Genomic DNA, 72089 nt, shown 5'->3' on the forward strand with positions numbered 1-72089 from the left:
TCTTCAGATAGTTGATGAATTAAAGCAATTCTTAAGTCATAAGTTTGATATGAAAGACTTGGGACAAGCTGACTTAATTTTAAATACCAAAATAATTAGAAGTGCAAATAATATTAAGTTATCCTAAAGTCATTATGTTGACAAGATTCTCAATAAATTTAATTATACCGATTGTCAGCCCGTCTCTACTCCTTTTGATCATTCTACACAACTTAAGAAGAACTTAGGAACTCCTATCCTTCAAGGCCTATATGCTTAAATTATAGGTTCACTAGGATTTCTAGCAAACTACACTAGGCCAGACATAGTATATGCTATGAATAGACTTAGCAGATATACTGTTAATCCAAATAAATATCACTGAACAACATTAGAGAGAATCCTTAGGTATCTTAAAGGTACCAAGTCCTATAGTTTGCACTTTAGTGGATTTTCTTCTGTTCCAGAAGGCTATAGGGATGCCAACTGGATCAGCGATACCTTATATGTTAAATCCACCATAGGATATGTCTTTCTCCTAGGAGGTGCTGTAGTGTCTTGTAAATCCACCAAACAAAGCTTGATATCTAGGAGTACCATGGAGTTTGAACTGATAGTTTTACACACCACTAGCACTGAGGTTGAGTGGCTCAGAGATCTACTAATAGACCTTCCTATAGATGAGTTACCTTTACCACCTGTCTTCTTATATTGTGACTGTAAATCTGCAATAGATAAGTGCAATCAAGAAAATGCTAATATAAAAATGATCAGGCACTTAAAAGTGCGTCATAAATTATTAAGATATAAATTAAAAAATAACGTTATTGTTTTGAATTTTGTAAAATCAAAAAATAATTTGAATGATTAGCTTACAAAATGTTTGTATAGAACAGTAGTTCTAGAGTCGTCAAGGGGGATGGGGCTTAGCCTATAAAGATAGATCACCACGGTAGGAACCCAACCTTAAAAGGTTCGATGGGTAGAAACAAATCGGAGTGTGACTAAAAGGAGCACTATTTTATGTTTTCCTCATCCCTATGGCACTAGTACTCATAAAAGCAAGCGGTAGGATAAGTTTGTTTGTATAACTCTTAATGAGTCCGAGACCCAGGAGGCATGAGCTTTCTTGCTAGCTTCTTTATTAGGACTCACCTATATATGCAGTCATGAGGCCGCGATTATGAAAAATTGGTGATTTCCTAAAACGCACATGAAAGATACCTGTGCATGGCCATATTAGCGCAACTTGCTTAGAACCCTGATCGGGTTATATTATATATGCTATTGATTTAATCTGACCCATGAACCGAGTCAAGATTAAGACCACCTTGGCTCCACAGATGTAATCAATTGTCACTAAGTGAAGGTTCAAACCGAAAGGTACCTACACCTATTACAAAATATAAGATATTCAGCATTTTATTTTGATTTTAAAATTATTTAAATTTTTGTGGGAGATTATTGAAAAAATTAAAATACGCATGCAGCCGATTCGACCGTGTGCGCATTTGAATTTCGCAAAACGCATGTTGGGGCGTTCGTGAAACACCACGGTGCAAAAGACCAAAATACCCTTGCTCAATTACCCCCTATTTCATCCTATTCTGGACACAAAAAATTAGAAAAAAATATCAAAAAAATTATAGAGAAAAGTTCTTCCTCTTAGCCACTTTAATTTTTAGTTTTACAATTTTATTCAGTTTATTTTATTTTTTTTATTTTGTTCTTCGCTGGATCTGCAAATCCGATTGGATTCGATTTGGCTTCTTTTGAGACGTACTGAAAAAGAAGTTTAGGGTCATTGTATCTTTGAGGAGGATTGCCGGGAGACCCGTACGCGGGGGCAAACACTTCTTTGGAACTGCATCTACGCGCTTCGACCTGCCTTCAATCAGGCTATTTTTTCTAACTTTTATTTTTAATTTAATATTAGTAGATCTATAGGATTTGTAATTTTGTGATTTAAATTTATTCAATGAATAGATTTATTTTGATGCCAAATAATATATATATATATATATATATATATATATATATATATATATTATTTCATTTAAGAATTTCTATTAATTGCAATTATTAGATCTATTTGCTTATTTAGGTGATATATTGCTAATGGAGCTTTCATTGTATATGCACAAATAATTCTCTCACCATTGGATAAAGAGAGGATTGGTGGAACTCCTCAGATTTGTTGTCAAATTTTGGGGTTGGCCGATTGTGGAGTTGCTAAATCATCGTTTCTAGATCCAGTATACTCTTCATGTCAGCATATCAGGAGCCCCAATACATTTATTTTCTATTAGAATAAGTTCTAATAAAAAAATAGAGAAATAGAGAGTTAAAATATTATAAATATGGTCTTAATGCCATGTTTAAGTGGACAACAATTTCTTTGTTTACTATGTTACTCGAAGTCTTTGCATTGAAGTGGGCCAATGAAGACTATTTATTAAAGGGGTTTGTCTTGCAATAATAGCGTGGCACTTGCTCATATCATATGGTTGAGAGAAGTTATTTGGAAAGCAAAGGTTTTTTTAATTAATTAGAGATGTGATCATCATAATGGGTGACTGAGAATGAGATAATTAAGATCTTCAATTGTCTTGCTCAATGTAAGAGGTGGAGAATTTGGAAAGACATGAGATTTTTTTGGATTGAGATATTGAGGTTTTGCAAGAGCTGCTAATATTTAGGATCAAGATATTGAAATCTCAGCTAATATCGTAAATACGTGATTAGCAAGCCTATCGAGGTATTGGTTTGAAATTTATTAATTAAAAATACATTTAAAAACCAAAAAAGATGATAAAATAATATCAACTAATATATTTATCATACAGGCTGATCCCTTGAGATTTATTGCTTATAATAGGGGCCGAAGTTTCATGCATATTGTATCTAGGGTGCTCACTATTGATGCAAATCAAGATCTTAATTTAGAATCTTGTTTGGAAATGATAAGCCATTTGATGGATGGACCCTAGGCTCTCTAAGACACTTCACATCAAACTTACTTCTTATTACAAAATATAAAATTGTATCACTCTATATATACATGCACGATAAAGCAATCAAACATTTTTTGAGAGAGGGGAAAGAAACTTCTTCTAAGTATCTAGGGTTCCCACTATTGATGCAAATCAAGATCTTAATTTTAGAACCTTGTTTGGAAATGATAAGCCATTTGATGGATGGACCCTAGGCTCTCTAAGACACTTCGCATCAAACTCACTTCTTATTACAAAATATAAAATTGCATCACTCTATACACACACACACATGCACACGCACATAAAGCAATCAGACATTTTTTGAGAGAGTGGAAAGAAACTTCTCCGAAAGTATTCATCTTTTTAAAGTTTAAAGTCGTATATATATTTTTATCTCACAAGAAATAAAAGAAGAAAATTTTCCTGCTTGAAGGTGCAAAAGTCTTCATCCTTAACAATTCTTCCTAAATGAGAACGTTGCTTTCAGATAAGATGCTTTTCAAAGTTATTTATGAGTGGTTATATGTTTTTGGCATCATTATCTCTTAGGAGGCAAAATGCCAGTTAAAGATGAGACTCACTTAATTCTTGCTCTTTTGCACATGTACATGGGAAAGGTAACACATACATTTATTTAAGAGAACTTATGTTAATGCATGTAGCTCATGAGAAAGAACAAGATTAATTGACCAAAAATTTAGCCAAAGCTATTGTTTCATCTCATCGATTTAGAAGGTAACAGGTTTAAATCCTATTTAGATATTTGAGGATTTTTAGATTCTTGTAGGTAAATTCTATTTCAAAACATTTTGCATTTTGAAGACTTCTAATTTAGTTTTCTAGGTCAAGTTCAAACAAATTATGCAATTGTGGTCTACGGACGAAACTATAACTTGGATTGAAAATGCTACCAAGAAAGCCACTTCATAAATCCTTCTATTAAACTTTCATGCTACCTACAAAGGTTTCTGTAACAACCTTAATTGTAAAGATTAGCAGAAGGTATTATTTAGTTTTCTTATTCTTATAAGCCTTGTATAAGTACCTAATATCAACTAACACATAATCAATGTAGGACTAAATGCGCCAGCACAGATTCTCACATACTCTTCTTGTTTGAGTCCTGATATTTTATGGACCAGATTTGCTTCGACTACCATTTTCCATAACTTATGACTTTATTCAAAAAGGCTAATCAAAAGATATTATTTAGGTTCCTTGATCCTCGATAAATATCCAAACTCTCTCCAGCATATAATGAATGTAGGACTAAACATATGCCACCATGGGTTCTTGTAGTTTTGCCCATAGAGGGTTTTGTCATGAGAATACCTCACTCTATTTTTCCATATATATATATATATATATATATATATATATATATATATATATATATATATATATATATATATATATATATTTATATATTATTGAGAGGTTAATATGGTTTTGCTAAGTAGAACAACCACACATTCACCTCCCCAACCCCTATCCCCCAAAAAATAAAAAAAAAGAGAGAAAAAAGAAACCAACCCTAAAAAAGCAGACCACTCACTCAAAATAGAAGTCGATGGACGTAAACTACATATTGCCACGCTGGGAATAACTACCACTCAGGTATCCATAATCGTTAAAATCTTGGCAAATGTGGGATTAAAGTGTTTTCTGTACAGCCACCAAAAGACTTGATCAATTAGGAAATTGACACTCGCACTATCTCAAGCATAATTTCTATAATTACCCCTTTATAGATGCTTTTCGCGGCTGATTTTTTTTTTTTTTTTTTTGGCTTGTTCTCCATCATAATTATTTGGCAAACGGAATATAAGTTGGTACCTTGGTGTGAGGTCCCTCTCTCTCTCTGAATGATATGAGGATGACAAGGTGATCATGAGCCTCACATCATAATCTCACATGAAAGAGAAAGGGAAAGAGCAATCAACCATTCATGCAGTTGGGATGTCGTTTTAGCCGACAAACAGAAGAGATAGAAATGAATCCAAAAGAAGGAAAAGAAAGTATAATTTCTGTTCCACGTTACATACCATACCATGGAGGCCTATCTGATGGCAGCTGGGACAAAGGTCTCCACTTAATAAAAACAAAGTAACACTGAAGTGACCTACCATTTTATGACCTCCTATTACAATTATTAAAACTGATCAGTGACTTGTTTAACTTAAATAAGCTGACCAAAATTATACCCACCTTCTTAAAAATATTATCACTCTTCGATAAAGTGGTTTCTATATTGTTAAATTATACAAGGTATAGTCCTCTTGAAGGGCCTATCGATAATAGCGATGGAGTGTAATAACCCAAGGCCTCACATGTGGGTCATTTATCCAATCCACTTTAATACCATATGCTATAATTAATCTAGAATCCCATCTAAAAGATTAGTCGAAAGATATTATTCAGTATCCCTATCATACAACAAATATGGAACTAAGTGCATACCTGAATGCACTTTGACATGCTGATCCTCCAATCTTAAATTTTCTAGGAGATATTATAAGGGTTTAAGTTAATTAACTGTCCAAATAATATGCACAAAATGAAATGGAGGTAATAAGAATGTCTTAAGCTTGGATCTTGACTAACATTGTTGCAGACACATTTTCTCTCTTCTTGTGATTGGTTCTGCTACCAAATTACAAAATCCAAGATGGTACACCAAGCTTGGATCTTAATAGACTGACTAAAGTAGCTAGGAGGATGAGACACAAGCAAACAACAAGTGCTTCCTGTTTGTTTCTTGGGACTTCAGAACAAGTACCCTGTTGCCATAATTTGGAACATTACAATCTAAGAACACCAAAGTATTTGAGACTCAATCAACCAAGAGTGTAGTTATTTTAAGAATGAATTGTCCTAATTCGTGTTACATTATATCGATTGAAATTAGAGTACCCCCGAATAGATGATTGCAATAGATCTTTTCCCAGAAACAGTGGTTACAAACAGGGTCCAACCTTTCTAATAATCCGAAGGCAAGTCAGTTGATTGGACCACCGATTGAGAATAATGTACATATAATTACAACAATGAATGGTCCTAAGTTCTATTTGGAGTGTCACAGACAAAACTTAGCTATAGAACTAAGGGCCTCTTTTAAGCCCCTAGAGCCAGCTCACATTGGAAAAAAGTCCCTATCATGAGGCTTAAGATGTTTGTCTTATGGCTAATAAGTTCGAGCATGCTATGCAATAAGGGATTCATGAATTAATTTTGTCTTCTCCATCATTGACATTAGGTTTTGGAGTTGGCCATGTAGAGCTAAAGCTAAGCAACTGACACCAGGATCTCTATGAGCAGAACAAGTGTTCGACAGATTCTATTGTGCTAATTTAGCTTATTTTATTTCTTAATTAGTGATTCATAGTGTTAGGACCACTTAAACATATCCTGTGTGGCTTCGGATAGCAACATTCCTTGTGGTTTGGGTGATAACAAGGCTTGCAGGCCACCGGAGTTAATTCCTATGCAATTATGAATGCAATCATTAGAAAGGTAGATCTATAAATAATAGTAGATTTTTACATCCTGAAAACTATACATCCCAGTTAGCCACACACACACACACACACACACACACACAAACAGGCCTTGGACATATCAGCTTCAGACTAGGGCCCTCTATATCCTCCAATAAATTTTTTGCTTCATAAAAAAATGGGGATAAAATTTGAAATTGATAGTAAGGCCTCTAAAAACAGCAATTGAAATTGAAAGGGCCTCTTTGAAAAGTTAAGCCATGCTCAGCCGTAATAATTATGTTGAGAAACTCCAGCATATTTAACTCAGAGAAATATTAATGGTGCTGTGCTCATGGAGACAGCTGAGATCGATATATGAGATCATGATTTTTGGAAATTGTTTGAGAGTTAGGAGGAATGCTTTGTTGCTTAAAAGCTACTTGATCCCTTGTTAAAATTTACTGCAATGCTACGACAGGGAGAAGGTGAACGAGATAAACATGAATGCAGAATATAAATATATGTGCCACTCGGCAAATGAACATGGAGATTTAGCAGAAGAGAAGGAAAATAGTCTCTATTGCTGAGAACTACAGAAAGCTATATTTGTTGCTAACTGCGAATAGTGCTGAAAAAGGCAGGAATTGGACACTCGACCAACAAGCAGTCATATTTTTGCCTTTGTATATGGAGATAATAAACAATGGTATCAACAATAGCAATAGTGATGCCTAATTATCCTCCTAAGATACAATAGTAACAATAACTACTGTAGAACTTATTATTTGTCTTTGTTGTTGTAGCTGTTGTTGCTGTTGTTTCTATTGTTGCTGTTATTAAATTTCCAAGTTTGCCTTGAAAAAGTACTTTCTCATTTATGATGGTAAATACATCAACCCAACTCTGTGTGCACATACCAACGTATCCTCATTAACAACATCAGCAACACGTCAAATTTAAATATGCAGGACCAATGAAAACATGAGGGTAGGCAACATCAAAAGCATTATTATTATTACTATTATTACCATTATTCCTTCTCAATGAGAAGCATGATATTAAGGAATACAGTTAGTCAAAATTCAGATTAATGGAGGACCTTATGCGCATGCCAATCACATCCCACAAGGTTTTTGCAGTTGTGCACTCCAACAAGATATGTTCCAAAGTCTCCTCAATGGCACAAAGATCACAGATAATTGGAATGCCATTGAGCAATCCTCTCTGAGCAAGTAAAGTCTTACAGGGAATTCTTTTCCAAAGAAAAAGGAGAACCCTTGGTGCAGCTGCTATTCTCCAGAAGAGAAAATAATTAATTGGGTCATAGAATAGTCAAAGTCCTCCTGATTTAATAGCTGCTGATATCCTTGGTTTGCACTCTTGCAGATCAAGTTCTAAACCAAGCAAAGCAGTCAGTAATGTTATAGGCCGGGTCCGTTCTGATACCATTTATAACAACCCAGAACCTCACCTAAAATGGCTATCCGGAAAGTATTATTTGAGTTCCTTGATCCTGTATAAGTACCCAAGATCTACCCAGCGAATAACCGATGTGGGACTAAACACACGCCTGCATGGGTCCTCACACATACTCTACTCTGTAGCCCTGGCAACTAAAAGTAGATATGGACTAGTAGTACCTGATTGAAAGACTTTAAGTTTGCCTTCAGTGATAGCTGCATTCAGGGAGCTGGACAACATATTAGAACAAAGAACAAAGAGAAATGGTGATAGAGGGCATGCTAAGTTCTTTAATCTAGAATCAGGACTCTCCAAATTTTCTAGCAGAAAGGGCTTCATTCTCTCATTAAAACTATTTGTGAATGTGATATACCATTCAATTCCCTTGATCAAAGATTAAAATAAAATGTCTGAAAACAAATTGCAAAACCTGATGTGATGTCATTAAGTTGATCCAATTCTAAGAACATTATTTTAAAACCCTATAGCATGATTGTCCTTGTGGAAAAGATAGACAAACATCCACCTCTAGGGCACATTTGGTTGGAGGAGTTGAATTCTGGAATGAAAATAGAAATGAGTGACTCCCATTCCAGTTGTTTGGTTGAAAAGATTCTCATTCTGATTTCACGAGGAATGAGAATACTTTAAACCCCTAAAATCGAATCCCGACTCTTTTCTAGTTTTCAAATCCCATTCCAATTCCAATTTCGATTCCAGTTGTGAAACAAGTTTGTCGGAGAATTATAGCCATTCCAATCCCTATTCTAATCCATTTCAATTTTGATTCTAATTCCGATTGCAACGAACTAATGAACTTCTAACATAAAATAGGACAAATGAGAAAAGCAAAGTGTAGATACCCTTGCAATCTGTCCAATAGCTAATAGGGTATAATTATGATAAGAAAGAACTAACTATAATACTAAGATCCAAGATTAAAAAGAAAGAACTAATGTACCTCCAACATTCATCTGATCATACACAGGCTTTAATCAAGAAAATGCCAATCAAAAGAAATAAATCACATTTTTTGATTTCAACTTGAAGTCACTAAGATTAGAGAAAATCAAAGGCAAGAAAAACAATGTACCAGAGATTCCATGGCCCATTGTACAAGGAGTTGGATTCTTCTTCAAATTTGAAGAGGACATGGTGGATCTCTGAATCTGTCCATGCTCGGTTATATTCAAACCAACATAATAATTAGAAATAAATTTAACAAAAAAATAATCTAAAGAGTCTAGTTAGTTTGAAATTCTAAAATCAAATTTTATTATCGAATCATAGTCTTCATAACATTACTGTGCTCAATTTTTCTTATTTTTTTTAAAAAAAATTTCTAAATTTTGGAATATATAGTATGAGGATCCATGTGGGCGTGTGTTTAGTCTCACATCAATTATATGCCAGAAAGATGTTGGATACATATACAGGACTAAGGAACCAAAAAAATTCTTTCCGACTGCTATTTTAGATAAAATTCCGAGTTATGACAAATGGTATCAGAGCGGACCCGACCCATAGCCCATGTAGACTAGGGACATTGTAGTGCGGGCTCATTAAGGCTGACCACGGGTTAATCATAATACTTATTATTAGATTTGAATGAATTTGGACCCTTAGCCCTTATAAGGACATTAGGGCTTAAATGAGGGGAGCATGTGAGGACCCGTTCGTATGTTTAAGACTATGAAATCTAGAAAAATCTTCCAGCTAGCCATTTTGGATAAGAATTGGGTTGTGACAAGTTGGGCTTTCTTTCTCATATTTATTTAATAGATATAGGGACGGAAGAGAAGAGATAGTATGAAAATGTTATTGTGATCAAACAAGATTTCTGTTTTACTATTGTAATCTGTGAATTTCCATATATAGGAACTATATTGTCATGCCCCCACCTGCGTGGGATACGTGCGGCACCCAGTGCCCACGTGGGGGCTATATGAGGGAAGAACATAGAACTTCCCCTCCCCAATATTGTTTTCCACTCAAAACGCGTCTGCAGGATTTGGAAATACCCGCCTCATATATCCAGGCTCTAGAATGAGTCTTTCCGATGTAGGACTATTGGGCCTCATACCCTTCATACCATCGGACAATAGTCGTCCTCAGCTCTGATATCAAATATCACGCCCCCATCTGCGTGGAGCACGTGCGGCACCCAATGCCCACATGGGGACCACATGAGGAAACACGGAGCTTTCCTTCCAGATATTGTCCGATTCTGGGGCCCGCACGCGCGCCGCACGCACCGCTCAAACCCTCCCTCGTTTTGTTTCTACCCAAAACACGTCTGCAGGATTTTGGAGACACCGTCCCATATGCCCAGGCTCTAGAACGAGTCTTTTCGATGTAGGACTATTGGATCTTATATATATTAGTTAAGATTTAGGCCAATAAATGCAACCGGAAACTCTGATAATTGCAATAATTTATGCTACAGTAGAAATTAAGAATTTTGGAAGGAGCCAGTACAACGGAAAACTATGATATCGTAATTATTAAAATACATAAACAAAAGCTTCGGAGATCAAGATACCTACAGATAAAAACACATCAAAAAATTGTGCTTGCAAAGCAGGTTGAGCATAGAATATCAGAATTAGAAGACCAAAAATTTTCATTTCTATTTAATGAAAACCAAAATACATCCTTGAATAGCACAGTTATTTTCACACAGATCCAAATGAACTGATCATAGAGAACACTTCAAATACGACACTTTGCTCAAAAGCATCTCTTTCCCTTTCTGAATCAGAAATTAGGGACAAACAATATGGTACTAGTATTTGTGTGTAATAAATTAATGATCCTTGAATGATTTTCATCAATGGAACTGTTGGAAAATGTTAACCTTAGACGCCTGCATGCTACCAGCTACATGCTGCTTCAACAGCGAGCATCTTAACCATGCTGGGACACAAATCATTACCGAAGTTGTCTTCAGACAATGACACAGCACACTGACTTTTATGTCGACAGGCCTGCCATAAGAAGATCATGTCATAAGCTCAAAGAAATCATTTAAATAACTGATAACTTTAGATAGTGATATCTACATATAATTAAGAGAAGGCACATGCTTCCTTTTTTTTTTTTTTTTTTTTTTTTTTTTTTTTTTTTGCTAAAAACGGGGTATCATACCCGACGGGAACGGATACACCCAATAAGGTAAGAAGGCACATGCTTTCAGCACTGCCTTGCAGTGCAAGAATCTTCCTTCCTATGAATTTAGTTGATTTATATAAAGCCTTTTCATGGCAAAAGCATGTAGCTACAAGAATATTACATCTGTATCTTGCAAGCTTCAATATGCCCCTCCAAGTTTGGCATCTCAACAATTATAAGGTCAAAATATATCTTTAGTGTTACTGCTGAATTTTAGAAAAAATACCATCCAGTACCATGATTAATTTGATTATTAATCCAAACAAAATTAAAAAGAAAAAAAATCATTATTGTTCCGAGATAATTTTTAAAATGATTTATAATACCTTTTCAACCACAGAGAAGGAGTTGGGATAATGACAGCTTCCTTGGCGGTAGGATCTGCATGTTCCACTTGGATTTCCAAAGCTGGCAAATGTAATGGAGGAAATAAGCATGCCCTCAGGACACTTCAAATGCACTGCTGCCTTATCTCCATTATTGCTTCTGATGCTCTGATCCCAAGATTCCAAGTCCATGGAAGGATAGTCTGTCGATACAAATCCACAGAGACCTATCACTCGTCTTCTTGAAAAAGTAATCTTAGTGGGATCTCCACCTTTCTCCTCAAATATCACCAGAATATTCCCTGATGGTTGAAACCAGGACCTGGGGACATGATACCTGGCCAAAGAAGAAACCAGGATTACGGATGCTTGCAAGATGATGTACATGAGTGTTCAAAAAAAAAAAGAGCATCTATAAGTCTTCTCATTAAATTAAGCCACAATAAACACAAATTACTTGGTGACATGATGCGGTAGATTGAGGAAAAGATATAAAACTAACGCCTTTTTCCAATGTCTTTTAAAGCTATGCAAGCAGTAGCAAGTTTACCAAAATAAAGATCTGAAAATCGCAACCTAAGAAACATTCTAAAATTCGAGCAACTCCTTTTCAAAATGAAATCTATGGTCGAGTAAGAAGCAACCAGCATTTTGTTTCTCCATTTTATAGAACCAGGTAAACAGTTAAAATATGCACTACATCAGCAGATACATGTCCTACATAAATTGCTGATTATTTTAACTACAGACAATTTATAATTATTCATCAGAAATTTGGGCGCTTGCCAGCATGGTCAGAAATGAAAATGGAATTATTATGAGAAACAGAAACATTTTTTTTTCCTTTATGATGATAAAATTTTTTAGGTTGATTATTAAAAAAATGAGTAACATGTTTTCATTTAAATTATATAGCTACTTCAGACATAGAAATGATTCCAGTTCTATTTCTTTCTTTTTCTTCTTTTGCTGTAACAGGTTTTTGTTTTCTAATGAAGTGGGTTTTCTTCCATTAAAAACATTTGATGGACCTTGTTAATTATTATAAGCTAACTTCATTCTTCTATCAAAAAGAAAAGCTAATGTCAGTCAGTTTTTCTTTTGTAATTTTACTTAGACTACCATCTCTGAGTTGGCTCTCCACATCCTGTTCTGCATTTGTCTGGGAAAAATTTGCCTCTGTAATTACAACTAGGAGCACATTCATCATGTATGGAGCTTGTCACGGGCCAGTATCTTCCAATGGCTTTTCCATTTAGCCAAGCTTGGCCTTTTCCCATAAATTGCATGTCCAGCCCAACAGGCTCATTTCCTTCTGGAGGATCCACAACTACCTGCAAAACATTAAGATAGAGAATCAACTACTCTAAAACATAGCCAATTACAAAGGGGATGAAATAATTACTCTAAAACATGGCCAACTACAAAGCTTCAACATGTCAAAAGCATTTTTATTTTCTGAATATATGATTATGACAAAATGAAATATCAAACAAACTACTATACTGCAACCTGATGTAACAATAAAACCTGTCATTCTCATCCCAACCAATTTACTTCTGATAAAATCCTTTTGTTCATGACTACTGGTCTCAAACTGTTACCAATTTAACCTTTAAGACATCAAAGTAATCAATAAAGATAAGAAATGGCAAACAATGTACCTTGTACCATGTCAAAGGTTGATTCCTTGGAGGGTCTGATTTTGGCATCCACTTCACATCATTTTTACCATCTGCCTTGAATATATTTTGCTGCTCCCCTTCTAACCCAATCTACAAAGAGGCAAAGAAAAAACACAGATAAGAACTAGACTTCCTGCAATGGTTACTAAATAACACTGTTGACAGCAATGAACAAGAGATAATTAAATACGAAGGGTATTTCAAGTTCAAAAGAACTTGAGACATGAAAACTGATGTAGCTATTTGCCTGTTGTTGTTCACACTAATAACCTTATTGTGATCATGCAATATATGTGCATCAAAAAAAAAAAAAGGAAACTGAAGTATACATGGTGCTTATAAAAATCCTCATAGAGCTAGAGACCAAGAGTGAACTTGTGAAATCTCCCTGATAGAAGAACTTCTCGATGACAGTATTCTTTATGTTCTATGAGCTGAAGAACACATTGCTAATAGCCTACCTAAGATGAGGAACAACACAAAATAGAAACCTCTGCAATGCACAGTATAAGATACAAAGAAAAGTAGAGCTCAACTTTTCATAAAATTATATGAAATTAGAATTAGCTTGAGGAACTGACATGGGACATCAAATAATGCAATTACTTTTAATGGAGGTGATGCACTAATGATTACAACTGTAATAGAAAATGGATCCTTTGATATGAAATACACACAATAAAATGAACTCTGATGTATTTGCATAGACAAACTAATATTTCACAGATAATACAATAATGTAAATATTCTCCATGATTCTATCACCATCAAGGAACTCATGTTGAACTGAAATGCAAGCTCATCAAGAATTCAGTCTTTGGATAGAAATCATCTTGCACCTTGGTAGTCAGATATTGTTAAGAAGAAGAATCTTGATAGCTTTGTTTGACAATGTGGCAATCAGACTCAATATATTTCTTCTGCTCATTCAAATATCAAATTCTATGCTATCTGGATAGCATCACAGTATTTGCAGTATGAGTGGAGTAAAAGTTATGAATGCAACAATAAAGTTGGAATGTACAGGTTTCCTTTCTGAGCTTATGTTATTTATAGGTTTTGCTGAAAAGCACGTCACAAAAATTATAACATTCACTACATACATTTTGCTATATTAAAGCATGATATGTTGTATTTCAAATCGTCCTTACAAAGCATACTTTATGCATCATTTTTCCCACAATACTGACAAGACATGTCGCTTACAAGGTATGTACAAAAAACTTAGGGGATTGTAGATGTATCATGCAACAGTCACCATGTGCCCTATCACATTTCTGTCATCATGTTTATATCATGTCCTTAATTACAGGAGGCTTGACTTAATTCATCCAGGGAAAATATTTAAGATGGAATAAGGTCTATGACACTCGGTCATAAAGTAGATCTAATTAAATCCTACCATCTCTTTTCTAGATCGGAAAGGAAATTTGAGATATTAATGCCAGGCTGCAGACTTTTTACTTGCATATAACAACCACATTTTTTGTTAGTTTTCTACAACACCTCATATAAGGAAAAGAAAACTCTGCTATCTTGGCGCACATATTTTCTGTAGTAGGTTAGTTCTTGTTCATAAAACATGCAAGAGTAGAGAAAACCATAGCATTTACAATCAGTGCAGTGCCCATTCAGGTACAGATGAGAGAAGTCAGCTGAAACACACGGGTGGGACAATATACAGGTGACAAATGGAGATCTGTTTAGTTTGCAAAATGTGCATAATCAGACTTCCTGTAAAAAATTGAATCAGAGGCGGTTAATATGTGGTTAGTGGCGGGAGCATTAGTTAAAGCTGTTAAGCTTGAAATACATTGTTGACTCATTCCCTATCAGCTTAAGCTTTTGGAATAAATTGGTTTTGCAACAAAACAGAAGAATGATTTAAGAATTTTTCCGGGGCAGACTTTGAGACTAACCAGATTATGTTAATTTATTGTAATGACGTCCATATCATTTAAGAGGTCTAGTGGTGTTGTAAATGCTCTGACTATGGGTGGGTCAATCAGTTACTTTAATGAAAGTATTTTTGGTTGTATTTTGAATCATTATCCTTCTTTTTTGTATTTTCCAAAAAAATCATATTCTAGTCTACTTAATTTTCATACCATCAGAGAATAATTACTTGAAAAATCATAAGTCCTTGTTATTGAGTCTAGAAAGATCTCACAGTTTAAAGTTTGATCCATAGTGAATCGATTGACCAATTGGAAAATATAATAAGTAATTGATCATTACTTCACTCTTGAAGGAAACAAATAGTAAAGTATGGAATCCATACTGTGTCTAGTTCTCTAAAGACCATAACACTTCCCAGCCTTCCAAATATTCAGACTATATTTCACCATGCTTCTAGGAAGTTTCAACTAGTATGATAGCCTTATGTTATCCAGAAGCAGAGCAGTATATAAGCATGCCTGAAAACAGGGAAAAAAAATACAAGATATTGCCACAATGAAATAGTCATTTCATAAGAGACTATTTTCTTTTCCATCAATAGTAGCAAAATTTTATATGATATTGATTCATCTCTCTTAGAGAATAAAAAGTAAAAGAAAAAAGTCTTCTATCATAGAGACAGACAAGCCATTCCATATATTACAAATTATTTAGCATTGCACTTAACAGAAGACTAACAATATCTTCTTAGAAAGACAGGTCAAAGAACCATAAATCCACTGGACTTTGAAACTCAGAAAAAGGTCATATTTAAAGGTTACCTTATATATCCACGTATTTGAGGACAAGTCAATGGTCCCATTATTCAACCTGATTTTAACACTGGTCAACCCTGCTCCCACCCATTCATAAAATGGTCCTGCATTCTTAAGAACAAGAGAACAAGAAAATCCTCAGGAAACTTATAAAACATTCAATCAGGAGGAGATAGATCAATTTCATTTGAAAGAATCAAAGTGTATCAATAAGATGGTAAGCTATTTTATATTGTCCTTATAAAAAACCGAAATTCTGAGACTTAAATTCAGAAATATTTATCCTTTGTTTTGAGAAATGGTGGAGACAGGCTCCACCAAACTTCATTAATGAAGGTTGCCATAAAAACCTATCTTAATATTGTGGAGTTCAACAAAAAAAATCCTATCGCTATGCAAAAAATGATAATATAGGTTTTAATTTCTACTGTTGCTCTCTATGGTATTAAGGCACGAAATATTATATGATATGCAACATGAAAAGATGGTGTCTACTTCTTCAATACAAATGATGATGCTTCTCTAATCTTAGAGGGAATCAGAAGTCTTTATGTCCTGAAATTTTCGGCATAGAGGGAAGGCATAGTTTTTATGCTGTCTGGAAATTCATCTGATGCGATATAGTGGAGTCAAAACATTGGAAGATGATACTGCACCGATATTAGCTGGACTCAGAAACCATATGCACATATGAAAATATAACAGCCATAAACCTTGATGTTAAACTCTTGATCAGTCATAAATCATGATAAGGCATCTTCATTATCTTTACATCTTCCACAAGAAATAGTTGCAGTCACTTAGTTATAGGTGTCTGCCCAGTGGATAGACATGATTAGTTTTTTAACCACGTGGCTCCTTTTTTCAAAAACTTAAAAGAAAAAGGAGCATGATGTTCTGCTCAAGTTCTTCACTATCAACTTGCACATATTTTATAGAAAGATTAGTAGCATATGGGCTTGAAATTAACAAGTTTACCGCATTGCCCTCTGCATCTTTTTTTTTTCTTCTTTCTTTTAGGGTCTGTTTGGATATTTTTGTAGGAATCGAGCTTATTAGCCTGCCTAGCTTGCAGCCTTCTAAGGGCTTGTCCAAGTCCTAGCATAAATCCCAGTTTGTGGGCCTGTTGGGTTGTTAGGTTAATATGGACTGTAAAAACCCAAAAAAAAAAGGGATAACGGGCCGGCCCGAAAAGACCGGGCCCGTCTCCCTTTTACGATCGTGCCCTAGGCACGACCGTGGATGGAAGAGGAGGGGGTGCAAAGGGGAGGCGGCGGCGGCGTTGGAGAGGCGATTCGCCGGAGGAGACCGAACGCCGGGATCCGGTCGGCCGCGGAGGAAGACCACTTCCCTTCGCCGAGGATTCCGACGGGTGAAGAAGCGTGGATCCGAGGGGAGTTGCTCACGGGTTCTTCCACCCATCTCTCGCCGGAAAGGTCGCTAGAGCACGCCATCGGCCGAGGTAAGTGGGGCTCCCTTCCTCATGCTTCATGTCCGGGATTTTGGGTGGAGATGGAGGGTTATTAGCCAGTGAATCGTCGGAGAAGAGCCGAAACAGGGTACCCCTGTTTCGGCCTCTTCTTTCCAGTTTTTGGCCACCGCCGGCCGCCGGGATTGGCCGAGAACCATGGCATTGTGGTCGGTCGGGACTGTGAGAGAATTATTTTGGGATTTCTAGGGTTTATTGGAGAAGGGGAGAGATGGATCCGGGGTCTTCTTCCTCGAGACTCCATCTTCTCTTTCCTTCCCCTTTCCCTCACGTCGGCGGCAGCGACGGCAGCAGGCGACGGCGACGACGATCGTGGCCACGGGGGTTGCTGTCGGGTGGGGGCCGAGCCACTGCTACAGTGGATTTCGGCTGATGATAGAGAAAGGGGGGGGACCCCTTTGCGGGTTCATGGGAGGAAGAAGAAGAGGAGACATCTTCTTCCCCCTTTCTCTTGGCCGGCCACCATCACCGGCGACTGCAAAAGTGGCGGCCGGCGATGGTTCGGCCAGTGGGGGCCGAGGTGTGTCATGATGGGAAAAGTAAAGGCGCAGCAACCATGGCTGCTGCCTTGGTCTAAGAGGTGGGGGATGGGAGACATATTTCCATCCGTGAAGAGAGAAGGGTCCTCTTTCCTTCTCTCTCATCCATCCCTTCTTTTGGTCTCTTCACCAGGACCGATCATCGTCGCGGCGTGACGGCGGCTACGGCGGGCGACGACATAGGATGGTAGTATAAGGGTGGGGGTCAGGCCATCCCGACTGCCCTAGATCTGGAAGGATTGAGATATTTGGGGACCTGGCGATGGACCCCATAATAGATGTGAATTATGGTTTAGAATATTTAAATATTAAATAATTTAATTTGTGATTTGTGACTAATGTTGTAGGGGAGGAGTCAGCGGAGCCAGCAGATTTTGATCAGGGGACTCAGCACCCCAGCGCGTAGGTTGTGATCCGGATCCATATATTGAGTCGGTCCACAAATTCTGTAAGAATTCCTATAACTGAGTACCTCTATTTATGCATGTATGGAATTTATCTTTGGATATATTTTATCAGTATGTTACTATTTGTTTTTTGAGTTTGTATGACACTATGAGGTGTGCATTTTGTTTATTATGAAAGTATTGGAATAATTAAATTGGGAAGGAATAACATATTTTTGAGAAATTATGAAAATATGTGACGTGATTGAAATGTGATTAAACATGTAAACTAGACATGTAAAATGGGTTGGCTAACCTTGTCATGAGATAGCCTCTACGAGCTTATGCGTAGGATAGCTGCCACGAGCTTATGCGTGGGATAGCCTCTACGAGCTTATGCCTAGGATAGCCTCCACGGGCTTACGCGTGGGATAGCCTCTACGAGCTTATGCGTAGGATAGCCTCCACGGGTTTACGCGTGGGATAGCTGCCACGAGCTTATGCGTGGGATTTGTGCAGTCTTGGACTGGGTCATGAACTTCGTTAGTCCAAAGCCAGAAGTAAAAAGTCTGAAAACTTGGGAATCAGAGTAATACGGGAATTGATCACATAATGTGAAAAAGGATTTGTGTATATGTACTGATTATATACACTTGTTGTTTGTTGAGCTTTTGAAAAGATGAAATGGCATTTATTTGATGTTTTGATTATTTTATTATTATTACTGTGTGTGGCTGTTGGGATTCTTACTGGGCTGGAAAAGCTCATACTACTCTTACTTTCTTTTTCAGAGGCACTGGATTTGTAGAGTCCATCGGATGGGACGAGAAATGAGATCAGCATGGAGTCTGACTGCTAGATAGATAGAAGCAGCTTATCTTTTATTGTTGGACATTTGAAAATCTTGTAATTAAACCGATCGTTTATTTAAACATGTCGAATTGTCAATTTGATTTAATTAATTAGTTATGGATTTATTGGAATTGTTGTTTATCTTAGGCCTTGCATGATCTTTAGGGCATTGCTCTAGGGCTCATGCGGCCGGTCGCGTACCGGACCCGGGTGATGGGTTCGGGGCGTGACAGAGTGGTATCAGAGCTTAAGGTTAAGGTATCCTAAGGTTTATGTTCAGGTAAGTGTGAGTGGAGAATTATGATAGGAAAACTATCAGAGCCTTGATTTATAATCATTTGAGATTGTAACAGGAATGATATTGTAATCTAAGGTTTAAGATCACTGGGGATAGTGACAAAATCGGAATATGAGCATATGTTTAAGATCACTAGGTATTGTGACAGAAATATATCATAGCTTAAGGTTATGATTACTTGAAACATGATAATTAAATTCAGTGCTTACGGTGTAAGATCACTGGGCATTGTGATAAAATGTATGTATCGGGTTTGGTTTTCGATGAGTGTAGAAGGAAAGTATAAATTGTCTTTGATTATGATAAGAGAGGTTTGACCTAAGATAAGTGTAGGTCAGAAATGGCATATTGGTTATACCATGTGCAGATATTATTTAAACAATCAGGAAGTTCAAACTTGATATGGGTTTTGATGTGATTGTACTTTTGGTTTTGCTGCTAATTATTAGAGTGGGATTCGACGTTGATTTAGTATTGGAGTGAGCTAAGAAGATTTCATAATATTGAAAAGAATGTTTTCGAGGTTAAATCTGTATGTGGATTATATTTGGAATTGACATGTTTGAATATTGTAAATTGGCGTATTTCTATTAGTGGATTAAATTCTTAAGGCCATATAGTATGCAAATTGGTGGAGTATTCTAATTATTTGAATTTGTATATTTGGATTGGGCTCCTAAATTTTTCTTATAATTGTTGAAGATTATTGGATGTGTTAACTTGAATGCAAGTCTAGATTTATGATCTAACTAGAAATCTTTGTCATTGTAAAATACAATACTGACTAGCGATTTCGATTTTGAGTTGCTTATGTGAGTTATTATGTGTAGCATTGATCATAGACATTAAGAATTTTGGTGAAAAAGAATTTGGAGGTTGATAGGGTTAATTCCTACTCATAGTGATATTGGCTCAACAGCTCTAACCCATTGAATTTGAAGTAAATTCTGTTGGAAGGAAATCAATTTAGATTTTCTAATTAAATTGCTAAGGGAATACAAGAATTACCCCCTTTAAATTAAACTTAGATATTTTGGATTCTAAGAAGGTTATGGAGATCACGTAGTGACTTTAAACTTGACTAAAGGATTAGGGGTTAGTTATGGTAAGTACACTCTATATAAATCGAGGATAAAAAGATCTAGAGGTTTTGCTCTAGTTCTACTTTAAAATTTAAAATTTGGATTTTCTTAGTCTCGGTGCAAAGTGATGCTTTGGTTAGAAATTATTTTGTGACTTTAAAGAATTTGATGAGTTAGATCAGAGTGCGCAGCAGAAGTGTAGTGGCTTGAGTTATTTTGAAACCGATTAAGGAAAAAATAATAATAATAATAATACCTTGATCTGAAAGGTATTATGATAGAAGACTTGAGTTAGTTTTTTAGTAGAGGGGAATGTCGTTGATTCTTTGCCTACTGGAAGTAGTTATGGGCTCTCCTATTTTTGATAATTCTAAGAAGAATTTTGGGGCATCTCAAATTTAGCGTTAACAGATTGATAGCTCAGTGATTAAGCTTGGGCCTGGAATGATTTAACATAGTTCTTCGACTCCTAGCTCTGACATTGTTAATATGCCTATTTGAACAGGTTTGCGGTTTTCCTAGGATAAAGGTTGATCATTTAATCACAAGCAAAGTTAAGAAAAGAAAACTGATTATAGAATATTAAGAGCATTTGATACTAAAGATTTCTTCTATTTCTGTCAAGCCAATTATGATCTCTGTGTAGAATCAAGAGAAATTAATTTCTTGAGGTATAATTATGGCATTTTAATCTAAGGTTGGGAGTTTGGAATTCTTTTGAAGGAGATCAAAAGAACTTACTATGTGTGGTAAATAAAAAGGATCAAGTTTTGAGATGCTGTGATTTTTGTATGTCAAAATCTTGTGAGTAGATACTCCGAGAGGGAGACTATTTGAGATCTCAGGGATGATGTGGGAGAAAGAAAAGTATTGGGTCCAAAGATAGTACAGCAAACTGTGGATAAGATACAGGTGATCAGAGAACGGCTCCTTATAGCTCAGAGTAGATAAAAGAGTTATGCTGACAATAGGAGAAGAGAACTGGAGTTTCAGGTTGGTGATCATATTTTTTTGAAAGTATCTCCTACTAAAGGTATGATGAGGTTCGGGGTTCGTGGCAAATTGAGCCCTAGGTATGTTGGTCCGTTCGAGATCCTGGATAGAATTGGAGAAGTGGCATATCGTTTGGCTCTACCGCCAGCTTTATCAAGTGTACATAATGTATTCCATGTTTCAATGCTGAGAAAATATATTCCAAACCCGAACCATGTGGTAGATTTTGAGCCTATAAGTCTGCATGAGGATCTGACTTATTACGAGTACCTGGTACGGATTGTGGACAGAAAGGATCAAGTGTTGCGACGACGGACCATTTCTTATGTAAAGGTGCAATGGAGCAATCACTCAGAAAGAGAGGCCACTTGGGAGCTCGAGGAAGAAATAAAAGCCAAACATCCTCAACTCTTTGGTATTACAGGTACGTTAATTTCGCGGTCGAAATTTTTTTTTAGGAGGGAAGAATGTAAAAACCAAAAAAAAAGGGATAACGGGCCGGCCCGAAAAGACCGGGCCCTTTACGATCGTGCCCTAGGCACGATCGTGGATGGAAGAGGAGGGGGGTGCAAAGGGGAGGCGGCGGCGGCGTTGGAGAGGCGATTCGCCGGAGGAGACCGAACGTCGGGATCCGGCCGGCCGCGGAGGAAGACCACTTTCCTTCGCCGAGGATTCCGACGGGTGAAGAAGCGTGGATCCGAGGGGAGTTGCTCACGGGTTCTTCCACCCATCTCTCGCCGGAAAGGTCGCCGGAGCGCGCCAACGGCCGAGGTAAGTGGGGCTCCCTTCCTCATGCTTCATGTTCGGGATTTTGGGTGGAGATGGAGGGGTTATTAGCCGATGAATCGTCGGAGAAGAGCCGAAACAAAGTACCCCTATTTCGGCCTCTTCTTTCCAGTTTTTGGCCGCCGCCGGCCGCCGGGATTGGCCGAGAACCATGGCATTGTGGTCGGTCGGGACTGTGAGAGAATTATTTTGGGATTTCTAGGGTTTATTGGAGAAGGGGAGAGATGGATCCGGGGTCTTCTTCCTCCAGACTCCATCTTCTCTTTCCTTCCCCTTTCCCTCACGTCGGCGGCAGCGACGGCAGCAGGCGACGACGGCGACGATCGTGGCCACGGGGGTTGCTGTCGGGTGGGGGCCGAGCCACTGCTACAGTGGATTTCGGCTGATGATAGAGAAAGGGGGGACCCCTTTGCGGGTTCATAGGAGGAAGAAGAAGAGGAGACCTCTTCTTCCCCCTTTCTCTTGGCCGGCCTCCATCACCGGCGACTGCAAAAGTGGCGGCCGGCGATGGTTCGGCCAGTGGGGGCCGAGGTGTGTCGTGATGGGGAAAGTAAAGGCGCAGCCACCATGGCTGCTGCCTTGGACTAAGAGGTGGGGGATGGGAGACATATTTCCATCCGTGAAGAGAGAAGGGTCCTCTTTCCTTCTCTCTCATCCATCCCTTCTTTTGGTCTCTTCACCAGGACCGATCATCGTCACGGCGTGGCGGCGGCTACGGCGGGCGACGACATAGGATGGTAGTAGAAGGGTGGGGGTCGGGCCATCCCGACTGCCCTAGATCTGGAAGGATTGAGATGTTTGGGAACCTGGCGATGGACCCCATAATAGATGTGAATTATGGTTTAGAATATTTAAATATTAAATAATTTAGTTTATGATTTGTGACTGATGTTGTAGGGGAGGAGTCAGCGGAGCCAGCAGATTTTGATCAGGAGACTCAGCACCCCAGCGCGTAGGTTGTGATCCGGATCCGTATATTGAGTCGGTCCACAAATTCTGTAAGAATCCCTATAACTGAGTACCTCTATTTATGCATGTATGGAATTTATCTTTGGATATATTTTATCAGTATGTTACTATTTGTTTTTGAGCTTGTATGACACCATGAGGTGTGCATTTTGTTTATTATGAGTATTGGAATAATTAAATTGGGAAGGAATAACATATTTTTGAGAAATTATGAAAATATGTGACGTGATTGAAATGTGATTAAACATGTAAAACTAGATATGTAAAATGGGTTGGACTAACCTTGTCATGAGATAGCCTCTACGAGCTTATGCGTAGGATAGCTGCCACGAGCTTATGCGTGGGATAGCCTCTACGAGCTTATGCGTGGGATAGCCTCTACGGGCTTACGCGTGGGATAGCCTCTACGAGCTTATGCGTAGGATAGCCTCCACGGGCTTACGCGTGGGATAGCTGCCACGAGCTTATGCGTGGGATTTGTGCAGTCTTGGACTGGGTCATGAACTTGGTTAGTCCAAAGCCAGAAGTGAAAAATCTGAAAACTTGGAAATCAGAGTAATACGGGAATTGATCACATAATGTGAAAAAGGATTTGTGTATATGTACTGATTATATACACTTGTTGTTTGTTGAGCTTTTGAAAAGATGAAATGGCATTTATTTGATGTTTTGATTATTTTATTATTATTACTGTGTGTGGCTGTTAGGATTCTTACTGGGCTGGAAAAGCTCATACTACTCTTATTTTCTTTTTCAGAGGCACTGGATTTGTAGAGTCCATCGGATGGGACGAGAAATGAGATCAGCATGGAGTCTGACTGCTAGATAGATAGAAGCAGCTTATCTTTTATTGTTGGACATTTGAAAATCTTGTAATTAAACCGATCGTTAATTTAAACATGTCGAATTGTCAATTTGAGTTAATTAATTAGTTATGGATTTATTGGAATTGTTGTTTATCTTAGGCCTTGCATGATCTTTAGGGCATTGCTCTAGGGCTCATGCGGCCAGTCGCGTACCGGACCCGGGTGATGGGTTCGGGGTGTGACATGGACCATACCCAAATAGGCTACCCAGTCCATGAATCCAGAAGGAAATGCACCCTAACCCTACTGGGTTTCCCAAATAGGCCCTCATATGCATATGGATCCTATCCAATAATTCCTTACTATGACATTTTATTCTTAAAATACAAGTCTTTTGCAACCATGCAACTATCTATCTATATTTAATATATTCGATACATAAACACACACACACACACATATATATATATAGGAACCTATGTACGTGCAATGCACATTTAAGAAAGAATAATAAATAAAATAAGAATATGATTATAAGCAATTAAATTGCATTAAATAAAACATAAATATAAGATAAAAATAATAAATTGGATGTATAAATTAACAATAGGAGAAAGTTGGGAACATGGATTCGGTGGATCAGACACAAGTGTTCTCAAAACATTTTAAGTTTGAAATTAGTAGGGGAGCAGCTAGGATTGGAGAGAGAGTATTCTCAAATTGTTCAAATTTAAAACCGGTGGGAGAATCAGTTGGATTGGAGAGAGCAATTAATGTAGTTAAAAATATTAAAGATATAAAATAAAAATACATTGTTTTTATATTTACTGAAAGTGTCATTGATAACATGATTTTTGGATAATAATTTTTCAAAAAAGTAAGGACATTTTTATCAGTAAAATATGAAAGAATCTTTCAGTATATTACTCTCTCATTCTATAATATAGTATAGATATAATTCCAACATTTTCTCCTTGAGTTGCAATGATTAGAAGATGAATATTACCATCACCAAATACCACTTCCAATTTTAGCAGGATCGAGAAACATTTCCCAACTCCAGAATGTCATTAAGGAGAGGCACCCATCAAGATAATATATCAATCTATATAGCCTATGAGAAGATGGAGCTTACTGCATGAATGCAGATGATAATACTGCAAAAAATTTATCTAAGTCCAGAAGCCTGTCTTTAAGAATGATGACGCCAAAATAGCTACCTTCAGAACACCACTCTCATACCTCATTGCTGGCACATGAGCCCATATGGGATAGAGTTAATGAAACATATCTTGATAGCTGACGTTGCAGTAGAATGTGCATGTTTGGGTGTTGTCAGGGGACATTTGTTACTTAATTACAATTGTATGGGCACAGTAGATCGAAGTTTCTCCTCGGAAAACAAAACAGCATGGGAGTAACATTATATAAAAGGATACTCCATGCAATAGTAAGAAATCAATGAAGAAAGAAATAAATCTTCATAACAGCAAAATTATGCTTTAAAACTAAAAACTTTAAATTAAAAGGTAGATTAGCCCAATGTCGAGAAATAACTGAAACAACCTGTAATATGTATGAGTCAACAGCTGAGAAAAGAATAATATTGTGTCTACATTTTCACTAGATTTATACTTGTTAATTCTAAATGATCATGATAGAAATTATAAAGATCAACACCAGAAAGACCTAACAAAAGCTGCTTACTTGTAAGCCAACAGTCATGCTCAACAGAGCAATTTCATTCTTTCCTGCCCTCAAGGAAATGGGAGTCTGAAGCTTGAAAGTTGAATCTGAGCCATTTCCAGATGCACTGGCTGTAAAATAAAGTGACAGAACATGTAAGCCCACTAAATTGAGTTGGCATGTATGCAAAAGATAGCATTATGTAGAACATATGCTACAGCTTTTCTCATTTGAGTTTGTATATATGCAAAAGATAGTATTATCTAGAATATATCCTACAGCTTTTCGTAATGGTACACTGGGTGTACTTACACAAGTACTAAATTACTCTCATTGCTTAGGGGCATGTAATCCAAGAGGACACACATGGTAACTATGTACGACAGTCATACAAAAAATCAGAGTTTGCGACCATCTGCCACTTTCTTCTTGATATAATGGTACTTCAGGATTTATAAGTATGGAAAACAGCAAGATGGACCATATATCACCATAAAGACATTGTACAAAAAAGAAAAGAAAATTAACACTTCAACATCAAATGACCATCTTTTATTGAATCGTTATATGGCAATTAACATTTCGTAGATCATGCATCTAATGAATAGAACAACTTGCCGGACCACCTAAAGGAAATTGCCATTTCTTAGAACAACTTGCCGGACCACCTAAAGGAAATTGCCATTTCTCTGAATAGTCATATTGCATGGAGTTCGATTACTTTATTTTTGAGATTCTGGATACTTCAACAATGTGTATTGTTGTTCATTGATTATCTCAGCCTGCAAATATCAGATCCTAGTCTATAGTAATAGAGAAAAGATTATATATGGACCAAGGACTGGTATGTCTATATTTCTGTTCCTATTCAGTAGAATTAGATTGATTATGAATATTAAAAGGATAATAAAATACACACATATGTATGCATGCATATGTATGTAATACATGCATATAAACATTTAAACACGAACAAAAATATAAATATTTAAAATTTTGAATTTTATAGAGCTAAATGGGCCAGTCAGGGCTAGGCCTTATATTTTGTGGGAGGCCATGGCTGCTTCAACTTGTAGCTGGGGTATGTTACTTGTCATGTGGGTTGTATTTGGGCTAGGCCTCCCTGTTGGGAAGGGTTGGATTCCCTTATCTCTTTCTTTCCATTTTTTCTTGTTCTCTTCCCTTTCTTTGTCCAATTTTCCTTCTTTTTATTGGATCCATTTCATTTCCAATGAGACGTGTAGTGGTCTTTCCCACTACTTTGCCATTATAAAAAAAAAATACATATATGCTTACGCACATGCATGCACACATATAAAACATCTACAAGTTGAAAACTGGGCCTGTCTCCCCTTCACCTATGAGGAAATCTAAATTAATGATTCTAAGGCCCAGGTCAACTGCTGCACTTAACAACTTGGATGATGAAAGATGCCACATGATCCAAACGTCATACATAAAGCATGAGGTGCAAAAGAAATGTCCAATCTTTTACCCATAACATCGAAAGCACTTGGCCAAGCTATATCTTAAATCTACGTAATGATAACCAGAAGAACATGAGACATTTCATGGCATAAGCGAGTATGGGCTTTTAAATAGCTGTTAAGGTGAAGGATTATCATGTACTTCTATGACATGAAGCAACAAACTTTAATTTATTTTAGAAAATCTTTGTTCTCTACAATGATACTTTATACATTTACTTCACATAACTTCCAAGGACATTTAGATGTGGTGGAAGTAAGGGCGACAAGAGGCTCACAAGCTGGTTATATTACATGGAAGGTCGCCTATGATGAGTAACATGCATGAAGATTTTGATGACATTACTTTAAAAGACCAAATGTAATTCAAATTGTTACATCAAAAACAAGAAAAAAGGTTTTAAAATAATTTTATGATTTTTCCCCTAATCATAGTTAATTTTCAATAAGTAAATACCTTCAATTACAGAATGCAACAAACACAAGTTTGTCAACACTTGTAAAACAAGTTGATACAATAATGCACTCCTTTGAATCAGAAAAGAAACACATCTCACTTGAACAAAAAAGTAATAATATCAAACCTCATGAAATACCAACCAATGAGCAATATACTAACAAAAGTTCAGCACATGATATAATAGAAGCCAAACACAAGTACTAGAATCCATTGCCTCCATGCAAAACTATTGTCGCTGAATTTTGATTTTAGGTATCATATATGAATAAATTTCACGCATTAGATTCTGTCATGATTGATCACCTTGAAGCTCCTGATTGACAAAAGCATGGACAGCATGGCCTTTTGATTCAACCATGAGAATTGGATGGCTCCTGCCACTCAAGTATTCTTCACTTTCATCTACATACAAACTGTGATTTCATAAAATGATTTGAAGCTTGTCAATCAACTTATATGGATGTACTAATTTTTCATGTGCTGATATATAAGTGTTGTAAAGTTAAGTGGTAAATTTGTGTTAAGAATAAAGAACAAGGAAGAATTTAAAACAAGATGCAGGTTTATGCAAGCGCCTGACAGGTGTAAAGGAAGATTTGTTTATATGTAGAGCTATACAAAGAAAGGAATTTCTTTTTTCTTTCTGCTTTTCTGCATTGATAACATATATGGATCAGGCAAACAGCATAAAACTGAAAGTGGCAGCAACCAAGAAAATCTAGAGTTTTGCAATCATATGAAGAATTAATCATCATGGCATGTAATCAAACCCTCAAACATAAATATCAATTTTCTGTGCATTGCATATCTTTGATGCTATTCAAGTGTATTCTGCAAACTATAATTTAACAGGATGATCCACTGACAGGTAAAATATTTAACAAGATATGGGATAAGTTAGTGCGACTGACCTTGTAGTGTACCAAAGATAATCAGTGGAATCTTTTGTGGTGTTAATATGATCTACAAATCCCTTTCTGACAAAGTCAGATTCTCCCCAAATCCCAGCCTTCTCCATGAAGATGTTCCACTGGAGATCTCCTGAACTTTTCTTTGGAGAAATTATTAATGCTTGCAAATTCTCTGGTACCATGTCTACTATAAAAGTTTGAGATCGAACCTGGAGAAAGTGATCTCCAGTTAGGACTGTAAGCAAAAGGCATGCAAAAAGACAATTACTGAATTATTCACAACAGAAAACATGACTTGTCTCACATTAATTTTTTTCTTAGAAAAAATCATACATGTGATAGTTGCCGAGCAAACATAGGTGGATTTTAGCAATTTCTAGAAAAAAACAAACAACATTTGGTACAAAGTACAAACAACATGCATAAAACAAAAATACTCTTTTCATCTTGCTGTTATGTATTTTTTGAAGATAATAAAAAATGTACATGCAAATGCACATGTATAAGGAAAAGATATAATCAACTTTGTTGGCTTCCCTATTCAAATTCTCCTAAAAAGAGAAAAAAATACTTACCTATTCAAATTTATCAAATAACTTCACTCCATTTCTTCACAGAAAGAAATTAGTATATTACTTTGGACAACCACATTGCAACTATAGTGATCCATATTCCATAAAACTAATAACAACTTGAAATTGTATGTGAATGGATGTCAGATTCTGTGGGCTGTGGGTAAATGTGGTAAGGAAAGAACTTACATGACAATATCAGGAAAGGGACTATAATCGTAGAATCTTGTAGGTTGACATAGGCACCTATCTAGAGAAGATGGGATAAAGAGAGAGAAAGAGAGAGAGAGAGAGTGTAAAATTATTTTAAACTTGATTTTTGTGGTTGGACTTCAATCCAGACATTTATCTATTCCTTATTTATTTCAAGCAAATTAGCAAAGAGATGCCATCCAGTAAGTTTAACTTAATAAAACTCAGTAATCTTTTTTGTTAAAGAAAAATGATATTACTGACTTATCAAGATCATAATAATTCTATCATAACCAAGGTTCGTTGTCTCGATACCGGATCCCATACTGGTGCCATACTAGCACAGTGTCGGTATGGTATGATACGAAATTTTTTGGTGTATCGAATATCGGTACGCCATCCGTACCGAATACCGATACCTAACCGGTACAGTACGGTACGCTCCATATCATCTGGTTCGGGCCGATACGGCATACCATAATCAGAACACATCAGTTGGACTTCAATACCATTACATCTCTATTAATCTAGTTATATTAGTTGACTATTCATCTTTAAAGGAATGATGACACAAGACTTGGAGTTCAAAAGGCTCCATAAAGTGCAGCACCAAGCACCCAATAAACCAAAACATTTTTATTCACACTCTGAAACAATTAAAAGATTTAAAATCTAACAATGAATTATTAGAACCAGGGTTGGCCGTACTGCCCTGAACTATCTAGTTCGGGGTGTTCCAAACCAAACCGACAGAGAACCGGGATGGTTTGCCCTATCAACTCAGTAAACAAGCTGAGATATTCTTCTCTACAAGCCGATTCTTTTCTTCAAAGCCCAGTTCATCGTATGCATAATACTGATGATTCTTTTCTTTAAAAGCTGGTTCGAGCCCTTTCATAAAACAACACCCCCCCAACCCCCCGGGTCACAATCGTCCCCCACCCACACCATCCCCCTCCCCCACCCTCCTAAGCTCGCGATGAAGTCCCCCCCCCCCAACGTCACTCAATCATCCCCTCACCCCCCACTCGATCATCGCCAACAAGCATTCCCTCTTAGCATTAAGGTTTCCCTCGGCCCTCCCTTTTCCACCCTCTCCCGCTCCCTCTTTCTCTCGCCTCCCCAATAACGATGATGGGTGCTTTCGAGTCCTCTCTCCCCTAGCCTCTCTCTGCCTCCTCCCTCACCCTCTCTCTCCCCTCCCTCCCTCCCTCCCTCCCTCCCTCCCTCGTCCTCTCCCTCCCTCTCTGTCTTTCTCTCTCTTTTCCTCTCTCTTTCCTCTCCCCCTCTCTCTCCATACCGTGTCGAACTAGTTACCGACCGGTACGACCTCTAGTACAATTCGGCAAACCTTGATTAGAACCATCCCTTTCCTTTAAACTCCCCTTCTATATTCAAAACCCATGACCTAGTTATAAATATTTTTAAATTAGAGCAAGGTAGGAAGTGGGCTCACCAAGGGACTTAATAAAAAGGATGGAAGTGGCTGGATATATGGATCATAGTGGACATAGACTAAGGAAGTAGCTGTTTACTTGCTTATGTTAGGGGTGGGAGATGGGTTTGAGTAGGCTATGGTAGAGAGATTAAAAGTGAACTCTAATTTCCAAGTTCTACAAGAATCCTCTTATACATTAGTTTTTTTTTTAAGGCATGGGTTGGAAAGTTCTGCGATTGTAATTTGAGTGGAAAAGCTCTAATCTAATAAAAAGACATGGGTTGGAAAGTTTTGGAATTACAATTCAATTGAGAAAGCTTGGATTCAAGTGGATACATAGAAAAACCAAGGACCTAATCTCACAGGTGGTGATGACCAAACTAAATCCAAGGGCTACAATGGCTCATTAATAAAGTTATTGGTATATTTGTTGATACCATAAATGTGCAAAAACAATATACATCCCAAGAATATATAAGATTGATAGTTCTGAAAACACAAGGTTTTAATATCTTAAACAGGTAAATAACAGTGCGCCAGTGAATTGATATACATATATCGAATGTATTCCATGGAAATTATTTCACTTTTGGGACCACAATTGTCATTGCTTCCATATTTATTCAAAATATTCAACATGATACATGAACCAGCACAGTAAAGATGCCATATCTTAGGTCAAGATTCACATGTGTTAGTGGTGTTTCTGTACCTCTGTATCTCCAAGAACTGGTTGGTCTGTAATCATGCATTATGATCCAAGCCCAAGTTAATTGGAAGCTTATTTATTGTGATGTTTTCTTTTATTAATAGTGAAATGTATTTTTTTTTAATGAATTTTTGATATGGAATGTTGCATATTGTTTACGCTTGCTAGCATGAAGCATCTGCAGATGCATGCAATGTTTTGCATAACTGTGTAGATAGTTCAGATTAGAAAAATCACAAAACTTCTCATTCAACACCAATATATGCACTCTTTGTTATTAGACAGCAATAATTAGCATTTCTACTTAGAGGGGAAAAAGGAGTGTCACATAAATGAAGTGCACTGCCTTTATCAGTTTGCTGAAAGAAAAAAATATATCATCTTCCTTTGCACAACCACAGGTGGTACCAGCCGTGGCCCAGATTTGGCTTTATATATAGTGCAGATGAGCATCAATGGCCTAAGATGATGTCTCATATATGATTAATGCATTAAAACAATAGTCTTCTTTAAATGATTCAGAGATGGTTTCCTGTAACTCATTAAATGTTAACTAATCAATTGATGTCAAAGGCTTACACTTAAGACCACCCTTCATATGTAGCCCAGGTCAAGCACATGGAGGAACAAACGAGCCAAAACAATGACTGCAATGAGTCAAAACAATAACCAGTCTAATTAAATAGAAAATTAGCATCAAGGGTATTCGAACTCATGACCTCCAGCAAACTTTTAGCTTTGATGCCATGTTAACTAACCTATTGAAACCAAAGGCTTGAGCTTATAAGGAATGAGTCAACAATTTATATCAGGCATAATATTAAACACTTAAAATAGTCACGTCATTTAGCTATCTCTGTGTCTCCATCCCATTGTTCCATCTCAGAACTACTTAGAACAAGACACCTGAATGTGTTCTACAATTTCCTTACATATGCCTCCATTAATACCTCAATGCAATATCTAGTACCTTTTTACATGACAGTATTTGTTTACAATACAAAAAATGACAAGGAGAAGAATATGGAAAAGTAGAAACACCTTGGCTGTATTAAATGCCACGTTCTTGCAATCTGGCAGAATACTAACTGACCAAGCTGGAACATTATATGATTTGTTCTGAAAAATGATCCATGTATCATTTTCTTCATCCATATTAGCAATGAATGCAACACATCCTCCTGAGGGATCTGAATAAACATTGACCTGCACAAATAAAATGGCCACAATTTTAACTAAATGAGGGACAAAAAGCTAAAAAATTCTGACCAAGAGGATATTAAAATATTTGAAGCATATCATCAAGGGCCCAGTTAACCTAAGGAGATGAAAGAAAAAACAAATTGTTAATCATTGCATCCCTGAAATAAATGTTCAAAACAACAACAGCATGCTACAAATACAGGAATACTTGGCAATCTTGTGTCTAACGTAGACCAACTTCCACATCATAACATATACAATTTCTGATATATTATTTAAGGAAAGATACTAAAAACAAAATACTAGAAATTTTTTGAAGAAGCTAGATAGAGTTCTACAAAATCATGGGGAATGGACAAATGCCAGTCACCACTAAGTTGCCTTATTTTTGATATGGCACATTTGTTTTCTTCCTGATTAGATGTCATTGATTAGAAAATGTGGACACTATAAACTGAAGTTCAAGATATACTTGTATCCAGTAATTATTATAGTCTAATTCAGTATCTTTCCATAAATTGAAAATATCAGGTATAAATAACCTACACAGTATAAATTTTTGCTCAAGTATATAATGTACTTAGAATCTATCTTAAGGACATGATACAAGGATTGAGATAGTACTTCACCTCTTGGAGAGGACCAAGGACTTGAAGCATTTGCTCACCATGAAGCAGAGCATGCTCACATAACTTTATAGCTTTATGAAGTTCCTTCAGGTGTTCCCATTTTGGAAGCCTCACCAACCCTGAAAGCTCATTCTAACTTATTTCAGATGGGAAAAAATGGGAACAAAATATCATCAAAATATGATATTTTTATAAAAAGATAGAATCAATATTCAAATTTTCTTCAAAGGAAATTATTTTTTAATTCATGGTATCCAGAAATTGCAGAAAAGGCTCGTCCAAAGGGGTCTAGAAAGCAACACACCATATTCATCAATAGGTGCATCATAATCGTAGCTTGTTGTGATAAATGGTCCCCCAGAAGTGCGGTCAAAGTTTGTTCCACCATGATACTTGAAGAGGAGAATTAGCAAAGGGAGCAGAAGGAACAAAAAAAGAAATTGCAATTCAGAAATAATATAATAAATTAGTATTTATCAATCACTGATAGCATTAAAAAAAATCTGTTATCTCATACATTGGGGTTGCAATTATTGTTAACACATACCATGTAATAATTTAGAAGGCTACCACCTTTCTGGAAAAAACGAGCAACGGAAAATGCAATATCCTCAGCTGGCCTATGAGGATTTCTGGCCCCAAAAGTTTGAAACCTGATATTGGAGATGAGGAAGGAAAACTTCAGATAATAACAAAAACAAGAGCACCAGATCTGAGATAGGATTGGCCTTCGAAAACCTAGTAACAGATATTGTACCCTAATCTTTCATATTGAGATGTAATCACATATAAACTCTCAATATTATATAATAATAAAGAAACTTTTATTAGGAGCAACAAGATAACACTGGCCATACACCAAGAAGTTGATATAAAAGCTATAATTTAGATGTGCCTGCGTTTTGAATCTCTAATGATATTATGAACCATCATTCTAACTGATACAGACAAATCCACTTTAAAAAATATGGTTCTCATTAAAAATATAAAATTTCAATTAGGTGTGATTGAGGGAAATTGGTTGTCAGATAGCTAGAATAAGAGGACCAATAAGAAACTAATGCTACTAAGAAAATATGCTTTGTGATTTATCCTCTTTGATCGACATTGTTTGTAAAGCAAAAAAAAAAAAAAAACTGTTTTCAATTGTCATTGAGTATTAGTTGAATAAAGCTAGCCTTCACAGAATTATACTATAAAAAGGTCATGTGTGAGAAAATGAGGCATAAAAAACCAAAAGCAGAGTTTGGATTCAAAATGGATTCCATAATGAATAGTTCAGTTTCCGTTGCAAAAATTTGGGAGAAGCATATGTTCCATTCATCAGGGCAAAAGACTCTAACGTGTACAACAAAGAAACTAGAACTGAATCACAACAGTAGCAAACGTACCACAGTACATAATACAAAGAGACACTATGCAAATCTCTTTGGACTTTCCTCCACCGTGCCCCCTCCTGTACTTACAGTGGATCACATATAGGGCTCGTTTGGTTCGCGGGAAGCATTTTCCTTCCTAGGAATATGATTCCTGGGAAACAAATTCCTAGGAAGAGGATGCCTAGGAAAGTACCTTTGGCATGTTTGGTTGACCATGGGAAAGTGACAAATTTCCAAGATGCTTATGTTTGGTTGGCCATCCACTTTCCTAGGAAAGTTATATATAATTTCTATTATGCCCTTAATAAAAATTAGGTTTTTAATGCCTCTTTAATGCTTCTTTAATGCTGAAGGGACTTTTTGGGAAAAAGTAAAAATGGAGTGATTCCCGCCTCATGGGAAAGTAACTTTCCCATGTTTCTCATGGGAAAGACTTTCCCATGAAATGTGGGAATCATATTCCCATGGGAATACAACTTTCCCTTCTCTCTCCTTTGAAAACTCCAACCAAACAAGAGGCATCTCATTACTTTCCCGTTGACCACACTTTCCCCCCTTCTTTTCCCGCGAACCAAACGAGCCCATAGATTTTGTCAAGGTGGAAAGAGCAATGCTGAGTACGGAACACCATAAGTAAGCTGAGAAGACGAGCACAGTGTGGCACACAAGTAGGTTATCAGTCGGCTTGGCCAACATGGGTTGCCTAGTCAGTGGTGTTACATGTACCAAATTATGGGTGAGAAGTCAAAGGCCACTTCATGTCATAAAGTGTCATAATACATGAAACTGACACACATTTATGAAAACATATGAGGGACAGCATGCACTTGGCATGCAATCATGCTAGTGCATGCAAAGCACTAGCATGGCACAACAAAGTATACACCACGCAAGTGCCATGTTGCCACAGAGTATGTCAATCCATCTTTTTACCTCTCTCAACTTGTAGGCAAGAATTTAAATGCCAGTCCATCTCAGTGTGACATACCTTAAGCACCTACAGCATAATTATCAACATAATATAGGGGGTGAATATAGGAAGCTGCCTGTAGCAGCATGCATTTACCCATGTAAAAGTGTACCATAGCTTAGTGCAGCATCATGCTACAATACATACGCAAGCTCCAAAATACAACCTAAACCGGTTGTTACATGACAGGACTGTCTATCTTTTTGAACAAAAGTTCACAAAAACAAATAGGCCATTCCTCTTGTGAGGATCCGTGCAGGCGTGTATTTAGTCCCACATCAGTTATTCATTGGGTAGATCTTAGATACTTATACAGGATCAAGGAACCCAAATAATACCTTTTAGCTAGCCATTTTGGGTAAGCTCCTAGGTTGTTACAAATGGTATCAGAGCGAATCCAACCCATAACCTATGTGGACTAGGAGACACTGCAGCACGGATCTATTAGGGCTGACCACGGGCCGATCATGGTGTTTGTGATTAGATTTGAATGGATTTGAACCCTTAGCCTATATGAAAATCCGTGCAGGCGTGTGTTTAGTCTTACATCAGTATTCGCTGGGTAGATCTTGGGTACTTATATACGATCAAGAAACCCAAATAATACTTTCCAGCTAGCTATTTTGGATGAGCTTCTGGGTTGTTACAAAAGGTATTAGAGCGGACCTGGCCCATAACCTATGTAGACTAGGGGATATTGCAGTACGGATCCATTAAGGCTGACCACGGGCTGATCATAGTGTTTGTGATTAGATCTGAATGGATTTGAACCCTTAGCCTGACGAGGACGTCAGGGCTTGATCGGGGGAAGTATGTGAGGACCCGTGCGAGTGTGTGTTTAGTCCCACATCGGTTATTCGCTGGATAGATCTTGGGTACTTATACAGGATCAAGAAATCCAAATAATATCTTCTGGCTAGCCATTTTAGGTAAGCTCCTGGGTTGTTACACCCATACCCTCCCAAACAGAAAGTTGGTTGACCCTGCATAGGACAAACAACAATGGCACAAGGAATGATAAGTTAAGACCTAGTTACTCCAAATAGCACTTACAATCATCCAAGCAAACCTTGGATGAAAGGATCAGTGTAAGAGAAAATAGCCAGTCAAGCATGCAAGGGATGTCAAATCAGCAATATAATTCAATTTCAAAAGCAAATACAAATTATGACTATACGATATTGCAAATCAAAAGGTAGCAGCTAAGGTTATCCATCTAAAACAACGTCTAGGTCTACTTTGGTAGATTAAATAACATCATGAATGGTCATTTTGTCTGTGCTACAGAAAAGAATTGTATGCCCATGAATCATACCATAAAGGAAAAAAGGACGATGGTTTTATTTTTATAGTTTATTTAACCAAAAGGTGTAACACTTGGATATGGCATCAGAAGTAAAGCTATTGTTGACTTAAAATCTACTTATTAGCCATAAAATTAAAAGTAATAATACATAAATATGCATCTGAGCACAAAAATATATGTACTCAGAGGGAAGCTTATATTAGGGATCCAAGGAGAGTCAGAGACAGCTTAAGAAAGGAGAAAGAAACTGCAGAATTGACAATGAATTTCACCTAAATAGTTCCTCAACGTATCAAAGTGAAGATAAACAGTAAGTCTTCCCTTGTTTATTTCCATAGACAAGCGCCTATGGTGGCCATCCGCCACATCTTAAAAAGTAACCTCCCTTCTTCCTAATTAGTGAATAAATTATTAAAATATTAAAAATATTATATTAAATAGTGATTTTCATTGTGTTTTAACTAAAATAACTATTGCTTAGAATTGAATAAAGAGGGAAAAAGCAATCATAGAATGGGAATAAATTGAACATATTTGAACGGGATCATGGCTGTGCTAGCTACGTACAAGCATTTTCACTCTTGATTTTGCCCCGATATAGATATATAAGCAAACGAGGGCATGCACTGATGACACCATAAGGTTGCTTCACTGTTACTTGGGTGTCACGAGTTCAAATTATAGAAATAGCTTCTCTGTATATGAGGTAATGTTGTGCATACCTAACCCTCCCCAGACCCTATAGTTGCAAGATCCTTGTGCACGCCCCTTTTTATAAAAATATAAGTAAAATTGGATGTATGAGCAAGTTTAGAAGGGAAAGTCAAAGATTCTTTTCACGAATGGTTAAAGAATGCTATTCATGAACAAGCATACTTACATGGGTGAATGATGCTAATAATTACAGCAAAATTTTGCTCTTATTTGGAACCAATATAATCAACTAGAAATAAGAAAACCACGTTTCTTCTGGATCTTGAAGCCTACGAAGACTTAAGTCTTATTAACAAATTTGAAAGCCAAAATGTATGACCAACCAAACCTACATGTTGTTGCTTCACACTCCTTGTCCCTGATACCTAGATTGCCCTTTTTTTTTGGGTAAATCGGCATCTCACTAGGTATTGTGAATATACCCTGAAGCATCAAAATACAAAATACGGGCTAAGCCCTGCGGAATGGGGGTGTCTCCCTCCCATAAGGAGGCTCCAGTATGATATGCTGCAAAGGAGGCGACCCAGTCTGCCGCCCTGTTCGCCTCTCGTAATACATGTGTAACCCCAAATGAGTCGAGGCCCTCCAAGAGGTGACCAATATCCCAGACAAGTGGGTGTAGCTCTGATCTAGATTGCCTTTTAAGGAACCTTGCCTGTCACTATCTTGGTTATGGCACCAAAACTGAGTTCCACCATGTAGTTCTTATAAATATTAAGTGCAAAGTAGCCCTAGTAGGAAGTCCAACCTTATGTCTGACATCTGCGTCATTTTTTTTTCTGTTGAAGGAAAATTAGTGGCCCGCTCATTTGATCCCTAACAACATGTTAATTGGTGGCAACCTGATCAACCTATGTTGATAAGTCACCCCTTAGAGGAACCCTAGCTATATAGCCTATCTTACATAAAAATAAGAGTATTACCTTATAGTCATACCTACTTTCCAGGTTATCTTGGACAGAAGTTATGACCCTAGATGAAAATGGCAAAAGCTGCCTGTCTCCAAAGGTGATTCTTACTCACAAAACCAAGTCAGTTCATCTATGCTGCTATGCAATTAATCTAAAAGTTCAAATTGTACATTCTGGTTATGTTTATTTTTAATAAATTTGTATTGTTTAACAAACTTGTTACAATCAAATTCAAGCTCATTCATAAAAGAATAATTACAAAATAATGTAAAGCATAATAATTATTTTTATGTTGCCAAGATGACTCCGGAATAAGCTTATGAACAGAACAATTTTGAACTCTAAACTAACAAAATATGATTTATAACAACAGGGTGGACTTCTACCTTTTTCTGTCAAAAAAAAAAGAGATTAATTAGAAGAACAATAATTCCAGATACATATAATTACCATCCCGGCCAATTCTCTGTCCAAATTTTTGGCTTGTTTGGGGAATTTGGTGTGAACTGATCACAGTAAAATGAATTACACGTATTGATCTGCAAGAAATATGAAATTTAAAACGTTAAGATCAATGCAATATAGATAACATAGTGAACATTCAACCAAATAAGCATGTAGGAAAACTCACACATATGAAAGGATGTAATTTTAGCATGCAAGCACACAGCCATGCAGACAAAATAAATGCATATATAAATGGTTAAAAGCCATAAATTTTATAAGTTTATTTTTGTGAAAGGAAGCATGGGATTTATTAATTTAGCAAGAAAATAACACATTAAAGGGAAAAATAAGAAAATCTCCTAAATGGATTCCCTCAGTATGAACTTATTAAGATCAACATGCACACCTCTTATTATTTATGACAGCCAAGTAGAGTCACGGAAAGGAATGGCCACATGACACAATAATTTGGCACTCTTCAGAATATAACAGATACACAGGCAATTTGACCAACCAAGTAACAATTTGACAATCCCTCATTTAACATGATGGAATTATATGACTACACCTCTGTGATGGCCTCACATAGGTCATGCAAGGATAATGACTACATTACACCATTTTCATTTGATATTTGAAATTATTACCTCTGTTTGAATAGAATATGCTTAACAAATAGTGCAAATTAAATAGATAGAACCCTGTTTTTGACATGGAAGCATATTTATACAAAAAATGAAGAATGGTTAAAGGCGCTCCTTACCACTGGATCAGGAGCATCATATTGTTGACACATAATCCAAGGTACACCAGTATTCTGAGAGAGAGCCATACTCGCAGCCCACATTGCATATGGCTTCCCCCCATCTCCATAAACCCTTTCGATGTCCCCATATTCATTTTCAATCTGCAACAAAGAAAACGGATTGGTGACACAAATGACAATTAATATAGAACTTTGATAATCAGAAGAGATGAGCTTAAACAACAGAACTCCACACCAAAATGCAATCTTTTCATGAGGTATAGAACATTTCATATCAACAGTCGAAGCAAAGCATACCCAAGCATCGCGTAGAAGCTCAACATGACAAACTATAGCAATAAATATATCTCTTGATAGCGGAATTAGAATGTCTGTTTAATTGAAGAGTTCATAATACACATTGTGGCTAGACAGGTGGCATTAAGGATCGACAGTAAGCATTCGGAGATTACTATAACAGATACATTAACTAGTTGCTGGACAAACGGGATACAAATCGCCAGGACATACTCACCTGAGCTAAGATAATGTGGCCGCCCTGTGAAGCGAAGAACTTCTCTCGCTTCATCATATCCACTATATACGTTGTGAAGCTCTTCATATGCCTCTGTACCCAAGAAACGAGGACAATCCCACTTCATCAGGCCCAACCGAAACCAATAAACCCCAAAAATCCCAAAAATGAACAATGAGAAAAAAAAAAAAAGGAAAAAAGACTGCAACTTTATCAATTTGCAAACCTTAAATGGCTCGCTGTTTGTCCGAAAGACAGTCCCGGGCACATAATGCAGCCAAACTGGCACTCCCCTGCAACTCCGAGAAACCATAACTACAACCACTCAATGCAAGCGCAAACTAAAAAGAGGTGGGGCAAAAAAAAAAAACAAATAATCCGATACAGACCCAAAATTCCACTCTGCGGCAACAAATGGCCCAATGCGGAGGATCATGTACATCCCGGCATCCCTTACAATGCGCACGAACTTCACCAGGTCGAACCGGTCCTCAAAATAGTACTAATAAAAGAGACAGAAGAAGATAGATCCTCGCTTCCAGCTCCATAAAGAAGAAGAAATGAAGAGGAGAAAGGGATTGGAGGAAGGTTCAAGGAAGAAGGACGCTCACATTGCCTGGAGAGAGCTCGTGGCCGTTCCAGAAGACGTACGTCTCGATCACGTCGGCGCCGCCTTCCTTGGCAGCGGCGACGAGGCCGGGCCACATCTGAAAAGAATCGATCAATCAAGAGCGAGAGAGAAGAAGTTAGAAGAGGGGAAGAAATGGACGGGGACAAAAGGCGCGCGGGGGGAGGGGAGAAGCTCACGGCAGGGACGCTGCGAGGGTAGTGGATGGAGGCGGAGATGAGGAGCTTGCGCTGGCCATCAATAATAAGAGAGCGGCGGTCGTAGGTGACATTGGCCGACGACGCCGTAGAGAAAAACAAGAAGAGCAAGAAGAGAACAGAAGGCAAGGAGGAGAAGAGAGTGGAAATCGCCATTGCTTTGGCTCTGTGGACGGGAGAGTGAGGGGAGACGTCATTATAAGAGTAAAGCGTAGCGAAGTCTGTGACAGCTGCGGAACAGCCAATGTGGTTTGATGATAAACTGCAGGCAGCAGAGTCCGTGCGCATCTCCACGTTGGTGAGCTGTGAATGAGCAGGCGTGATGCTGCAGAGAGAACCATGGGCTCTGCGCCTTTCGGATGGCAACATTTGTCGTGTCGCTGCTTGTGGGGTGTCGGTAGTCCAAGGATGGGGAAAAGAGAAGCAGTGACGTGGAAGGGAACAAGGCTCGTCGCGACACATGGTCGCGGTCGGCGGTGCGCTCGATTCACGAGAAAAAGGGGCCCGATCACCTCGACGGATGCTGTTTTGTTTTTTTTAATGTTAACGGATGGATAACACCCATTTTTTTTTTAAGTTAACAGTGGGTAACATTCAATAAAATTAAAAATTAAAATATCATGAAATAACAGACAAACAAGCTAACCCAAAATATATTTTTTTTATTCAGAAAAGCCAACAAGCCCAAAACTGAGATAGAATAGGCTTTTAGGCTATAGAGCAATGACACTGCGGATTGGATGGGTGCTTATTCTGTGAGCCGGAAAGAAAGAGTTACTTAGAATACTTCATAACATGTTATTTTTTAATTTTATTGTATATATCTATACTCGTAATATATAAAATATTAATTTTATCAAAAATATAATTATTTTTGTAAAATGCTACACAAAAAATAAAACAATCCAATCTCAGCACCATCTGCCATATAATAAATATCCCTGACTATCAAAGGGACATATTCTTTTAAGCATCTTTAGAATCGACACAATGTAGCGTCACCTTCGTTGCTTGCTTGTTGTTTTATTGGATTTTATTGGATGAGCTTAAAAAAGGCTCATCTTGTTCTGGTGTATGGTTTATTAGATGCTAGATTAGTAGGTTTTAAATTTCGAGATGGTAACAAAGTTTCAGATCAGACACTCGCCAGGCAGCATGTATTTTATTTCGTTCCTTTCTAATATAATATTTAAATCTAAATGCAGGCAATCTATGGGAAGCAAAGTCTTGTAATCATGGTTGTCTGCCATGCAACGGTTATGATTGCAAGGAAAGTTATCTGTGCACATCATGCAGTAGCTATAATAGCACAAATTCTATTCCGGAAAATGGTACGCGGTCATCATAAGTAAACCATCGTATCTGGTGTGAAGATGATTCAAACTTATGACCTCTGATCTTATATTAATAACTAACTAATTGAGGTTGGGAGTCTTTCTTCTCTACCTCCTCCTATCTGTCCACCACGATCAGCAACCAATGGGCCTGGCCTCTTCAGGACGGCCTATTAGCCCAGAGAAGTTGGGATGCAGCGATCTCACCCTGAACTAAGCATCTTTTTTACTGTAGTGAGTTAGCGACAGAGTTAGAAAAAATCAATTTTTTGTTGATTCCATCATATATGATTGAGTTGTGAAAACTTTTGAATAGACATTGTACTTCTGAGCTTAATTCTTTCTGGTTACAAAATATATTAAGTGCAAAGGTTGTTCCAATTACTGCACCAAAACCAAAGAAATAGACATAGTCCTATGAGCCACATTGATTAAAGAAAGAAAGTCCCACAAAAATTTCAGCTCCAAACCAACCTTTCAAGGATATTGCCGCAATGATTGCCACCTCTGCAAGCAACCACGAGCAGATTTTGACATAGTTTGGGTACTTGGCTTTACATTGCCCGGCCAGATGCTTCCCTGATTTAAATTTAATGAACAATTTCAAAATATATACTTAATTTGATAGCAATACAAAGTTCCTAGTAGTGTGAAGCTTGGAGATTAGCATTCATTATAACAAATGCAAACATGTTGTTACTCAAATATTTGCTACTAAGGACCATATAGGCCCAATTTGGCAGAGCTGTTAGCAGTAAAGCTTTCGAAAGTAGAGATTTTTGAAGTAAAACTTTTATAAAAAGCTATTTACTGTTTGGTAACTACATTTCTAAAGTGATGTGAAACTTTAATATGTGTTTAGTAAACAAACTGAGAAAGTACTTTTGGTATGACAAAATGACCATAAAAGACATTATATAGTATTATATAGCAGAGCATAATAAAATATAATATGTATTAATACATAAATATATGATATAGTATAATATTATTAAAATATAATATAATATTGTATGCTATAGCATAATAATATAAAAAAAAATTGGTATTATATAACGTAACATATCAATGTATCATGATATAATGTAATATAACATTATATTTATAGTATAATACAATAATAAAAGTATAAAATATTATAATGATTATCATTATATATTAAAATTTATTAATATAATATTTTTAGGAATTAATTTTTGAGTTTTTTGTTTTCTTTGTTGGGACTCCTGCAAATTTCTGCAATATAAAAGGACATTTTCTGTAATTATAACATTTTATCATGGATATATTAAAACAACTTTCCAACGCATGCTAAAAGCACTTTTTCGAAGAAGTTCCATTTTGGAGCTTCTACCAAGCTGTTCTCGAGGTCTCCCTGTCAAGCTTAACACCATGTTCTCAAATCACTAAGACTTGGCTGATTTTCTAGCTGATCGTCCATGTGTAACAATTGATGAGCAAATAATCCAGGATGTGGAGATTAGGGACATTGTCCTTCATGCTTGGAAGTTATCATTTGGTGGCTCGAAGACCTAGGGAGTCATAGGAGCACGATTACCATCGAATCCCCTACTAAAAGAAGGATAGCTTTCTCCTTCCAATTGGGATTTCCTTGTTCAAATAATCGGGCCAAGTAGGAATCCTTAATAATCAGCATTGAATAATACTTCATATAGGGGCATGACAATTGAAGTTTAGGGTGACTCTCAAGTCATGATCAGGCAGCTTTGTAGAAAGTACAAATGCATGAGTATACAATATCACATTAAAGCTATGCAGCTGATGGAGGGCTTTGCTAAAAAAAACTTTAAAGTTTATTCTTGATGCTGAGACTCAAGAGTGAAGATTCTTTGGGACGTCTATGTTTAGTTCACTATGGTCAAAAAGAGACTTTTGTTGTCCATGTTTAAGACTGATGTGCAATATAGTTTTCTAGTAAAGTTAAAATAACTTTCCGATTTTTTTACTAAACACCTCTATTCTATTTAAAAGTACTTTTGAAGAGTCAGAAAATGCTTCTAACCCACCAAAAGCTCTAGCCCAATTAAAATGACCCAGAGCAGAGGTTGTCGTAAGTTTTTAAGAATTGGTGAGATAATATCAATTTAAGTTTAGCATAGGAAACAAATAATTAACTGAAGAAATAATGGAAAAGACTAGAATGGAAGTCCAATAAATTGGCTGGTCTGAACCATGGCTGTTACTCTCTGTTATAAGATTATCTCATTTCTATGATTAGCTCCAGTTTGCAGGTTGGTTTCCACTGTCCCATAATTCCAACATTAGATTCATAGACTTGAATGCATATGAGAGTTCTAAGCGAAAAATATGAACATGAGAGAGACGTACAACTCCCAGGATCAAGATAAGCCAGCGACACGAGAAATCCGGGTACAACGTGTGCTAGTTCCATACGGGATCCTGTTACAAAATGGTTATTTAACAGAGAAAAGAAGATGGCTAAATGGTTTCAAACATGGTAGGTATATAGAGTCAGGTGTTTCAGCTCAAGTGTATATAGAGAGCCAAGTCTTAACTGGAAAACATTTTGAGCTTTAGCAAGTTGTCATGCTAATGATAGTCATATAAACAGAAAACGTTGCAGTAAAACGATGGACAAACTCTAGCATTTCAATGAATTTTTAAGATGATTTGAATTTAGTCTGATTCTCTTTTCTATTTTTATCTTACAGGAAAAGTAGGGCAGGATAGATTTCCAAAAAGATGTTGTGCTTGGTGTATACAGAGATATCATGCAAGTATTATAATTTTTTGTTTTCTCCTTTTGTTTTCTTTTGAAGGAACTATAGTTTATGAATGTAGGTAAGTTTTTTAACTTTGCTAGAAAACTAATTAGGATTTTTGGAGCCTTTAATAAGAAAGCTCCCTTATGTTTCCTATATAAAGGATAGGTCCCCCTCTCCTCTCCATATAGTTCATAGCTTGCCTCATTGACGGCTATCTTTTGTGAGGAGCAATGAAGGAAAAATCCAGCTGCTATTATTCCAGATGATTGAAGAACGTATTCAATATGTCTTCCGCCGGTATATTTTTCAAACATGAATACACTATTGTTTGTTGTGATTCTAAATCTTAGCATGTTATTATTTATAATTAATAATTAATATCAAAGCCATCATACTAGGATTAGAATCCTTTATACACAATTATTATTTTATCTAGATTTACAGATTGATTTTACGCATTGGTGATGTATGGTGCATAAATCTTCATACACAAGATCTTTCATTTCCAAATTAGCAAATAACATTTTCTTTGTCTCATAAAGTAACCCCAAGTCACTGTTGGCAAGTAAAATATCATCAACATACAACAAAAGAAAAATAAATTTTCTCCCACTGATCTTGCGATAAATGCATTGGTCCACTGTATTTTCAAAAAAATCAAAAAAAGTTACAAATTCATTAATTTAACACTTTAATAATTAATATGCATGAGGGCTTAATTCAAATTATTTAGTATCTAAATAATAATTAAATGGGTTACTAACTTTTAGCCGTAGGGCAAAAACCATTCTGGTCCAATAGGATGCAATGCAAATAAAATAATCAGATAAACATGGTTGATTAAATAAAAGGCTCAACTTGCAACTATGGACCTATTCAGATTTGAAAAATCCTAAATTATTCCTCCCTATTTTCTTTCCTCTTCCTAGCGCCGTCACTGTTCCCTTTTTTTTTTGGATCCTAGCGCCGTCACTGTTCCCTTTTCTTTTTGGGAGGCTGCTCGTGGCTGCCACCCATGGCCGCCACCATGCCGGCCACTGCAAGTGGCCAGCGACACTCGCCGAGCCGCCGCGACGCCCCACGGCCTACGACCGACCGTGGGGTGGCTCGAGACACGCCCCAGCCTGCAGCGGCGGCGGCGTCCGCCCACTAGGGCGCCGTGAGGCGACCGCTTTCATCCACGGCGGATCTAATGGGGCAGCCCTTCCTCCTCGCCGGCCGATGTCTCTGTGCCGTGCGACGGCCGATGGAAGGAGGCCGAGGCAGCTCGCCAGCCACCACCATGGGTGGATGGCTGCCCCATTAAATCCACCGCGGACAGAAGTGGCCGCCCCACAGCACCACAGCGGGCGGACGCCCCTGCTGCTGCGGGCCAGGGTATGGGCTTCCACTGATTGCATATTTTTTGTTTTATAAAATGGGTTAGACGTATGGCTTATAATGGTGCTATGGTTAAGCCCAATATGATGTAAGATTATTTTGTTTTATGGGCTTTGGTGCACTTTGGATATATAGGATTGAATTCTATTTGTTGTGGTAATTTTGGTATGTAGGCCGGAAAACCCAATTAAGATTTTTGGAACCTTTAATAAGAAGGCTCCCTCATGTTTCTTATATAAAGGCTAGCTCCCCCTCTCTCCATATGGTTGATAGTTTGCCTCATTGATGGCTATCTTTTGTGAGGAGTAAAGAAGGGAAGATCCAGCCGCTAATATTCTAGGTGATTGAAGAACATATTCAATATATCTTCCGCAGGTATATCTTTCAAACTTGAACACACTATTGTTGTTGTGATTCTAAATCTTAGCATGTTATTATTTATAATTAACAATCGGTATCAGAGCCATCATGCAAGGATTAGAATCCTTTATACACAATTATTATTTTATCAATATTTACGGATTGATTTTATGCATTGGTGATATATGGTGCATAAATCTTCATACACAAGATCTTTCATTTCAAAATTAGCAGGCAACATTTTTTTGTCTTATAAAGTAACCCCAAATCACTACTAGCAAGTAAAATATCATCAATATACAAAATAAGAAAAATGAATTTTTTCCCATAGATCTTGAGATAAATACATTGGTCCACTATATTTTCAATAAAACCAAGAGAAATTACAACTTCATTCATTTAACACTTTAATAATTAATATGCTTGAGGGCTTAATTCAAATTATTTAGTATTTAAATAATAATTAAATGGGTTACTAACTTTTAGCCCTAGGGCCAAAATCCATTCCGGTCCAATAGGATGCAATGCAAATAAAATAATCAGATAAACATGGGCAGATTAAATAAAAGGCCCAACTTGCAACTATGGACCTATTCATATTTGAAAAATCCTAAATTTTTCCTCCCTATTTTCCTTCCTCTTCCCAGCGTCGTCACTGTTCTCTCTTCTTTTTTTTTTGTTTTGGGAGGCAGCCCGTAGCTACCACCCACGGCCTCCACCATGCCGGCCAGGCAGTGGGGTGGCTCGAGACACGCCCCGGCCCCCAGTGGCGGCAGCATCCGCCCACTAGGGCGTCGTGGGGCGGCTGCTTCCATTTGCGGCTGATCTGATGGGGCAGCCCTTCCTCCTCGCTGGCCAATGCCTTTGTGCCGTGGACGGCCGGCGGAAGGAGGCCGAGGTGGCTTGCCCGCGACCACCGTGGGCAGATGGCCGCCCCATCAGATCCGCTGCGGATGGAAGCGGCCGCCCCATGGCGCCACAGCAGGCGGACGCCGCCGCCGCTGCGGGCCGGGGTATGTGAAGGGTTTTAGCATGTTATAATGCGCAGCGGAAGTTAGAAATTTTAAAAATTTCTTGATAAAGTTCCTTAACATAAAATCCTTATAAGCCAAGATCACCTTAATGGAAGCAATCAAATAATATAATATAAAAGCAGAAATAGAAGAATACCTCTAACGCTAATCCAATATGCAGAATTTTCACTAGGTGCCCAAGTGTTCACCCTCCAACGTTGATCCACACGAAAACTTGATTTAAGTCTTAAGCTCCAAAGACTTTGATCCTTAATGCAGAATTCTTAAAGAACTCTAATGGCTTGCTTTGCTTTCTTTCTATTTTTCTTTAACCTTCTAAAATCACTTCTAATCCTTTTGTCCTAAAGAAGACCATCTTGTCTTGGCTTAGGACACACTAGAAGCAATGCTAGAAAGAAAGAAACTAATGTAAGAAAGAAAGAAGAGAGGAGTGGGGTGGAGTTGGAATGATGAAACCCATGGAGTGCTAGCCTATTTATAATAGGTGTAGGAATGCATCTCCAAGGGATGCATCCCATCCACACATCCTTTCATGAAAGGACATCATCTAAGGGCCATATCAAATAAGAGGAGGTGCAGATCAAGTGAAGAGGTGTATCAAATGATATGTCCTTTCATGTGGTGCCATATTTTGACCAAGTCAACATCACATGCTAATCACATGTCCATCACGCCTCACCTCTTGATCTTTCATGATGATGATCCAAGGGCTCCAATGCAAGGCGCCATTTACTTGACCCATTATGTCTTCATCCAATGGTAGGATTAAGATCCAATGGTCAATTATGATAGCCATCCTCTAACCCAATCCAATTGGGTTAAACCAACTCTCCATTATGTCTTCATCCAACGGTAGATCAAGATCTAACGGTCTAGATTGAATGATTTATTAAATCTAATCCAATTAGACTCAAACCAAGCCAATTAGGTGCCAACTCTTGGCTAACCCATATTAGAAGATGATCTAATCAAATTAGATCAATTAAGAATCAGATTCGAATCCAATTCGAATCAAGAGCTAAGGGTTTGCAACACCTGCTAGGATGTCTATCTTGCAAACATGATCTAATCCAATTAGACCCTTAATAAGTTTTCTTGTGTGTGACCCATTGGGTTCCATACTTAGCCAGCAATAGGTGTGAGTGCAAGTTGACCCAACTTGATTAGAACTCTTCTAATCGATTTAAGTCCAAACTGCGCGAACCCAAACTTAACAATTAGAATCCTTTCTAATTGGTGATCGAATTAAACTCTTTAATTCGATCAAACCTATAAGACAAGATTGACGTCTAGCAACGTGTCATGTCTATCCAGAAAATATGGAATTTGGTGGAAATACCAAAAATACCCTTCAGTGGCAAGTTACCGTGCAATTCAATCCTTTAATCAAACTGCATCCCGAATATATATATGAGTATGAATATATGTCAAACTCAATTTTATATTCATATATTTCTCAATCTTCTAATGATAATTCGAATAATGAAATATTAGAAACTCTTTCTAATTTTCATTGTGCTTTGATCAAAGACTTTCTGAATTATCATATGATTAGAATAAATAGGATGCGATCTTCTCTTACTAGAAGTGATTAATTCCTTGTTGACCTACTCATAACCTTCGTACACATTCCACCATATCCAGAAGACCTCGTACATAACTTATTGTCATGAATGAGTGGAAACCAAAATATGGATTTATGTGCACAAGATACTATGGTGATCTCAGGTCAAAGGATCAGTTGCACAACTCCCACTAAGAGAATCATCTTTTGACATGTAAGTAAGACTTCATAAGATTTCTCTTTGTAGGTCAATTCAGTGAACTCATTTCTCTAATGAGCACCCACATCTTTGTATTAGTGTCTCCACACAAGTGATTGTGAGATCAATCACCCTCTGCATCGAGCATACATAAGATGTGCCAGTCTTTCCGGTAAACATTGATCCTCGACTCAATGTACCAATGACTGGGAATATTTAAGATTAGGATTTTAAGATTTTAGGTCTCACTAGTATGATCTCATCATAGCCTCAAAATCATTGTCTTAATCTAAGAGGTTCATCACAAATATAATCAACAGCATATGATGAAACACAATGCCTTTATTTATATTAAATGTCATGTACATGATTTGGAAAATCAAAAGAAAATCCTTCACAATACATATTGCGATTGGCTTGTAGGGCATCTACTCTTTCAATCTCCCACTTGCACTAAAGCCAATCACCCTTATATTTCATCCCCATACAATCGAGGTGGCGATCGAACTGCTGTTGTGGTAGAGCTTTAGTGAACGGGTCTGCTAAGTTGTTCTTTGTGTCTACTCGTTCAATGACTATGTCTTGTCTCTCGACGATCTCTCGAACGAGGTGGAAGCGTCTTAGAATGTGCTTGGATTTGTGATGAGATCTTGGTTCCTTTGCTTGAGCAACCGCTCCAGTGTTGTCACAATAAACTGGAACTGGTCCAGCAATCTTAGGAACTACTCCCAACTCAGCGATGAACTTCTTCATCCAGACAGCTTCCTTAGCGGCTTCACTTACAGCGATGTATTCTGCCTCAGTAGTTGAGTCAGCTACAGTTTGCTGCTTGGAACTCTTCCAGCTCACTGCACCACCATTTAGGGTAAAAACATACCCTGAAGTGGACTTGCTATCATCTTGGTCTGATTGAAAACTAGAATCAGAAAATCCTTCTAGTTTCAACTCAGATCCTCCATAAACTAGAAAAATATCTTTAGTCCTTCTTAAGTACTTAAGAATATTTTTCACAGCTATCCAATGATTTTCTCCTGGATCAGCCTGGAATCTGCTTGTTATGCCTAAGGCATAAGCAACATCAGGCCTAGTACATAGCATAGCATACATAATTGATCCTACTGCCGAAGCATAAGGAATAGAATTCATTCTATTCCTCTCTTCAGATGTCTTAGGAGACATCTTCTTAGAGAGACGTATGCCATGACTCATAGGTAAGTAACCTCTTTTACTTCCTTCCATGCTGAATCTTTTCAGCACACGATCTATGTACTTAGATTGGGACAAGCCTAGCATCCTTTTAGATCTATCCCTATAGATCTTTATACCAAGTATATAGGATGCTTCTTCCAAGTCTTTCATGGAAAAGCTTTTTGATAGCCAAATCTTGATCGATTGTAACATTGGAATATCATTTCCAATGATTAGTATGTCATCTACATACAATATTAAGAAGACAACGGCACTCCCACTAGTCTTCTTGTACACACATGGTTCATCCACATTTTTGATAAAACCAAACTCTTTGACTGTTGTATCAAAACGGATGTTCCAACTCCTCGATGCTTGCTTTAATCCATAAATGGATCTCTTAAGCTTGCATACTTGATTTGCTCTCCCACTTGAGACAAATCCTTCTGGCTGTGTCATGTAAACCTCTTCCTCAAGATAACCATTAAGGAAGGCGGTTTTGACATCCATCTGCCAAATTTCATAATCATAGTATGCAGCTATTGCAAGCAAAATCCGAATAGATTTAAGCATGGCAACTGGTGAAAAAGTTTCATCATAGTCAATTCCTTGCTTTTGCCTGAAAGCTTTTGCCACCAATCTAGCCTTGTAGGTTTCTACTTGGCCATCTGCTCCAATCTTCTTCTTATAGACCCATTTGCAACCTATAGGGTTTACACCTTCTGGTGCATCAACCAAAGTCCATACTTGGTTGGTATACATAGAGTTTATTTCGGATTTCATAGCTTCTAACCATTTGTTAGAGTCATTACTCATGATAGCTTCTGAATAGGTCAGAGGATCATCATTTTCGACGATGTGGGCTTCATCATTCTCAATGACAAACCCATATCTCTTAGGTGCATTTCGCACTCTATCTGACCTTTGGAGAGGAGATGTGTGTTGTGGTTGTACTTCATCAATGGGTACATCTGGTTGAAGAATTTTTTGTGTTTCTATTTGTAGGTCTTGAACTTCATTAAGTTCAATTCTTCTTTCACTGCCCTTTTCTAAGATAAACTCTTTTTCTAAGAAAGTGGCATGCCTACTAACAAATACCTTTTGTTCAGTAGGGTGATAGAAGAGATATCCAATACTTTCTTTGGAATAACCTATAAATGTACATTTATCTGATCTAGCACTTAGCTTATGTCCAAAATTTCTTTTGACATATGCTTGGCAGCCCCATATTTTAAAATATTTAAGATTGGGCTTTCTACCTCTCCATATCTCATATGGAGTACTAGATACAGATTTTGAAGGTATCCTGTTTAGCACATATGTAGCAGTTTCTAAGGCATAACCCCAGAAGGAAATAGGAAGATCTGTAAAGCACATCATGGACCTTACCATATCTAATAGAGTACGATTCCTCCGTTCAGCTACACCATTTAGTTGTGGCGTATACGGAGGTGTCCATTCAGAGAGAATGCCCTTTTCTTTAAGATGATTTAAAAATTCACTAGAAAGGTATTCACCTCCTCGATCAGATCGAAGGATTTTAATACACTTTCCGGTTTATTTTTCAACCATACTTTGATACTCTTTAAACTTATCAAAGGCTTCGTATTTATGTTTCATAAGATACACAAATTCGAACCTTGATAAATCATCAGTGAATGTGATGAAGTAAGAGTATCCATCTCTAGCTGGAGTTGTCATAGGACCACATACATCTGTATGTATAAGTCCTAATAACTCACTTGCCCTTTCTCCATGTCCAGTGAATGGAGACTTGGTCATTTTTTCCATAAGACAAGATTCACAAGTTCCTAATGATTCATAATCATAAGGATCAAAGAACTCTTCTTTGTATAACTTGTTGATTCTTGATTCACTTATGTGACCAAGTCGGCAATGCCAAAGGAGGGTATTATTCACTTCCTCTCTCTTTCTTTTATTGCTTTTATTACTATGAAAGACATTATCATTAAGTAATAAAACTAGAAGACCATTTTCCATAATGCCATTGCAAAGATGCTTATTAGAAAAATAAATAGAGCAACCATTGCCCTTTCCATTAATTTCAAAACCTTTCTTTAACAACAAAGGAATGGAAATTACATTTCTAATAATTTTGGGCATATAATAACAATCTTCTAATTGTAGGAGCTTTCCTGAAGGCAATTCCAAGTTGTAGGTTCCAACAGCTTTAGCCTGGATGGACTCTCCTCCAGCGCCATACAGCTCGAAGTCACCTTTCTTCAAAATTTTAATTTTCTGTAGTCCATGCAAAGATTTGCAAATGTGAAAACCACAGCCGGTATCCAATACCCATGAATTTGAATTTGAAGAACTTAATGACAAGTTGGCATGTAACATAAACATACCTTTTGATGCAACTCTTGCATCGGTCTTCATACTTGCAAGAAAACTCTTGCAATTCCTTTTCCAGTGGCCAGCTTTGCCGCAATGAAAACAGGTACTTGATCCAGAGTTTTTCTTTCCTTTTTTCTTTTTGATGCTACTCTTGGGGTTCAATCGTTTCTTAGAACCCTTATTTCCTGATTTCCTCATAGAGGTGCTATTTATAAGAAGGAATGGACCTTTATCCTTCTTAATATGCCCTTCAGCTGTTTTGAGCATATTTAACAGCTCAGGCAGGGAGGTGTTCAGCTTGTTCATGTGAAAGTTCACAACAAACTGAGAGAATGAATCAGGCAGTGATTGCAGGATCAAATCCTGACTGAGCTCACTATCCATAGCAAAACCTAATTGACTTAATCTGGTGATCAAGTCTATAACCATAAGAACATGGTTTTGCACTGGAGTTCCTTCATTCATTCTAGCACGGAACAACTGCTTAGATATCTCATACCTAGCAGTCCTGCTTTGTTCTCCATACAACTCTTTTAAATTGAGAAGTATGGATTGAGTGTCCATGCCTTCATGTTGCCTCTGTAATTCATTGTTCATAGAGGCAAGTATGATACATTTGACAGTCACACTGTCATTTTTCCACATCTTATGTGTGGCAACCTCCTCTTCTGTAGCATCATCCCCTAGATCTCCAAGATCAGGGGTTTCAATTATATAGAAAATTTTCTCCTGAGTGAGTACTATCTTTAAATTCCTCAACCAGTCCACATAGTTTGGTCCGGTCAACTTGTTGGCATCTAAGATGCCTCTTAGTGAAAGTGAAGAAGCCATTTAATAATTCTACATATGCAAGAACAAAACTAATATAAGCAGACCAATCATGATGACATGTTTGCAACTAGATAAGGACTTTAATCTAATTTGTCTCCTACTATTTTTATCGAATATCATAGCCCTCTCCTATGATAAACGTAAAAATATAATTTTTCTTAGTAGGGTTGAGATCCTAATTCATCATAAAAAGCCTTGTGTTTACACAACAAACTCTTATGAGTTCAAAGGTAGGAAACTCTTTCCAATTGCATCTCATGCAATTCTCAACTTTATCTTGTCCTCTTAAAATACTTATTGCCTTGTGTTAGCACAACAAACAATAATATTTTAGTTAAGTCAAACCCTTCATTTCCATATAGTCATATTCGAATAATATTGCCCTTGTGGTTGCACAACAAGGCAATATATATTAAAATATGCCATAAGCATCTTAATGCACCAAGACAGTATAACATCAGTCCCCATTGCAAGTCTTGTGTTAGCACAACAAACTAGCATGGATCTTGACATAATAATATCGAGGCATGAAGGAAGGCTATCAATAGTGTTATATCAATATTAAGCTTATCCATAATAGGCAATCAAACAATTAGCCAGGTAAGCAGGTGGGAGGCTCCCCTTACTCAGAGAGTAAGGTCCTAATTAAGTAACCACCTTTAGTGCTTTCCTTAGACACTAATTAGATTAATTGTTCTAGAATGGGTTAGCTCAAAGTTTTTCAACACTATGACTTAATATAATTTTTATTGAGGGCTTACTAGTCTCTAGCACATTCTTTAATTGTAACATACATTTAACATGTCTAAAATAAACTATTATGCATCATGGCTATCTCATAGCATATATAAATCATAAGCAATTAATTAACATGCTTCAACATATTTTCATATGGAAAATTTCATATCATGATATTTTATTACATAACATATCATATATTAATCATACATTTCAGCATTTCTCTAAGCATATGACATTACTATCTCATAGTAAATTAATAATCATACATCATACATAATTATTTGATTGAACCAATTAAGGATGGCTCTGATACCACTGAAGGGTTTTAGCATGTTATAATGCGCAGCGGAAGTTAGGAATTTTAAAAATTTCTTGATAAAGTTTCTTAACATAAAACCCTTATAAGCCAAGATCACCTTAATGGAAGCAATCAAATAATATAATATAAATGCAGAAATAGAAGAATACCTCTAACGCTAATCCAATATGCAGAATTTTCACTAGGTGCCCAAGTGTTCACCCTCCAACGTTGATCCACACGAAAACTTGATTTAAGTCTTAAGCTCCAAAGACTTTGATCCTTAATGCAGAATTCTTAAAGAACTCTAATGGCTTGCTTTGCTTTCTTTCTATTTTTCTTTAACCTTCTAAAATCACTTCTAATCCTTTTGTCCTAAAGAAGACCACCTTGTCTTGGCTTAGGACACACTAGAAGCAATGCTAGAAAGAAAGAAACTAATGTAAGAAAGAAAGAAGAGAGGAGTGGGGTGGAGTTGGAATGATGAAACCCATGGAGTGCTAGCCTATTTATAATAGGTGTAGGGATGCATCTCCAAGGGATGCATCCCATCCACACATCCTTTCATAAAAGGACATCATCTAAGAGCCATATCAAATAAGAGGAGGTGCAGATCAAGTGAAGAGGTGTATCAAATGATATGTCTTTTCATGTGGTGCCATATTTTGACCAAGTCAACATCACATGCTAATCACATGTCCATCACGCCTCACCTCTTGATCTTTCATGATGATGATCCAAGGGCTCCAATGCAAGGCGCCATTTACTTGACCCATTATGTCTTCATCCAATGGTGGGATTAAGATCCAATGGTCAATTATGATAGCCATCCTCTAACCCAATCCAATTGGGTTAAACCAACTCTCCATTATGTCTTCATCCAACGGTAGATCAAGATCTAACGGTCTAGATTGAATGATTTATTAAATCTAATCCAATTAGACTCAAACCAAGCCAATTAGGTGCCAACTCTTGGCTAACCCATATTAGAAGATGATCTAATCAAATTAGATCAATTAAGAATCAGATTCGAATCCAATTCGAATCAAGAGCTAAGGGTTTGCAACACCTGCTAGGATGTCTATCTTGCAAACATGATCTAATCCAATTAGACCCTTAATAAGTTTTCTTGTGTGTGACCCATTGGGTTCCATACTTAGCCAGCAATAGGTGTGAGTGCAAGTTGACCCAACTTGATTAGAACTCTTCTAATCGATTTAAGTCCAAACTGCGCGAACCCAAACTTAACAATTAGAATCCTTTCTAATTGGTGATCGAATTAAACTCTTTAATTCGATCAAACCTATAAGACAAGATTGACGTCTAGCAACGTGTCATGTCTATCCGGAAAATATGGAATTTGGTGAAAATACCAAAAATACCCTTCAGTGGCAAGTTACCGTGCAATTCAATCCTTTAATCAAACTGCATCCCGAATATATATATGAGTATGAATATATGTCAAACTCAATTTTATATTCATATATTTCTCAATCTTCTAATGATAATTCGAATAATGAAATATTAGAAACTCTTTCTAATTTTCATTGTGCTTTGATCAAAGACTTTCTGAATTATCATATGATTAGAATAAATAGGATGCGATCTTCTCTTACTAGAAGTGATTAATTCCTTGTTGACCTACTCATAACCTTCGTACACATTCCACCATATCCAGAAGACCTCGTACATAACTTATTGTCATGAATGAGTGGAAACCAAAATATGGATTTATGTGCACAAGATACTATGGTGATCTCAGGTCAAAGGATCAGTTGCACAACTCCCACTAAGAGAATCATCTTTTGACATGTAAGTAAGACTTCATAAGATTTCTCTTTGTAGGTCAATTCAGTGAACTCATTTCTCTAATGAGCACCCACATCTTTGTATTAGTGTCTCCACACAAGTGATTGTGAGATCAATCACCCTCTGCATCGAGCATACATAAGATGTGCCAGTCTTTCCGGTAAACATTGATCCTCGACTCAATGTACCAATGACTGGGAATATTTCAGATTAGGATTTTAAGATTTTAGGTCTCACTAGTATGATCTCATCATAGCCTCAAAATCATTGTCTTAATCTAAGAGGTTCATCACAAATATAATCAACAGCATATGATGAAACACAATGCCTTCATTTATATTAAATGTCATGTACATGATTTGGAAAATCAAAAGAAAATTCTTCACAATACATATTGCGATTGGCTTGTAGGGCATCTACTCTTTCAGTATGGGCTTCCACTGATTGCATATTTTTTGTTTTATAAAATGGGTTAGACGTATGGCTTATAATAGTACGATGGTTAAGCCCAATATGATGTATGATCATTTTATTTTATGGGCTTTGGTGCACCTTGGATATATAGGATTGAGTCCTATTTATTATGGTAATTTTGGTATATAGGCCAGGAAACCCAATTAGGATTTTTGGAGCCTTTAATGGAAAAGCTCCCTTATGTTTCCTACGTAATGGCTAGGTCCCCCTCTCCTCTCCATATGGTTGATAGCTTACCTTATTGACGCCTATCTTTTGTGAGGAGCAAGGAAGGGAAGATCTAGTCGCTATTATTTCATGTGATTGAAAAATGTATTCTGAACTGAAACCGTAACTGCTAACAAAGGGAAGAAGGAAAGAAAGCTCCTAGCTAGAGAGTGATGCCACCGCGTAACCTGTACGAACACAGCAAATTGACTCGCAGCTCCGAAAACAGGAAAGTGGAAACTCCAGAATATGTCTTCCACATGTATATCTTTTAAATTTGAATACACTATTGTTGTTGTGATTCTAAATCCTAGCATGTTATTATTTATAATTAACAATTGGTATCAGAGTTATCATGCCAGGATTAGAATCCTTTATACACAATTATTATTTTATCTAGATTTACGGATTGATTTTATGCATTGGTGATATATGGTGCATAAATCTTTATACACAAGATCTTTCATTTCAAAATTAGCAGATAACATTTTTTTGTCTCATGAAGTAACCCCAAGTCACTGCTGGCAAGTAAAATATCATCAACATACAAAATAAGAAAAATAAATTTTCTTCCACTGATCTTGAGATAAATGCATTGGTCCACTATATTTTTAACAAAACCAAGAGAAGTTACAACTTCATTAATTTAACACTTTAATAATTAATATGCATGAGATCTTAATTCAAATTATTTAGATTTAAATAATAATTAAATGGGTTACTAACTTTTAGCCCTAGGGCCAAAACCCATTCCGGTCCAATAGGATGCAATGCAAATAAAATAATCAGATAAACATGGGCAGATTAAATAAAAAGCCAACTTGCAACTATGGACTATTTAGATTTGAAAAACCCTAAATTATTCCTCCCTATTTTCCTTCCTATTCCCATCGTCGTCATTATTCCCTTTTTTTTTGTTTTGGGAGGCAGCTCGTGGCTACCACCCATGGCCGCCACCCATGCCGGCCACTGCAAGTGGCCGACGATACTCGCTGGGCCGCCACCATGCCGGCAACTGCAAGTGGCCGACTACAACCTAATCCAACATCTAATTTATCCTTATCTGGCCCAATTCAATTGGCCTCAAACCCAGGCTGCACTCATTCAATGGTGACAAAGTCCAACATGAAATTGTTAAAAAAGAAGACCTTCTTTAACACCAAACATCCTCTTCCTACTACTTTATTTGCTGCTAAATCGTCTAAGCTATCATGCTATACGCAAGCATTTAAAGTTTCTGAATGGCATACTGCTAGTCACTAAAAAAACTGCTCTCCAACACACTGGTACATGGTTTCTTGTCCCATTTTAGTCCAATATGAATGTTGTAGGCTATAAGTGAGTATATCATCTCAAGCAGAATCCAGATAGTTCCATCAACAAGTACAAAGCGTGCCTTGTTGCAAAAGGCTCTCATTAACAATTAGGAGTAAATTTCATTGAAACTTTCAATCCTGTGGTAAAGCATAGCACTATTTGTATAATGTTAAATTTGGCCCTCACCTTCAATTGGCCTCTTCGCCAACTCGATGTTGACAATATACAATAGAATAAACAAATCATCATAGCGAAAATCGTGTTTTTCTCTTTAGAACCTATAACTCAGATGTTCTGTACGTCGATTGTCTAGGCATTGACTATACAATTTTGGCATGGAAAGTTGGTAGTTCAAACTCGGGGGGCCAACGACGTTCCAAGCTTAATCACAACAAACTCAACTAGTTGCCCTCCTCTCAAATTCAAGGCTGCGGACCACCATAGACGTGGTCTCAAAGGGATCCAACTCCATTCTGAAACTTCTCACCAGCGACATGTACAGATTCCTTAATGATGATAGAGTTAGATCACCTCTCTTTGTTTCTCTGTGAAAAGCCAATGACATCTAAGAAAGCTAAGATCTTCCTCAAGGATAGACCCATTCATGCCGTATCAAATTATTGTACACAACTATTTCAAAACTGGCTACCTCCGAACCTATCTATTGTACCTTTTTTTTGTTGTTAACCTTTTGAAAAGCTTAAACCGTTAATCTGCAATGTATTAATGAGTTATGTTCTTGATAAAATTTGGACACAGACAAAAGCAAAATGATACAGTTGCACACATCCGTTCATTGCTCATCCCTCAAGACTCTTTAGTGCAAGTGGAGGCATAGTGATATCACATTGAGATTATTAGCAAGCAGCAATAAGTTATTAACAACTATAATTCAAATGGGTTGGGTCTGAATTCAGTAAATCCAAACTCGACTCGAAAAATAGAACGAGTCCAATATTAGAACCCGACCTAGCCCTACGGGTCCTCCAAAATGGGTCGGGTCAAGCGGGTTGGGTCGGGTCGGGTCACGGGTCAACCCTACCAATTTGTAACCTTATTCTACCTACTGCCTTGTTGCTGGACATCCGACAGCAACTGCTGTCAACCTGAAGGCCTCCTCTCCTCCCCTGTTCGTCGGTGGGGTGGCTCATTATGAAAAAATATAAAATATATAAATACATCTACCTCATCCTATAAGCTTAAGTTTTGGGACAAGTGATGATTTAACATAGTATCAGAGCAGAGGTCCTGAGTTCGAACCCTGTCTCTGTACTCTTTAACCCTATTATTAAAAATTTCATATATTGAGCTTACCCATTAAAAGGAAGTCTAGCCCACATGTGAGAAAAAGTGTAAAAAAATATAAAATATATAAATTAATTTACCTCATCCTATAAGCTTAAGCTTTTGGGACAAGTGGTAATTTTTACACTCATGCCTCCTCCGATTCCTTCAAAGAAAAGATAGGAGCGTATAACAAGAAGAAAAAAAAGAAAAGATAAGAGCGTAACAAGAAGAAAAAAAGAAAAGGAAAAAAGGAAAAAAGTGAAAAAAGAGGAGAGAGAAAATTGAAAAAAAAAATTAAAAGGGGGAGATATAGAGAGATCCCATCTTTGGTTCAAACTTTTTCTCTCTACCTAACTTGTAGATCATATTTAAGGATTCTAGACCAATGTTGCAGCCAGGGCCAGCCTAACTCTTAGGCAACTGAGGCGGTCGTTTAAGGTTCCAGCCCAAAGAAGGCCCACCGCAGCAAAGGCCTTAAAGACAAAACAAAAAAGAAAAAAAGCCCCCCTTAGTAAGTTTGTCTTAAGCTGGCCTACTGCAGAAAAGGCCTCAAAGATAAAACAGAAAGAAAAAAGGCCCTTCTTAGTGAGTTCGCCTTATGTCCCAAATGCACTGAGCCGCTCCTGGTTGCAGTGACCGCTTGGATCATTTTTTCCTACCTCTTTACTCGATTTGGACTTAAAGTCTGCTCAAGTCCATTTCGGTATTCTTAGAGCTTCTTAATTTATATTTAGATTTTTAAATAGTTGAATGTCAATTAATGTATCTTTTTAAATAGTTTTAATAGGTACAACTAATTTGCTCATCTAAACCTAGTGATCTTTGGACGAACAGAGGTAAGTGAACCTGGCATAGACCTTGCTAATTTTTAAAAAATTGATCCATTTAATTTATCTAGAGTATAAAAATATAAATTATAGTGATGTGATTGGCTTTGCATTCTTTTAAAAAAAGTTTTATGATTATGAATAATTCATATTTTAGCATTATGCTTTGTTGTGAATGATTTATATATGAATTATGTTCTCTAAAATTATGAAAAAAGGAAGAAAAAAAATGCATGCTATTATGAAATGATATATAAGGCATGATTGTGCATTTTAAACTTTTATGATTCCATTTAGCAAGTTTTCAACCTAATTATACATGTATGTTTTATTAAAAATATAAAATATTTTATGAGCTCCCAGATAGCTATGATCGCCCCTAAAAATAGGGGCCAATTGACACAAGGGAGCTAGCATCCAACAAAAATGACCCTCCATCAACTGGTTAAAGCTGGTAACAATTATAAAGTATAATTCTTTGTCGATTAAGAAAATAGTCCTATCATGAGTTATAGTGATCGTAGTAAGACAAATCTGTGAGCATTGTTTTTATAAATAATATAGATAATTAGCAAATATCTAACGATTATAAATATTTTAATTGCCCTCAAATTTAGCTTTAGAAACTTGCATAATTTTTTCATACATGATTGGATTGCTACGATATGATTTGTTATTATGTTTATGAAATATTTTATTTTACCATAAATAAAATACTTTCTAAATGGTGCATTAAATCATGTAAAAATTTATGCTAGATCTAGTAAGGTGGTGCATGGTACTTACGGAGCTGCAAAGCTTATTTGTCTCTTCATATTTATATTTTAAGATAACTAAGGTTGCTAGGAGTAGGGAAGAATAAATGAAATGAAGAATGAGGGAATAAGCTCCAAGTACAGTAGCAAGCTATTAAAAAATTTTCTTCATGACTATAAAATTTGGATCATGTATCTTTGAGTATTCAAATGTTGGATTTGGATGCTCTGCTTCTATTTATTTAATAAATAAAAATCTTTAGATCACTTTTATTATTTCATAAATTTTTATATATTTTTTTATTATGAGCTTCATGTTATTGTGGGCAATACACTACTGCAGTATGACCATGTCATGCTCTGGATTTGGGATGTCCCAATAAGAATCTTAAGGGAGTGTAACTACAAGGGCACCTGCAATTCATAAGATTTATCTCAAGGTTTATACCTGCTTTTTTTACAAAAGCAAATCCCAAACAAAAGATAGTTATTATTTAAACGCTCTTTACCTGATGTATGGGACGGCCTTTGAAATTTATCTGGGGAAGGGTGTATACCGTTGGTGCGAAGGGCAAGGGGAAGCATGCTTGTTGGTAGACACTTGGAGGCATGCTTACTCTTTTGAGGCCAAGGACACGCCGCTCCAACCCAAACCCCCCACGGAAAAAGACCCTTTCTTCCAATAATCTATATTTAATCCCTTAAATTAAGTTTAAAATAAAAAAGTATAAGTGCCAAGAGATAAAAAAAAAAAATACTAAAACCGAAACTATTCAATTTTGACTCACAGCATATACTTATATATATATAGTGGAAAGCCCAGTGTTATATATGACAACTGATTTTTTTTTTTCACTATAAAACTATGTATGAGAAATGTCATCTCCAATTAAAGTTTTTTTTTTTCAAAGAAAAAAAGAAATGATGGGATCACGACCACTCAACTTGTAAATCTTGAACCTTTCGCATGTGGGAAAAAGGTGTCAACCAGAGGTTCACCTCTAATTAAAGGAAGTGATGATAGGCGTGGAAACCCAAAATGCTCCAAATTTGCAGAACTAACATGTTAAAAGATATAAAGAAAATATAAGAGTCAAGAGATAAATGAATCACTCAAAAGAGAGATTAAGTACTATCTACATCCTTAAATATCTATTATGACATTAGAGAATAAAGACATTTTCTTATCAACTTTTAGTTTTTTAATTTCATTTTATAATGTTTTCTTTGCTTCTTAAATTATGCGCTTCGGTGTTCATGTGTTTTCATTCATGTTTCAAAATATCTTTTCTGATCACTTTGTTGCCCCTCGGTTGAATCCTGATAAATGTGTGACGCAAGGATATAAGATATAAAGGATACATGTAGGTCATACATAGCAAGGCAATTTAATGTGCCTCGAAGGATCTGATCGCAGTATATGGTCGCACTATGATTGAAAGTAGAAATGAGAATGACCTATCCAGGATCTCAGATGATAAACACCATGTGCTATCAGTGTGACTGGTTAATGTTAGCTATAGATCTGCCAGTTGATAAGAAATAGCAATGGCTGAAGCCATATATTGCATGATCGGCTTTTAGGTGCCTTCCAAACGTATAGCAACATGATGCATGAGTTCATATAATTTCGCCCTCCCTAGCTGTCTTTCATGCATGTATTGGCCTGATTCGGACATAGACAAAACTTCTGTAGATGACTCCCACGCATCAATAAACGTCTGACAGTACAAGCCACGGTTTCATTTTTTATTTCAAAACTTCATGCCACTTTTCCTCGGAATATAAATTAACGGTTGTTATCACCATGGCAACCTTACGTGCAAGCACTCCATGTAAATTTTTTTTTTTTTTTGTGTCAGGGAAGCACCATGCCGGATTTTACCAACTAACACAACTAAACCACTACATGTTGCTTGCATGAACGAAACTTTAGTGGGAATCATTAAAACATGGCCCCCAAGCTTGGTCACAGTAGCTTTCCTAAATTTCTTAGACCTTATAACAACGTCGTATTAGCAGCACATATTGTGCCGCCTCCGGTCAAGAATTTGGAGGTGTACGCAGTGTAGGTTTAACCAATGATGTTCAACCGTCTCGCATCACCCCAGGACAAGACGTTCAAAAAGAAATGTAAACGAGCAACCTAATCCAACTTGGTTTTGTTTAAAATACATAGTTTTTTTTGGACAAGGCATGCCAAGGAGTATATTTCAGCACATTTTTTTAAGCTGACAAGACCTATATAGACAGAGGGAAGTTGTTTTCCAGAAGGCGTCTCTCGTTAGTTTTTGCGTTTCTTGGAAACAAGGGAGATGGAGATGGGTGGTGAGGGGAGAGAGATCAGAAGAGATGGTGCACAAGGAAGAGGGAGTAGAAGAGTTGCTGCTGCTGTAGTAACAGAGGAGATGCCCACAGCCACGGCAGCGACACTGGTTGGTGGGGACAACGGTGATACCAAGGAACAGGTTTCTCTAGGGCTTTCCCACCCCTCTTCCTTTCTTCACTCCCCACACCCTCACAAACATTTCCTTTGTTTTTCTTTTCTTTGCTTTCTTTTGAAAAAAAATAATAATTAAGTTACAGTACCGGCCTAATATCTCTAGTTCTAGCGATTATATAGATTAAAATACCCAGGAGAATCAGATTAAATTCAAATCATCTTGAAATTTCATTGAATCACTTGAGTTGGTCCATTCTTTTACTGCAATGATTTCTGTTATATGACTGTCATTACCATGACAACTTGCCAATGCCCAAAATGTTTTCCAGTGAGACACCTGGCTCTCTATGCACATTTGAGCAAAAACACTTGGCTCCGTATACCTACTATGCTTCAATCTATACAAGCATCTTCTTTTCTCTGTCAAATAACCATTTTGTGACAGGGCCCTGGATGGAAAAAGTTTATAGCACATGTTGGACCCGGATTTCTTGTGTCCCTGGCTTATCTTGATCCTGGGAATTGTATGTCTCTCTCTCTCTCTCTCTCTCTCTCACTCACTCTCATATTCATTCAAGTCTATGAATCTAATGCTGGATTTATGGGACAGTGGAAACCGACTTGCAAGCTGGAGCTAATCACAGATACGAGGTCAGCTTTAAGAACAGAGAATGACAGCCATGGTCCAGAGTCGCCAATTTATAGGACCTCTATTCTAGTCTTTTTTCATTATTTCTTCAGTTAGCTGTTTACTTTCTATCTCAAACTTAAACTGATATTATCTCACCAATTCTGGAAAACTCACGACAACAGCTCCTCTGGGTCATCTTAATTGGACTGGTTTTCGCGCTAATTATACAGTCCTTAGCAGCAAATCTTGGAGTAACAACAGGTATGGCATCTGCAATAATGCATGCTAATCTATAAGCTTCAGGCTAGTAGAAACTCTGTATTGCAATCAGATTAAGTGTATATTTCGATATCGATCATTAAATTTAAAACAGGGAAGCACCTTGCCGAGTTGTGTAAAGCTGAGTATCCGAAGTACGTCAAGCTCTGCTTGTGGTTGCTTGCAGAGGTGGCAGTCATTGCAGCGGACATCCCTGAAGGTTGGTTTGAAGCTCAAATTTTTATGGGATTTTCTTTCCTTAATCAATTTGGCTCATTGGGAATCTATATCTGTTTCTTTGGTTTGATGCAGTGATCGGAACAGCCTTTGCACTCAATATATTGTTCCACATCCCTGTATGGACGGGAGTGCTTATCACAGGATTGAGCACTCTTGTACTTCTCGGACTACAGAGATATGGGGTAATTAACTAAGATCAGACCTTTATTTATTGTTAAAAACGGGGTAAGGATTGGGTGATTGCTCCCACTAATGGAAATGCTGATGAGCTGGTTACCACATTATTGCATAGTGATTTCTACCAGCTTTTCTAGTTTCAGATAGTGTACATGAGCAGCAGCATGGTACTGCCACACTTCGACAATTCACTCAATTGCCTATTGTGATGCATGATGTATACCATCCTTAACTAGCTGAAACTCTTGCAATTGACATCTTTAACGAAAATCTTTTATCATAGCAATGCACCCATTCGAACAAGATTGCGATGCTAAAAGACATGGATTCATCTGAAACTTAGCCAAGGACAAACCATAGAATTGCAGTCAAATAGTAATTAAGAAATCGATTTGCCTATGATATAATATAATGAACAAGCTGCTAAACTAAATGCTTGTGCAGGTTCGGAAACTTGAGTTTCTGATATCTATGTTGGTGTTCGTCATGGCGGCCTGCTACTTTGGAGAAATGGGCTATGTGAAACCCCCTGCATCTGAGGTGTTAAAGGGATTATTTGTGCCCAGGCTCAACGGCAGTGGAGCCACTGCAGATGCCATTGCTCTCTTGGGTGCCCTTGTCATGCCGTAAGCAACTCATCTTAAATTATTACATTTTCGTGGTTGTTAAGTCACTCTGTTGGCCACTTCAAATTTGTTTACATTGGTTGTAGGCATAATTTATTTTTGCACTCAGCTCTTGTACTCTCAAGGAAGACACCGCCGTCCTCTAAAGGAATCAATGTAAGATCCATCTTGGCCAAATTAAAACAATTACACTGTCATTCCCTATCAATGATCCCAAAATTCTTGGACAATATTTCTTCCCCCACAAAAAAATAAAAATCAATGTCTCATAGCTTTTACTTTATGTTTGTGTTGATGGATATGAAAGTAGAATACTTCTTATTTGTTATATTATTCAAACTTGACACAACAAGACTTGTTGCTTATTCTTTGTTCCTATATTTTTGTGACTCTATTTCTTGGCATCACACAAGCAATTGTGTGTAATAAATTGAACAAGGATTGCCATCCATGTTTGATGTATATGACTGCTCTGTGTAACAAAATACCATTCTCCAGGCTGCTAAGTTAATTAATTCCCATGTCAATTGCTTGTATGGTGACATTTTTGTATTAGAATGCCTGTCGTTACTTCCTGTTGGAGAGCGCATTCGCATTGCTCGTTGCGTTGCTTATCAACATTGCAGTCGTGTCTGTCTCCGGCGCCGTGTGTTCTGCGGATAACCTATCACAAGAGAATTCGGACAGATGCAGCGATCTCACCCTCAACTCAGCATCTTTTTTGCTCAAGGTCTACCCTCATGCTTCAAACTCATCCAGGATACAGCAAGCTCATTGTCTCTTCTCAGAAATTATAGAGAGAATATTCAAGAAATAAGGCCATTTTCTTAAAAAATACAAAATGCTTAATTTCTTTTTTTTTTTTTTGATAATACAACTATACAAAGTCTTTAATTATTATATCATATAACCTGAATTCAAATCCTGCCTTTATCAGAATTTGAAAGGTTAGGGGTGATTAGAAGAGCTATCTATCCCAAATATAGAGATATAAATAATAAGCTAACACCAAAATAATTTTTTTATGTTTGCGAAAAAAATAATTTTTTTATGAATTTTCATGTTTATTAATATTTTCTAAGCTCATTTTCCCCAAAAGAACACATTTTCAAAGAGTTCGCAGGGTTAAATATCATTAGAAGGGCGTTGTGTACCCCAATAATAGAAATATATATAAATAGTAAGCTAATATCAAAAGCTAATTTTACTTTAAGACTTAGTACTATACTTTTATATTTATTAATATTTTCAGAGCACATTTTCTCCCTAAAAATTCGAAGATATATGATAAAAGTAATATAAATCTGGACCATATACTGTTTATTACTTTTTATCTCATAAACAAGCAACAATAACAAGATCTTGTGAATGAGAAGTTTTTGAAAAATTTGTATTCTATATGAGATTGAAAATTGATTCATTGCATGTCCTCATAGAATGTCTTGGGAAAATCAAGCTCCATAGTATATGCGATCGCATTGCTAGCTTCTGGACAAAGCTCCACCATTACTGGTACCTATGCTGGCCAATACATCATGCAGGTAAAAGTCTAAATCTTATTGAAATCTTTTCCTCCTATTTGCATGAACTGTCAGTCTTCTATGTAATTTTTTTAATTTTTTTTCGAATGTTGCTTTTGAGACCCTTAATTAATTCCATCAATCGTGTACTTATCAGGAAAAAGGGACACATAGGATTTCTTTTCTTTTTTTTGAAGGAACCATCTTAGTTACTAACTTGTAATCAAAATCTCTTCTTGATCTATTGGTAAATCTTGCAGGGATTCTTGGACATCAAGATGAGGAAATGGTTGAGAAACCTCATGACACGGTGCATCGCTATCACTCCCAGTCTTATTGTCTCTATCATTGGTGGCTCTTCTGGAGCTGGACGGCTCATCATCATAGCATCGGTAACATCCATTAATCATTTTAATTAAACCCCTCTCAAGAGGGAGTTATTCTTTATAGTCATCTTTTATCTTTCCGAAAAGAGTACTCATTATTATTTTAAAGATGATCTCTCCAACTAATTATTTCAATTGTACAGATGATTCTCTCTTTTGAGCTGCCATTTGCTCTAATCCCTCTTCTCAAATTCAGCAGCAGCCGCACAAAGATGGGACCTCACAAGAACTCGATCTTTGTGAGTTTTATCAGCTTAATCAATTTTTCTCGTGACATTATTAATACCATTCATCCGGCCAACAATTCAAGCCTATCTACTACATCAATAGTATACTCATAATTTAGGTGCATGCCGTTATTTAAGTCCGGCCACATACGCAACAAAAATTTAGAAATGTTGGCTTACCAACTCCTATATATTTTGTCAACCACCAGCTATATAACAGGAAGGATTTGCATCCAAAATGATCTGAACTCTATCTTCTGGATACGTATATACATGTATACATAGATACATATGTATATGCATATGAAGCAAGAAGAATATATATTTGAATATATTTGTATATGTGTGTATATGCACAGATTAATCCATATGTATGTATGTATGTATGATACCCGATCCTTGTCGGGTAAAAATTTAATTGTAAAACATTATGAGAATTCCAATAGTAAATAAACAAAGGTGGTGTGTAAGAAGGTTTTTCTCTTTATGTGCACCTTTGGTATGATTGTTTCAGGATGTCAGCCTCTTTGAGCTGCCATTGTTGTGTAAAATCCCAAAATTGTCTTTCACATACAAACGCCATCCACATCTTTATGCTAACTTGAGTTATATTTATATTCCTTAATGCAGATCATCATCGTCTCATGGATCCTCGGTTTAGGTATAATTGGAATCAACATCTACTTTCTAAGCACCCAGTTTGTTGAATGGCTCATCCACAGTAGCCTGCCAAAGGTTGCCAATGTTTTCATCGGCATCATCGTCTTCCCTCTCATGGCCATATACATCCTCGCAGTTACCTACTTAACTTTTAGGAAGGATACAGCTGTGACATTTGTTGATACACCTGATTCGCAACAGATTGAGATGGAGAAGGGAATGCATTGCGCCGAAGGCAACAGAGGGAATGGAGCTGTACCATATAGAGAGGACCTTTCTGATATCCCTCTTCCTAATTAAACCGGAGTACTTATCTTCAAACATATGCCACAAAAGAATGCAAAAATGTCATGTGATACTCTAGTTGTACCATGCATGATAAATGTTACTTTATATATTTGGAGGGTGAAATGATTTTGTCTTCATAGACGTTCATCCCCACCATATGTATCTTCCGAAAATGAAAATCAGCAATAAAAAAGAAATATAAGAGGACATGGATTAGGACATTAAGGACCTATTTGGTTGCATAAAGTTATTCTAAAACGTCCTTTGTAAAACAGGTTTTTATGAAAACCATCACCTCTAGTTTTTCACTCCCAGCAATTAGAGATGGAATCTTAAACCACCTTTCTACGTAAGCTGGTGGACCTTGTCCCAAGCGAGCAGGTCAACTTTTTTTTTTTTTTTTTTTGCTATAATGGATAACTCATATAGTTCTAATATAAATACATCCAAAAAAATCAAAATGTAACAAGTCATGGGAGCATTCTGGACAGCTCTTCTTCACTAGTTCAGAGAAGTTCTTCAGAATGATTAGCCACAAAAGAAGCCACCCAGTATGCATATGTACCATTTTCACATCCCAGTAGTAGCCTATAGGAATCTTTTAAATATCTGCTCCAACTTATGAATGATATATTTTGGAAAAATAGTATCAGGCGATGAGGTAGCTACTACAACACAGCATGGTCTTAATAGGGTATCCATACCTGTCATGGAAAAAGATTTTGATTTCCATCCCTCCAATCTGTTCCTATAAACTACATGCTATCAATGGTCAATCTTCTTCCGAAAGGGGGAACTCTTAGAAATTGCCATGGGCCGCAATGTTCCCAGATGTTCGAGGTTTCCATGATCATATGCTTCGCAAGTATATTAATAATCCTAAGGCTGAATTGGGTAGCTTGCTATATTGGTTCACCTGCTAGCTAGCTGGATGCAAACTGTAATCCTTCAAAATCTTCTAAAGTGTCTTTGCATTAGATTTTGCTGCATGGGTGAGGATGAGACAATCATGGTCAAAAAATAGATGAGAAACCATTGGAGCATCAAGGGTTGACTGGTTGACCGAGCCTAATCTGGGGTAGATTTGAACACAATCTAGTTCATATGTGAGCTTTAGTCCAGTAATTTAAGCTTCAATCAGACTACAACTCATTTACTAATTGATTCCATGAACAGGTCCTGATTGGATCTGTTTCCTGAAGTCTACTTCTAGGTATGACACTTGTCCAGAACTATTACTGGCAATCCGGTTTTAGGTGCAATCCTTTAATGTTAAACTAGTCCATTCTACGTAATGAGCCCATGTACTTTGTTTATAGTTTGCTTAAATGTCTTATAGGTTGTTACATATTTGGGACTATATTGGTTAGATCCAAGATGTATGACAATATTTTGATTTAAGCATGTTATCAATTTGGTTTGATATTTTACCAATGTCGATGAATTGCTCATTTATGCATTCTTTAGACTAGCAATTGTTTCGTGATATTCCCAAGAGTCTCTATCTATATATCTATGTTATAATATTTAATGTTGATTATACGTGTACCAATTAGTTTGGAATATTTATAACATTCCTTACATATTTACTTGTAATTGTTGCTGAGATAGTATTGTGTATTAGGTTTGATTATATTCCTGGATGTTTATGGGTGAATTTTAATGTGCATCTAAGGTGATATATCATTATGATTATCATATGAAGTTGTGCGAGAGATCACTTCTTGAACTTTACCATGGAGATAAATATGTTGTTATTTTGATTGGTTAGTTAGCATTGAAGCTTCTTCCAAAAAAGTTGCTTTCTTTGTTTAATTGAGACAGGGCTGATGAAGTGATGATGCTTTGATGCATGTTAGAGATTTGCTTTGATTGTGTGTAGTACCCAAAGATGCACATATGTTATTGATTTTGCGACAGATTTTGTTCGGAGTTCATGGTTTGTTATTTTCCCAAAGGAATAATAGGAAGATTAAGATGTTACTCCGACCCGAGCATACTTGGATATATATGCTTTTACGTTGTTCCTCTTTGTTTCTCAGCCATTAATTTAAATTGCATGGATTTGTTTGCAGCACTTTTATTAACAGTGAATGAATGCTACAATCACTTGCTCCATGAATGAGCCCAAGACGAGTTAAGGACACTGGCGCAGTCTCCATTGCGTGTCCTCCATTGCGTAGGTACAGCCTCCTATTAGTGAAGTTCAGACTCATCCGGAATGGATTCAGAATTTTGCAAATGTTTCTCCAGATGGCCAATGCTTTCGTCATTTTCTTCCTCCTGGTGCAGCTAAAGCTGCATCTTTTGTAATAAGCTGAGTTGATTTGATTTATCCTTGACTGTTCTCCATCAGTTAACAGCCTCCATGCCCATTTAGAGAGAAGCGCCCGTTGAATCATGCTCAATTCAGAATGCCCAGTCCCCCCTTCCAGTTGACCAGGTTAGACGTTGGTAAAGAACTAGGCTTGCCACACCATAGAAAGCTGCTTCTCACTTATCTAATTTAGTCAGTAACCAAGTTGGAAGGAGAAACAGAGACATATGGTCGAGAGACAGGGCTGAGAGAACCAAATTTATCAATGTGAGCCTGCCACCCGTTGACAACAGTCGTCTTCGGGCCTGCGAACTTTTGTTCGAATTTCTTCAACTGTGGCTGCCAGTCAATTTCTGTAAGAGCGGTGGTTGCAGTGCATCCCAGGATGTAAGCTAGTTTTAGTTCCCTTCCAAGTTGCTGACCCAGGTAAACCAGAGAACTTCTCAGAGTTGATATCCATGCCATCGGTACAAGCT

General features: G+C 37.0%; 2 protein-coding genes across 2 annotated transcripts; one reads left to right on the forward strand and one right to left on the reverse strand.

Moving 5' to 3' along the window:
• Window positions 1-10514: 10514 nt before the first annotated feature.
• LOC120105009 (beta-galactosidase 3-like) lies at window positions 10515-41513 on the reverse strand. Its single transcript, XM_039117050.1, has 19 exons — window positions 41113-41513; window positions 40917-41012; window positions 40695-40807; window positions 40532-40598; window positions 40306-40398; window positions 39789-39932; window positions 39029-39117; window positions 33846-33951; window positions 33603-33690; window positions 33299-33417; window positions 32508-32672; window positions 28556-28764; window positions 27948-28057; window positions 25719-25828; window positions 15818-15922; window positions 13077-13187; window positions 12535-12746; window positions 11413-11749; window positions 10515-10902 (listed from the first exon to the last, which is right to left on the reverse strand). Exons 1-19 carry the CDS (start codon window positions 41497-41499, stop codon window positions 10789-10791), a joined length of 2775 nt encoding a protein of 924 aa, XP_038972978.1. The 5' UTR covers window positions 41500-41513; the 3' UTR covers window positions 10515-10788.
• Window positions 41514-64145: 22632 nt separating this feature from the next.
• Window positions 64146-69467, forward strand: LOC103713926 (metal transporter Nramp5-like). Its single transcript, XM_039117048.1, has 13 exons — window positions 64146-64308; window positions 64729-64807; window positions 64894-64934; window positions 65097-65175; window positions 65288-65392; window positions 65485-65594; window positions 66034-66215; window positions 66302-66371; window positions 66772-66945; window positions 67652-67756; window positions 67996-68127; window positions 68265-68360; window positions 68979-69467. Exons 1-13 carry the CDS (start codon window positions 64156-64158, stop codon window positions 69306-69308), a joined length of 1656 nt encoding a protein of 551 aa, XP_038972976.1. The 5' UTR covers window positions 64146-64155; the 3' UTR covers window positions 69309-69467.
• The last annotated feature ends 2622 nt before the right edge of the window (window positions 69468-72089 follow it).

The sequence above is a fragment of the Phoenix dactylifera genome, unplaced genomic scaffold (genome assembly GCF_009389715.1).
Source record: "Phoenix dactylifera cultivar Barhee BC4 unplaced genomic scaffold, palm_55x_up_171113_PBpolish2nd_filt_p 000167F, whole genome shotgun sequence".
Taxonomy (NCBI): domain Eukaryota; kingdom Viridiplantae; phylum Streptophyta; class Magnoliopsida; order Arecales; family Arecaceae; genus Phoenix; species Phoenix dactylifera.

Coding starts and splice junctions, on each gene's coding strand:
- LOC120105009 (XM_039117050.1), bottom strand. CDS start 41,499: ATGTTGCCATCCGAAAGGCGCAGAGCCCATGGTTCTCTCTGCAGCATC. Junction 39,933..40,305: donor GCCACATTATCTTAGCTCAG/GTGAGTATGTCC, acceptor TCTTTGTTGCAG/ATTGAAAATGAATATGGGGA. Junction 33,952..39,028: donor ACAGAGAATTGGCCGGGATG/GTAATTATATGT, acceptor CTCCAATATCAG/GTTTCAAACTTTTGGGGCCA.
- LOC103713926 (XM_039117048.1), top strand. CDS start 64,156: ATGGAGATGGGTGGTGAGGGGAGAGAGATCAGAAGAGATGGTGCACAA. Junction 64,808..64,893: donor TTATCTTGATCCTGGGAATT/GTATGTCTCTCT, acceptor TTTATGGGACAG/TGGAAACCGACTTGCAAGCT. Junction 68,361..68,978: donor CTCACAAGAACTCGATCTTT/GTGAGTTTTATC, acceptor TCCTTAATGCAG/ATCATCATCGTCTCATGGAT.